Source organism: Gobio gobio (assembly GCF_949357685.1).
Source record: "Gobio gobio genome assembly, chromosome: 1".
NCBI lineage: Eukaryota > Metazoa > Chordata > Actinopteri > Cypriniformes > Gobionidae > Gobio > Gobio gobio.
Window position 1 is genome coordinate 14,387,836 of NC_137097.1, and position 72,089 is coordinate 14,459,924.

At 39.8% G+C, this 72,089-nt stretch overlaps 2 protein-coding genes across 2 annotated transcripts; one reads left to right on the top strand and one right to left on the bottom strand.

Moving 5' to 3' along the window:
- Positions 1 to 17,047: 17,047 nt before the first annotated feature.
- Positions 17,048 to 29,085, top strand: LOC307131231 (uncharacterized protein). The gene is made up of 3 exons (XM_079824757.1): positions 17,048 to 17,115; positions 17,648 to 17,932; positions 28,225 to 29,085. The coding sequence occupies exons 2-3, from the start codon at positions 17,698 to 17,700 to the stop codon at positions 28,758 to 28,760; spliced, it is 771 nt and encodes a 256-aa protein (XP_079680883.1). The 5' UTR covers positions 17,048 to 17,115; positions 17,648 to 17,697; the 3' UTR covers positions 28,761 to 29,085.
- Positions 29,086 to 37,055: 7,970 nt separating this feature from the next.
- LOC307131222 (uncharacterized protein) lies at positions 37,056 to 47,768 on the bottom strand. The gene is made up of 3 exons (XM_079824745.1): positions 47,701 to 47,768; positions 43,344 to 43,498; positions 37,056 to 38,971 (listed from the first exon to the last, which is right to left on the bottom strand). The coding sequence occupies exons 2-3, from the start codon at positions 43,429 to 43,431 to the stop codon at positions 38,064 to 38,066; spliced, it is 996 nt and encodes a 331-aa protein (XP_079680871.1). The 5' UTR covers positions 43,432 to 43,498; positions 47,701 to 47,768; the 3' UTR covers positions 37,056 to 38,063.
- Positions 47,769 to 72,089: the final 24,321 nt, after the last annotated feature.

Sequence of the window (72,089 nt, forward strand, 5' to 3'; positions counted from 1 at the left end):
CCTCAAAAAGTCCAACCTGCTCAATTCGAGCCCTTACTGTAGGCCCGAACTTCAGACACATCTCTGACATTTATTTCAGATATGTGTCTGCCCTAGCCCACATATTTTTCTGGTGCCAAGGGTGAAATGCTCCACAGGTGACCAAGCACCCACTGACTGGATGCACACTAACGTTTGGCAGTCTGTTGTGCGGTGTGTTGGCGTACATTTGGACAAACGTTAGTGTGTATCCAAGGTCAGTCTCCCTAAAAACTTTCATTCGCCATGCACTCAGTCATTCGCAGCGCATTCATTCATCCATTCATTCGCCATGCACGCATGCATCCATTCATCCACAGCGCATACACACCACTATATATTCATGGAAGGAAGGAAGTTGAATTTGATTTGTTGAGTTTTTACTAATTTTTATTGTTAGCATTTTTGTGTTGCAACATTTATTATTATTATCATTATTAATATGGTGTATATATTTACTTCATTTGATTGGATTATAAATAACCTGTTACTTTATGAAATGTTGGTTGATATTTTCCCGTCTTGTTTAAGTGAGCTCACCATTTGTCTTAAATACCTGTCTGTTGTCTTAGTTGGGGGTCAGCTTTGTTCTGTTCAGTTCTCATTATGTTTCCTTTATGCAAAGTTAAAGCTTATTTTGCTGACCTCAGTTTAGTTAAGTCTAGCTAGCGAATTTGTTAGATTAAGTTGATTTACTTTGTATTTGGTATTGGTGGTTTTTCTTTATGTTTTTTTGGGTACAATAAAACCCATTTTTCTGTTGGAAACTTAGTGTCCTCGTGCCTTACTACCTGGCTATCTTACAGTGGTCAAGGTTGGAGGAGAAGTTTGCGGTTTCCTTTATGGACAGAGCTGAAAACAGACTCCCTCGATTCCCCACCACCTCCTGCACACCAAACCTTGACCACATTAAATTGATCCGAGGGTCATTTGCATGTACGGTACATGCTGTGTGCACAGACACAGACACAATGTACTTAGTGTCCACTAATGCACTCAAATCGAGCATGTCATTATTTTTCTGGCCAAACTTGGTCAGTGTTAGCATCACTTCAATGTTTAGCCCCTCCGTAATCTTGCTGATGCTCTTTTGCAACAGCATAAACACGAAACCTTGGTCACCATCAAGCACATTGAAGTGTGACAGGTCATGAAAATTGGCCTTCAGCACTGATGGCCGATCCATGTGTCGTGGTGGCATTGCACGCAGTGCAGACTTAAACAGTTTTGCATCTGTCAGATCTGTCTCCTATATCTTTGGCTCATAATGCATTTTGAAATCCACACTGAATTTTGCAACAAATATCACATGGCATTGTGAGGAAAATGCAATCCTAAGTGTCCTAACCTTAAGTGTAAATGCATTTAGGACAAACAACATTTAAATGATAATTTTGCTACTGTTATGGCTTGGACAGTGACACATACCAAATCAATTTGAGTAATACATTTTCATTTTCATTTCGCATTGTAATTTACATATTAAAACTACTATTGGAAATGGTATAATATGCAAAATGGCAATGTATTTCTCTATTTAAATTTACATTTCTATTACCATATGTGCAATATGCAAATATGCAAAATAGCAATGCAATATTATTGCATTACCATTTTGCATATTGCATTGCAAATTGAATATTGCTACTCAGGTGCTTCCATACTAAAGCCCTCACCTCTGCACGTGCCTGCCACTCGCATCAAATTCAAGGCACAGGTGTTTGCCTACAAGACAACACTGTATGGGATGATTTTAGACTCTAAACGATTAATGAATGTACACACAATTATCCATGTACTAGATAAATGTTATGAATGTATCTTACTAGCCACAAACAAATGTCATTCGATTTGAATCTGTGGAATTCGGATTTGAATGATTGTGCAGCGATTTGTACATGTTTGCGAATAAAACTGTTCTGTTCTGCATTCATAAATCATAAATTGCTCATTCAAAAAGTAATCTGTGCATTTGTGAATCAGGTGACACGCGTGCATTTATTGACGTGTTGTTCAAGTGGATCGCGTTCGGTTCATTTGGATTTTGAGACTTCCTTTTCGCAGTTTACAGCATTTCAAGACCCGCACACACACAAACAACCAACGAACAAGCCCAGTGCTATTAATTAATGTGTAAACGATTTTAAAAAATGTGCACATGTGCGTTACAACACTGAAACAAATGCTTTTCAACTCGTGTCTGTAGAATTAAGATTTTCATTAACGTGAAGCATTTTGTACCAATAAAGTCATTTTTGTGAATATAAATGTTCTATTTTGTAGTAAAGTGTCATAATTTCCGCGTGCAAAAAGTAATCTGTGCATTTGTGGATCAGGTGACACGCATGCATTTATTGATTTCTTGTTTGAGTGGATCGCGTTCGGTTCATTTGGATTCTGAGACTTCCTTTCCGCAGTTTTTAGCTTGGATGATCCACACGCAACTGAAAGGCAAGGCAGGCAGCTACCACTAGATGGCAGTCGCTGAATTACCGAGCTGGCAGTCTTCAACTTTATAAAGTTAAAAATAAAAAGTTTTAATTTGTATCAGGCTCGTTTTTCACTATTGTATGAATTATATTTTGTCATTTTCGATTACTTTATTTACACAGTAAATATTATTGGGTAATCACGTGGTGTCACTCCGATAGGAGTCGAGTCTAATGAGTCAGTCAACGTTAACGTCATGGCGGGACAACCAGTGCCAACGACCACTACTGCTGTAAGTACAAGATAGTGTCGTATTTTATTAATGTTAAAGGTAGTTTTTTTGTCATTTATGGTAGCAGTACTATCATAGTAAGGAATGCAGCCTAATTTAAATTGATGAAGAATTTTATATAGCAAATTTTAGACACATTCGATGAAAGAAAAAAGGCCTAACGTTATATGTAGGAAGAGCAGCAGGAGAAAACAGATTTGACAATAATTATAACAATTGTAGACCTTAAAATGTTTTACACTTGGCTCAGGTTAGGGTAAGGGTTTACTGTGGTGCCTTGTGGCATATTTCTGTTTTTGATTGTTAATTACATGTATTTTTTTTTTATAGAACACTGTAGAGAGTATGGCTCAGGCTCTAGTAACAGCCATCTCTAGGGAGTTGTCGGCAGGTCACAACACCCCTGTTTCTACACCTGTCAGGCCTCCACGTGCCTCTATCAGCACTATTACTCCCTCTAGCAACAGCACAGTCCAGCCTTTTAACACCACCACTGATACATCTGCCAGAGTGAACCAGGCTTTAAAGAGGTAGAATTATAACACATTATTTAAAGTTAATGTTTTGTACAATTTTGACAATATAACCTTAGAATTATAGTGTAGTACCACTCAATCTCTGTACTCAATGCCACTTGTGAATGCACTTTATACTTTTGAATGCTGTTATTTATTTGCATTTTCTTAGACAGTTTCCAAATATGTTTAATGCTAAAACTGATGCAAAGAGAGGCAAAGGTCGGATTAACAGGACAGTGCCTATCAAGTGTACAGACCTTACAGTTTGTGTTCTACCTTCACCGACAACTCTAACACCAAAGCCTACTGTGGAGCTGGAACTGGCTCAGGCAGGGTTAGGGAGAAAGGTGGTGACAATAGCAGAGGACTGCACACACACGGATGTAAGTGCTTATACAGTTGCAAGAAAAAATATGTGAACCACTTGAAGAATCGTTGAAAATATGAATAATTTTTACAAAATGAGAGATCATACAAAATGCATGTTATTTTTTATTTAGTACTGTCCCGAATAAGAAATTGCACATAAAAAAATGTTTACATATAGTCCACAAGACAAAAAAATAGCTGAATTTATTAAAATGAATGGAAGATTCCAATTAATTTGTCCCGTTTTCGTGCCCTTCTCAGCATTTATCGGTGATTCAAAGACAATGACTTCTCAGATCTGAGGGAAGCGAAATCTTCAAAGTTTAATGGAGGCAAGTCTCAGATATAAGACAAAGAAAGAGGTGGAGAACAGACTTATCCAATGGAAAAGAATTACATCATATATATCTCATGTTATAGGAACGTGAGCCACGTGATAATGTATACAACACATCTGGTAATCATTATTTCCACCATCGAGACACTGAGGTCCAGCCGTTCCACTTAATGCAAGGAATAGAGCAGGTTGGACCCCTTCTCTCCTCGAGGCCCAATAGAGCCTTCGTATATGAAAAACATATGTCTAGGGTATGTTTCACTTAAAGAGAGAGCAAGAGAGAGAGAAGACAAAGGAAAAAGGCCACACTTCTATTCATTCGAAGTGGAGTAAAATAATGAGGATAATGTGGTTGATTAACTAAAAGATTAATGCTGAGATGTATATTAAAACCTATCAATCCCTCCTCTGGCAATAAAATTGCCACACCCAAATCTCAGCATTATCTGTCTTATACACAAAATACAAACATTTCCTTTACCTTCTTTTGAAATTAAGGACACTTAACAGTTCTATTCATCAAAGCATATTGAGAGGATACAAAGTTATTCATAGCACGATTAATCAAGGCTCTGATAAATGGAATAATACAACAGATAATAAATGCAAGGATTAATAGGATTATACCTATAGGAATTAAGGCAGATACAAGCATTTGTTGCCATCCTGTAAGCCATGCTAAGAAACCATCTTGCTTGTCATCAACCTCTCGTCTTTCCAATTCTTGAGCAATTCTAGTCATATTCTTTAAACCTTCTGCGATTAAATGACCATCTGCATCATTTTCAGGAATGTAAGTACAACATGAAGTTCCTACTATAACACACACTCCTCCTCTCGCCGCAGTTAATTGATCTAAGACCAGCCTGTTTTGCAGGGCAGTTAAACGAAGCCCTCGCAGTTCCTGTTGGACCCCGGCCAAAGTGTCTCTTGTGGTATTAATGAATGAGATTAACTCATATCTTGTAACTTCTACTTCAATCTGAAGACTAGTAGTACCAACCCAGGGGAACAGTGCTTCAAAGAATTTTTCAGTACCCGTCCAAAGTCTATGTTGCTTTGGAACTGGGTTATCTCTATCCATACTACTAGATGAACTGCGGCCAGAGAGGGAGCGTTTCTTTTTATGTTTTTGTTTTATCATATCATCAGATTTAGGTGCTCTAATAACCATGGAATACTCTTCCAGAGTTACCAGAGCACATCTTCCACTCCAATCTTTTGGAAGACTAGTATAGATTTTATGTCCACACAACCAAAACCAATCTTGGAGAGCTCTAGTCCCTCTTGCTGAAGGAGCATATATGTGACAATTTTGACCTGGTGCAAGTTCACAATAACTTTGACATCTGTTTTGTACGAAAGGACTAGCCCATCCATGAGCAATTAAAGTAGATATTGGCTGTGGTTTTTTTGTCGAACAATCATCTATACTAGTCTGTCCATTCAAAAGACATTCCATGCAACATGGCATATTTTGTATCTCACAATGCTGGAATGTTCGATTACATTTACTTTCAGGAATTTCTCCCATCCTCACTGTTCCAAATTGTCCTTCCATACACAACAGTGAGTCTGGAATAGTGGCAATGGTTGCCACTTTTGCTTGTACCTGAGGTGCGAGCATCAATCTAGCTGTTGCACAACCCCATGCTATAGTTTTATTTGGAGCCATCATTCCAGTAACGCTAACAACAAGTGGACACTCCAATTCTTCCTCTGTCATTGGTGAGTTAACTTCTACACGTGGTCCAGAGGCACTATGTGGCATTTTTGTGCAAACATAACAGTCGTCAGTTTTTCCTGCATGTCTAGCTGTGTATTTCGCGAGACGCCACCACATGTTTTCGGCAAAAGCGTGGTGGGCGTTGTCATCATGATATACCCACGTCTCATTGCCTGTGTTGACTGTAGCTTGTACACGAACAAATACATTTATTAGCACCACTAGATAAAATATAACTTTCATCATCATGGCTCAAGAGCTTTCACTGAGATGATTCTAGCTCTTTTGCGATTTCTTTCGTCGTCTCCTCTTAGAAGCTCTTGCTTCCCCTTCCGACGGCTCTTTCCTTGGCTCAGTGGCTCCCACCTCCTCGACATCGACCAGGACGCTTCCTTGGGCTGGAGCTGCTTTCAGTCGACTTGCGTGGATCCACTGCGGCTGGAAGTCAGTCAGAACACCTGTCCTCGTCACAGCTATCACCACGGCAGGCCCTAGATACCTTGGCTCTCCCAGTTTGGTGGGCTTCAGGCTCCTTATCAACACCTGTTGTCCTGGGACGAAAGGATGAGTGGGGTTTTCTGAAGGAAGAAGGAGAGAGAGAGAGAGAGAGAGAGAGAGAGAGACATCACCATTGATGATATTCAAAGTTTTGACTAGGGAATCCACGTAATCCGTGACGATCACCTCCGTGTCACTCTGTGGAGAGATTGCCAGCGCGACCTTTGACCCATGGGGTCGGGAAAGGTCTACCCATAAGAATTTCAAAGGGGGACATCTTTGTTGTTGCTGATGGTGACATTCTAATTTCGGTCAATACGGTAGGCAGCAGGTCAACCCAATTTCTGCCTGTATCAATACACGCCTTATTAATTCGATCTTTGATAATCTTGTTGAGATTTTCTACCTGTCCGCTTGATGTCGGTGAATAGGGAATATGTAGCTTCCAGGTAATATTAAGTTCTTTGGCTAATAATTGCGTAACTTTGGAAACAAACGGTGTCCCATTGTCACTGTCTATGACCGACGGTATACCAAAACGCGGTATAATTTCTTTAGCCAAAGCTTTCACTACCGTCTGTGCATTTTCTCTTCCACACGGAAAGGCTTCTGGCCACTTGGAGAACCTGTCAACAATCACAAGCAAATATTTATTATTCCCACAAGGAGGCATATGTGTAAAATCAATTTGCAAATGTTGAAATGGTAACTCAGGGTGTGGTAAAGCGTCATATTTAGTTGGCTTGTGTCTGTTGGTTTGAGCACACACCAAACAAGCATCTAATATCAACAGAGTATTTCTTCGAGCATTTGCTATGCAGTAAGATCGATTCAACATTTGTATCACTTTCTTTTTTGATACATGTGATACTCCATGATAGTGTCGACATAGCATCACAATTGCAGATGCAGGGAGTGCAAGTCTACCCTGCTTGTCTCTCAATATTCCAGCTTGATCTGGTTTTACTTCATTGTCTGTCCAATGAGTTAAATCAGCTTGTGTAGGATTAGCTTGCAATATTTTGATGTCCAAATCATTAGTCAATGATGAATTCATCATAGGCACCTCTGTGCCTCCTTCGCTTACATGTGGACTTAATGTTACTTCTTTAGCAGCCCATTTCGCAATTTCATCTGCAAATCTGTTTCCTTTGGCTTCATCTGTTTGTCCTGCAGCATGTCCTGCTACTTTGATAACAGCGAGTTTTGATGGCTGTTGTGCTGCACGAATGAGCTCAGCTACAATGCTATGATGAGCTATTGGCTTTCCAGCTGAAGTCTTAAAATCTCTTTCTTCCCACAATTTAGCAAAATCATGGACTATGCCATATGCATATTTAGAATCAGTGTATATATTAACACACTGATCTTTTGCCAGTTGACAAGCTCTTGTCAACGCAATTAATTCTGCTACTTGTGCTGATTTGTATGGCAAAGAGTATGCTTCAATTACACGATCAGGTAATTCAACAATAGCATAGCCAGTTAAGTATGTATTGTCATTTGGTTTGAAGCAGGACCCGTCAATATACCAATGTAGCCCCTCCTCCAGGACAGATGTAGAAACATCTGGCCTGCAGGCTGTTGATGTGTCAATTCTGGCCAGGCACTCGTGGTCGTCACTCTCAAATTCACCTTGCGTCAGCAACCTGTGCAAATGTACAGTAGGACCATGAATAACAGAAGTGGGTTTCAAAATCAAATTAGCAGTAGCTAATAATATAGCCTCATAGCCCGAGCGTCGCTGGGCAGTCATATGTTGTGTAGAAATGTTACTCATAATAGCTCCTACCTGATGTGAAGTATGCACAATTAATTTGTGTGACAGTACAATTCGTTCAGCATCCTGTACCATGATCGCCGTGGCAGCCACCGCACGCAGACAAGCCGGGAGTCCCCTGGCAACTGGGTCGAGAGTTTTGGCAAGGTAAGCAATCGGACACAGGACACTTTTTGATTTTTCCTGGGCGAGGATTGCAGCAGCTGTCTCGCCGCTTAGGTGGACATAGAGATGGAACGCTTGTTTGTAGTTTGGGAGTCCAAGTGCAGGAGGTCTCGCCAAGGAGGATTTCAAGTGTCTGAATGCTTGGTCCATCTCAGATGTCCATGTAATGTTCTCTGAGTCTCCCAGAGTAGCAGTTCGTAGGATCTTGTCGTGGAGGGAGCAGTTAGGCACCCACGCGCGGCAGTAATTAACGAGCCCTAGGAAGCTTTGCATTTGCTTCCGTGTCTTTGGGTGCTTGAAGGTTGCGATAGCTTTCACTCTGTCCGCAGACAGTGGCACCTGGCCCTGCGACAGTTCATGGCCGTGTAGCGTATTAGGGTTACATATATATTTAAATTAAAAAATTAGCTCAATAGGGAATTGTGGGTATTAATATTTAGGGATTTATGATTAATCATAACGGGTTATAATCTAATCACCAATCTCCAAAATCACCCAAAATGGGAATACCTCACCTCGGTATTTATGCAATATAATATATATGGTTAACAACAATTTATTGTAATTAACTACAGATATATCTATATTAAATAATCACAGAATAACCCCAAGGGAGTTGATTCAAAATTCCTCTCCGTTCCGTTTAAAGAACGAGCAGAGATTCCTTATCCACTCACCAGGTCTATTCTTCCTACCCAATTTTCGGGAAGTTCGTCCCTCTGGCCACAAAGGACAAACTTTCCGAGTTATGGTATTAATTAAAGCATTCAACGAATAAGAGCTCGTAGCTTAGATCTGACATTAAAGGGACTCGTGTTCCGTGAGCAAACAATGACAATCAAAACGTGAATACCATGGTTTTAATAAAGATTAATACTACGATTACATATGACTACATAAAGAATACATGTATTTACAGAATAGTGGAAAGTAAAGAGGAGGATGAGGGGAAGGGAAAGGAAAGGAAGGAGGGTAAGATCGTGTCCGATCCGACACCTTCCCAGACAAAACCATGGGAGCCAGCAAGAAATATCACCTTAAACAGGGGTACAATCTTTAAAACGCATCTAAATTTCGGTAGAATTGATACTTGCATGGTTTCTTGGTGTTGTGTAAAGCAAGATGCGTGCGTTGGCGTTTCTCAGAGAGTTTGCGCGCTGAAGCGTTCTCTCCGTTTGGTTCTTCCAGAGCTTCGTTGGTCCGCGGGACTTTTAAAGGTGTCGACTTGGAAGGAAGTTCATCTCGTCCAGCTAAGTGCGTCCGCTGACTGCGCCGCGGAGCGCGTCGATCTTCAAAGGAAACATCAGCTTGGCTGGACCGCGCCGGCTCGCAGGTCGATAACCCGCGAGCCGCGCTGATGAGATGGGAGGAAAAGGGAATTTGTCTCGTCCGGGGTTCTTGCAAGGTGACTGAGCACCGATATGCCTGTGTTACTGTCTTTTGAGATCCATTAAACTACGCCCACTTTCCCGGCGGCAACCAATCGTTGGTGTGAATTTCAGGCGAGAGAGAGTTTCTTTGTTCTGACTTTATTACTCAATGGAATGTTCTTGCCGGGAGCCAGAATTAGTAAAGTTTCGCTCAAAAAGGGCTAAACCTACTAAAAGGTACATCTCATAATCATCTACTTTGCACCACTGACTGGGACAAAGAAAGAGAAACCTTTAGACATCAAACATGCCTGTGTTTAAATGCATGAAAGACAGTGTATCTCTTTTACAGAGCCATTTTGAGCATTTAGGATTAACATCACACACACATACAAATATATACTTTGTGGTCAACATACATATAACACAAGGGTCATCACATATTTCTGGGATGGTTAAATTAAAGGCTAATATGAAGAGGAATACTTGTGTGTGTGTGTGTGTGTGTGTGTGTGTCTGTCTGTGTGTGTGATAGGAATCTATTTGAAGTTCCTCACAAGGTGATAACGGCACGGCCTGCGTTGTCTCTGCTGGTCGTAAGGGTGATAGTGCGGCCATTTGGCCAGCCTCAACTGGCACCACTACACTCATTTATATGCTAATACTAATTCATAGGCAGAGCTGTGCAAAAGATCTGCATCTCCGGTGTTTCTCGAACGACCCACCACTTTGATCTCATGTCAAGAGCGACTCCAGACGCTACAGCCGAGGTAATTGACCCTCCTCTGAACCCACTGCAGTTTCTCTCTAGATGCCTTGAAACCAGCTTCCGCTAAAATGTTGCAGACAATCTTGGAAGCAGCAGCACACATGTCTTTTGATGCCCCAGTAATGAGGATATCGTCCGCATATTGAAGCAAACAGGTTTCTGGAGGAAGTTGAGCATCTTTTAGCGTTGAGTGCACCACAGCAGAGAAAACAGCCGGAGAATCACTGAACCCTTGAGGAAGCCGTGTCCACGTCAGCTGCGAACCCTCCAAGGTAAAGGCGAACAGTGGCTGCGTTCGGCGATCAACAGGAATGCTGAAGAAGGCACTGCAAAGATCCACAACAGTAAAAAATGAGTGCTCAGAAGGAATAGAATTAATTATAGTTTGCACATCAGGTACAATTGGAGCCAATTGTGTTACTAACTCATTAATTTTTCTCAAATCTTGAGTTAAACGCCAAGAACCATTTGCTTTCTTAATTGGATTAATTGGAGTCTTATAAGGTGAATGAGTTCGGACCAAAATGCCTTGAGCCAATAATTTATCAATAACAGGAAGAATACCATCCACCTTGTCTTTGGAAAGGGGATACTGTTTTTGATACACAGGCCTGTGTGTTTTTAGCTTAGCAAAATAGGGCTGGACATCAATGAATCCTGCTTCCTCCTTATGTTCCGCCCACAGCTTAGGGTTGACTCCCTCAATTTCCTGTTTGAGCTCAGTTGCAGACTGGTCTTCGAGGAGAGCACTTCCTGTATCAACAGTGAGAGAGTAAGCTGCAGGAAACAGAAGTTGCAGAGAATCATTGTGAAAGTGGAGCTGAATACCTAATTTATGCATCAAATCTCTTCCCATAAGACAAAACGGGGAATCGGGTATTATTGCAAAAGCATGCATTTTAAACAATGATGGAACATCATTAGAAGTAACCAGAAGACTTGGCGTCATTTCACACTTCACAGCCGTACCAGTTATTCCCACAGAATTTACATGTTTTCCTGTAATCGGGCCTTCATAAACAAGTGAGGAAAGCGATGAGATTGTCGCGCCTGTATCAAGGAGAAAGGCATAAGATTTATGGTCAACATTTAACTCGAAAAAAGGGCAAAACAGTTGATACATTTGGATAATGCAAGGAAATCTGTGAAAAATTATCACAAGCTGATGTAACTGCACTATGATTTAGTCATTTATTTTTCCAAGAGGTAGGGTAGGCTGGATTCAGTTTGTCAGTTTTAGCAGAAAAGGGCGCCATCGGTCTTTGTGTGAAGCCCCCAAGGCCCCTCCTCTGCCTTCCTGATTTCTGTAAGTCATAGACTTTTTTCCTACATTGTCGCTCAAAATGTCCAGGTTTGCCACAATAAAAACAACATTTGTCTTCACTAGCTTGGTAAGTTTACAGGTCACTTGCAGCGTTCATTTGAAGTATTGCAGGCTTCCCCCTGGAGTTTTCAAATGCTCCAGCTGAAGAGAGCTCACGCAAGCGTCGTCCCAATTCATTAACAGAAATTGTGGTAATATTTGGAGTTGTTATCCTTATTAACTGCGCAGTGTCTTTGTTCATGTTTTTCAGGAACGTATTCAAGAACAACGGGCAATTTTGATCAACAGGTATAGCAGATTATTCAACCCATGCATGCCTAAAACGATTAAAAAATGCAACAGGGCTTTCGCCCACGTTTTGCATCGTGTTTGCAACAAAAGACAAATCTTGTTTCGCAGAAGACACTTTGAGCAAAAATGTCGTCAATTGCTTGAAAAAAACTTTCAGTTTATCTGCACTTGCCCACACCCATTCAGTATCATCAACATTGTCATCATCAGAATCAGCAAATAGAAGTGCTTTTGATTGTTTAGACAGATCAATTGGCTTCGAATCTGATGGTTTAAGAAGTCGCCGAACCGGTGGTGTATCATAGATTGGGTTTAAGTACTCAATTTCTTCGATCTTTTCATCCTCCGTAATTTCAGCTGGCAATGTTTTAGTCAAAATCAGGCGATAATCTCGCCCTGTCAATTGACTATATGACTTTTTTCCTGTGGAGAAGGAGGCCGCATGGCCCTCCCCAACCTGCTCTGGCATGTCAGATTTCAACTGGACCGGAGAGGCAGATTCATTCACAGAAACAGAGCTATTTTATCTGGACCCTTATCCCAAAAAATTTTCATGCATTTCCAAGTTTTAAAAGAATCCTTCATATAATTTTCATCCCATAATGGGTAACCCCAGCCAAAAAAAAAAAAAAAAATCATATCTTTTGCTAAACGAAAATGTTCATCCTTAAACGAACCATCGCGGGGAAACGGATCTAATTGTGTTTTTCCTTCAGACCAACCCGCAAGGTTTGAGAGATAGGGTTCCGTATAAAACGCTTTATTATTACGGTTCATAAAGTCTTTATGGGTTTCCCCTCTTGCTGGCCGACTAATTGTTTCACCCATTTGGAACAGCCAACAAAGATCTCTCCTTTGTTTTAAATGCAACCCTTTACAATATTTAGGAAATGTCCAAATAGAATGAAAATAATAGAGACTGCAGTCTTATATTAACTTTTTTGGTTTTGCCAAATTAAGAGGGAAACGAGAAAAAAAAGAAAGGGAGAGAAGGAAAAAAATAAATAAAATTAAACTCAGTATTATCCTTCAATCACCGACAAACAGCTGAGGATTTATCACTTAAAATAGTGTTTGAGAGAGAAAATCTTCAACTCAAACTCATCTATTTTCTTCCCACGCACAAAAAAAACGTGAGGATAATCAGCAAAAATAGTACAATGAAAGTAGCTTTTCTTTCATTCTTCCCGCCTTATCAAAGTACGAGGATATTCATTCAGCATACAATTGCGGGCGGCAGTGGCTCAGTGGTTCATGTAGGTTGTCTACAAACCGGAAGGTTGGTGGTTTGATCCCCGGTTCCACCTGACCAAGTGTCGAGGTGTCCATGAGCAAGACACCTAACCCCAGCTGCTCCCGACGAGCTGGATGGCGCCTTGCATGGCTGACACCACCGTTGGTGTATGAATGAGTGTGTGAATGGGTGAATGTGAGGCAAAATGTAAAGTGCTTTGGATGGCTGTAGGTCTGTTAAAAGCGCTATATAATATAAATGCAGTCCATTTACCATTTACAATGGAAGATACTGCTTCCATTCTTCCCGCATCTAAAATACGAGGATGTCCTCAAAAAAATACGGCACGAAAATATAAGGATCAATTTCCTTATCAGTGCCCTTCTCAGTATTTATCAGTGATTCAAAGACAATGACTTCTCAGATCTGAGGGAAGCAAATCTTCAAACTTTTAATGGAGGCAAGTCTCAGATATAAGACAAAGAAAGAGGTGGAGAACAGACTTATCCAATGGAAAAGAATTACATCATATATATCTCATGTTATAGGAACGTGAGCCACGTGATAATGTATACAACACATCTGGTAATCATTATTTCCACCAGCGAGACACTGAGGTCCAGCCGTCCCACTTAATGCAAGGAATAGAGAAACTGTGGGACCTTTCTCCATTTGAGCAGATAGAGCCTTCGTATATGAAAAACATATGTCTAGGGTATGTTTCACTTAAAGAGAGAGGGAGAGAGAGAAAGAGAGAGAGAGAGAGAGAGAGAGAGAGAGAGAGAGAGAGAGAGAGAGAGAGAAGACAAAGGAAAAAAGGCCACACTTATATTTATATATAAAAGTGGATTCAAATAATGAGGATAATGTGGTTGGATTAACTAAAAGATTAATGCTGAGATGTATATAAAAACCTATCATATATAATTAGAGATGGCAACATTAATGCGCCACATTAAAATATATCTGCACATGTAGGATGATACCGCTCTTGGCATTCGGAGCACTGGACCATGAGCTCCTTGTTATGAGCTGTTCTGCAAACACAGTAAACTGGTTCTGCAGTTTTGGTCATGTTTACCTCAGCTTCACTCTCTTAAGTCTTTATGCGAAGTGTGATACTGCTTTAAATAGCTTTGGTGGATGACCCTTGCATAGAGCATATGCAAACGCTATTGAAAACACACCACAATTGTTTAGATTTGATTGCTGCTGCACAGCTGGTTGCAAAAGATCAAAATGGTCTGACTGGCCTTACCAGCGAGGACAGTGTCTGTAGGGTTCACGGGTCCAGAGGGGCGATTTTACTGTCATACACAGAGAGCTGAGTTCCCACAATTCCTCCATTAGCAATAGCACTAAAGGACAGAACTGACTGAAACCCATCAATGTCCATGTTGTCCTTTGCTGTGAGGAAGCTGGCCAGGTCAATGGTATCGCAGGTCAGCCAGTAATCCTGGGGAAGGACTTGTTGCAGCATGTTGCAGCACTTTTGGTGGCCTGGAGAGTCTTCTAGGAGCAGTTCTGTCTGATGGACTTGAGTTGTTCCAGATTGGCCCCTCGATTTTGGATCTTTTTCTCCTATTATCCTTCTTTTTCTCTGCACTGGAGTTTTCTATAAATACAGAAGATACAATTTATTACAATTTATGCCACTTAAAATTTTAACTTTATGCTATGTAAACATAAAATGTTATTAATGTTGTTTGTAATCTTAGTCTATTAAGTGTCTTTTTAAAGGGGGACCTTCTAGAAAACCACAAGATAAACATGAGGGCCCACATTTTTTTTAATAAGAATTATGAATACTTCAAACTGGAGATTTGATAACACCTGAAAACTGGCCATATCCCTCAGGACCAGCCAGATTATGTCCAAATATAATGTTGTGTTAGGGCAAACAGAACCCAGTAGTCATTTCCAACTTATCATTAACATAAATATTCCACAGTCTCTAACAGGGTTGCCAACTCTCACGCATTTGGCGTGATACTCACGCTTTCAGGCTCAGTCTCACGCTCTCACGCTGCCCAACTTAATCTCACGCCAAATTGCCAAACCTGCTTTTGATATTAAACAAAGTCTAAGCTTTTAAATTCTTTTAAGTTTTAATGCGAAATTCAAACAATAAATAGCGTTTTGGCGCTAATACATAACAGTTAAAGCCAGAGTGTTGAAAAACGGAGTTGCAACGCTCTCTCATCTCCCAGCGATGCGCGCTGTCACGTGCTTCACGGAGCTCTCAATACTTCTAGCGCTGTGTCAATACATTTGAATGGCTTGATACACAACAGCTCCACTTTACAGGTGTTTGCAGCAAGTTTTGGTAAACAGTACAGCATCGTGTGCATTGATTATTACGTCAACCATACAGGATCGTTTTATAATGGAGAGTGATCATGGAGATGCAACATTGTTCACATAATGTTAATGTTTTTTATTGTATTTAACCCTCAGGTATTCATTAGCCTACTAATTGGTCACACTCATACACATTGATGGTCAAATGTGACCATACACCTTAACTATTTTTCAATTGAATAAATGTTCTATATTTCAGTTCAATAATAGGCTATTTATTGAATATTTTGAGATATTTTGGAGACATATATCTATATACTATTTGTGAAATAATTATGGTCCATTAATTACCACTTAAAATGTTTTTCTTCTAATATTTTTATTATTTATATTAGAATTAGTGTAGTAATTAAGGTTAAATTAGAGAATTCTTATTCAAAGAGGCAAATTAGAGTCATTTTGTGGCTCGAAAAATAATCATTTCAGTAATGCCATTACCCACTGGTGCTTTTATTGCTCTTTAATCAATATACATGTATCTAATCTAGTTGCTCAAAAAAAAAAATAGCAGTTTTGCATTTGAATAAATATTTAGATATGATCAAACACTAGATTTCTTTAAATGTGAAATTTAAAAATGTTAATAACGTACATATCCTTAATTCCTTATATGTACAGCAGGCTATGAATTGATACTGAAATCGAAATCGATATACCGTCGTATACCCCCCCCCCCCCCCCCCCCCAAAAAAAAAAGAAAATCTCACTCCAACCTGATCTTAAAAGTTGGCAACCCTGCTCTAATCTCTACTCTTCTGTTTTGAAAAGTGAATGTATGACACACTATATTTTGGAGCTGATGCTATTTATAAATATAAAATATGGTACAAAAGACATGGTTTATTTAAATGAAATGAATTTAACTACAGTAGGTAACCTTATATTGTTGTTCGCTGATATTAAAGTTGATAAATCTACAGAGACTTATTGAAGATCATGGTTTCTTTACACTGATCATAAAGACTATACATTTACTCATTTGAGCAATGCAGACGTCAGACCTTCGTTCAGCTTCAGAACACAAATTATGATATTTTTGATGAAATCCGAGAGCTCACTGACCTCTCCATAGACAGTAATTTAACACTTTCATTTACCAGAAAGGTTGTAATTTTTTTTAAATATAGTCCATGTGACTGCAGTGGTTCAATCTTCATGTTATGAAGCGACGAGAATACTTCTCATGCGCAAACAAATAAACAAAAATAATGACTTTATTCAACAATGTCTTCTTCCCTGTCACTCAAAAATGATTGAGATATTATATTACATATTTATTATTTAATAATATATTTATCATTAAGAATATATCTAGATGTAAATCTATTTATCTAGATATAGATCATTTATATAAATAAGATAAATAATTTATTCCCCTAAACAATACAGTTTTTACTTTTAGACAAAGTCTCTCAGTCTTTACTAGTTTCATAATATTTTCAGCACATCATTGAACAACATGTATTTCAGCAATACATTCAACTCTGAATTTCATCTCTTGTATTATTTGTATGTGTGCACTTCTGTGAATGTGGCCTGGAGTGTGTAATCGGGACTTTTATTTTGGTGTGGTGGTGTGACGTCATAAGTCTGCGCCACGCTCCTGCATCTGTTGTGATTCTGGTGAAGAAAGGTTTGTGTTTTAAGCGTTTAAAGTGTTTTTAAACAATAGAAACAATCTTCAAAGTTTTACAGGCGACGCAGATTGAATGATGTATTATTAAATGTAACATTGCATTGCTTTATCTAACACTTATTAACGTCGTGTGAGTAAAGTAACAGAATAAACTCATGAGTAACAGAAGCAGCTTCTCATTTCTCTCTCTATCGTGAATCAGTTCATCATATAAACATGAGCTCAGTCTCTGGCGAGTAGAGATGAGAGATTGAGTCAATTGCTTTGGAAAATGATTCAGTGATTCAAAGCACTCTATTTCTATCTCTATTTCTACAATCATTAAATAAAATAAAAATTATATGTATGTGTGTGTGTGTGTGTATATATATATATATATATATATATATATATATATATATATATATATATATATATATATATATATATATGTGAGTGTTACTGAGACTGTGCTGATGCTGATTGAGACATTCAAAGATTTAATGTGGATTTTTTTTTCTTTCTGTTAATTATTCTCATCTTAAACAAGACAAACTCACAGAAAAACTCCTGGAGAAGTGACTGACATCCTTTACAAAGATGGTGTTTATTAAAGAGGAGAGTGAAGACCTGAAGATTGAAGAAACATTGAGAGAAAAACATGAAGAAACTGAGGAACAAACAAAGAAAGAGGAGAGTGAAGATGTGAAGATTGAAGAAACATTGAGAGAAAAACATGAAGAAACTGAGGAACAAACAGAGAAAGAGGAGAGAGAAGACGTGAAGATTGAAGAAACATTGAGAGTGAAACATGAAGAAACTGAGGAACAAACAGGTTGGTTTCATTCTTAAAGCTGAACTCAGTCATTGGATATTTGTGAAGAATGTCTTGTGAATGTCCTCAGTCCTGCTGGTTGGAGTAAACTTGTCATTCTTCAAGTCTACACGCTCGCAGATCCTCTCATAATAACAAGCAAAGCTTATACTCGATGTAAATAAGAGATTTATTTTGTGCCGTTAGAGTCATTGATTTATAGAGGGATTTTCTGTTGATCGCACTATAACGGCTGCACTGCTTGCTTTCTGTAGTCTAAACCAGTGTTTCCCAACCTTTTTTCAGTCATGGCACCCTTTGAAAATGTTCTCCATTTTGTGGCCCCCCCTCGCATACGTTACCCTAGGGGTGTAACGGTACAGTTTGCTCACGGTTCGGTTTGTATCACGGTTTTAGGCTCACGGTTTCGGTACGGTTCAGTATTTGCTATGTTCAGTGAAAAAAGCCCTACTGTCAAATAAAAATAAAGAAAATAATAAGAACGAATAATTTAAATACAAGCAGCAGCACAAATAAATACTATTGAGCAAAGATACTAATAAAATAAACTATGCTTTTCAGATTTTTCAGGTACGTCTAACAATAGTTTTCAGGTACAGAAATTGATCAAATGTAAAATAACATTGCATATTTGACTCTATACATTAAAGATTAATCATTTTTAAACTTACAAAAGCTATTCAGTCAAGAGCAGTGAGTGATGTCCTTGTCTTTTGTTGTTTGACATTAAACAGACAGCAGTAAAGGCTACTGCCCCTTTAAGACCTAATGCTCGGATATGCGTCGTCTTTCTCGACTACATTAAGTTTACCTAAGGCATATACAGACTATGTCTGCTAGAATACTCAAGATGGACATGTTGACATGCTCTTGAACGGACAAACTCACACAAAAAGTAAGACTTGAAAGAGAACTCAGTATTTGCGCGCTGTGAGACGTGTGCGCGCTTTCGGATGAGTGCACAGAGACACATTTTCTCACAGTGCGCGCTACTTCTCATTCGAGTCTTCTGGCACTAAACCCGGGTGATGACGGCGAAAATTACTGGTCACATTCGAACCTACGACAGCGCTCGCATGCATTGAACAAAGTTTACAAAGAGAGAATTATTTGAAAAATTTGAACAAAAAAAAAAATATTTGAAGGACTTTTACACGGCACCCCTGCTCTCTTCAGACGGCACCCCGGTTGGGAAACTACATTCACAATTTGAAGAAAAGTTTTGTCATGTTTCTTTAGAGGACCAACGTCCACTTATTCTGCAAAGATTCAGGAATGACGAACGCTTTTAATTGACTGAATCTGCTATCCTGTTCTGCGAGTCGCTCCTGAAATGGCCTAGACCAGGTAAACCCAGCCTGATCTGATGAGGATTTGATTTTGGAGATTCTGCATTCGGCCTCCATTAAGCACGTCTCATTTGACGACACTCTGCCAGACAAATTAGAAAGGGCTTCCTGTATTGATTACTGAAGTAGGAATATTGTCCAAACGACTGTCAATCGCACTTAATCTGCCGTCAATACTGCCTAGACTGACTCCCAGCGAGAGGATTTCAGTCAACATAACTTCAGCCTGGTCTGATGAAGTCTCCTCCATCTCGATGTGCTTTTTCTTTACATTTCTGGTTGGCCGAGAGGATGTGAAAAGTGGAAATTCTTGCGTTTCTATAGTCTCGGAAATTGTTTGTTGCTGTTGGGACAGTACTCCCTACAGCCAGTCTTTGACCCTGTCCCAAATGGCACCCTAAACCCTCACTGTCTTCCTCTGAGTACACACTTTCACAACGTAATGCCGCTTTGACTGCCGGGAAGAAGTCTGCATTGTAACCCGCACCAGTGCGTGCTCGGCTGAAGTGCGCATCGAGGGCGCATATCGACCTCAAAGGGGGCACTCACGAGCACCCTTCTGAGAACTAAAATGACAAATGGGACACCCTGTGGTCTCGTGGACTTAACGGACACACACACACGCAGCGGCCATTGTAAGTCCATATAATGGACTGTCTTTCCAGGGAATTGTGGCTTCAGCTAGGTATGCGCGGACCTACAAAATAGCACAAAAAATAATAATAATAATACAAATATATAGGCTACTGTAAGCCTATATTTTTTTTATATTTTTATATATTATTTGCTGGAAACAAAATAACGAACCTGTGATGAGGTTTCAGTGCTGATTTGCTTGTCCAACAAGACATTTTCCTCCAAAATTTCTTCATACATATCCAGCAGCAGTGATGCTTTTCTTGGCTTCTTCTCTGGCGGATCCTCTGTGCTGGCATCTCTGCGTTGATCATCACTGTCCATCCTTTCATCCACGAATTTAAGCAGCAGGTCGCGGACAATCATCTTCTTATCCTCGTCAAAATACCGGTCTTTGTATCGGGCATCAAGCATGGTTTCAATTAGATAAAGTGGTTTGCTTTGCACACTTACTGCTTTCAGCAAGGTTTCTTTGGCTGTCTGTACGCCTCTGTCTGCGTCACTGCTTTTGCCAAGCAGCCGTGTCAGTGCCATAACAGCGGGAATAACATCAGCTGCGGAGGCCTCTGCAGAACTGATTTCTCTGGTCAGCTGCTCAAAGGGTGCAAGAAGTGTGATCATATTTTCAAGAATTCCCCATTGATTTGCTGTCAATAATGCAGGAAGTTCAAATTCAGCATATGTGCCTAGTGCCCTCTTCTACTCGACCAAGCTTTCCATCATATAAAACATCGAATTCCACCTACTTGCGACATCTTGTTGCAGACGTTTTATTGGCATCCCAAGCTCCTTCTGTATACCTTGCAGGCGACTGCATGCAAGTTGTGAGTGCTTGAAATGTCCCACCATTCTCTTTCCCAAGGCCACAACATCGGCAATGCTGTGCTGTGATAGGACACCTTCATGCACTGCCAGCTGCAGTGTGTGTGCCATGCATGGTAAACTTGGGACTCCAAACTCATCCATCGCTTTGGTCATGTTCCGCGCGTTGTCTCGTAGCACTAAGTGTACATTCTCTTTGGGGATTTTCCACTTCTCAATCATCGCTTCAAACGCGGACGCAATCGCTGCAGCTGTGTGCAAGCCCGGACACTCTTGCGAGTGTAGAATCGCCTTTTTAAGGACGAAATCCTGGTCAATCCACTGGGCAGTGAGGCTCAACATACTGACAGGGCTCACACTCGATGTCCAGATATCAGTTGTAAAGCTCACAGAAGTGACATCAGTGAGGAGCTTCTCTATGTGGACATACATGACACTATACAGCAGGGATGGAAATTAACTTTTTTGTCCACCGGCCACTGTGGCTGGTGGATTTCAAAATCTACCAGCCACTCAATGTTTTTACCAGCCATTTCTTGTTTTTAACCGACAATGTGTAACTGCATGTGAAAATTAATACTACAAGCTCTACAATACTTCAGCAGTTTATTTAATCTCAAGTCTCAATGAAATACTGGCATTTTCTCTTTCTCTCTTATACACACACAAACCATGAACTGATATTTATTTCATTAAATGAGTAGGGCAGATTAATGGATGTGGCATTTGGATGATTCGTGGTCTTTTATGGCTTCCAGTTTTAGGTTTTTAGTCCCAACAATGAAACTATTCGTTTTGGCATCTTCTGAAGCGTGTTGACGACATACTAGGGTTGCCACCTTCAGTGTGGCAAAATAAGGGACACCCATTCACGACAATATAACATTTTTATATTATTTTACATTTGATTATTTAATTTATTTCCAAAGCCTATTTGGTGCACTTTAAAGGGATAGTTCACCCAAAACTAAAACATTCGGTCATCATTTACTCTCCCTCATGATGTTCCAAACCTGTATGAGTTTCTTTGTTCTGCTGAACACAAAAGAAGATATTTTGCTGAAAGTTTGTACCCAGGCTGCTTTGGGGGCACCAATGACTTCCATAGTAGGAATGAATCTTCCAATGTGTTCAACATAACAAAGAAATGTGTACATGTTTGGAACAACTTGAGGGTGAGTAAATGATGACAGAATTTTCATTTTTGGGTGAACTGTCCCTTTAAGCAGTCATTCTGAACCACTAATCTAAAAATATATAATAATTCTGTCTGCCAAGCTCTGATAATGTATGGAATATTATATAAATATATTATCCATTTAAAAAAACAATAGACCTATACCTTGTAACAAGTACAATTCGGTGCTGCTCCTTTAAGGGGGAAGGCACTTATTTCACTCACTCGCTGAGTGGGCAGTCCTTAGATGGAGCACGAGCTGTGAGCTGCATGTATGCTTTATATATTTCTGTTGCTCTTTATCGTTTATTTTTCCATTCAATAACGCTGTTGTCAGTGAAGTGTTGCAAACTAACGTTACCCCATTAGTGCATGGGAATGGCGCTGATAATAAACCCCATGTGAAACGTCAGATAGCCTGCCTACGTGAGTTTTGCTTGCACTTGGCTGAAGCCATTCGGTTCAGCTATCCGGTCTCTCTCTGTGTCACTACTGCTTCTTTAAGTCAGTCAGTCTGAGCAACTGAAATGCTTCTCATAAAGTGTGCAGTTCACCTGAGGTTCATCACGAGTTACTGGACAGACCCATTGATGCCTTTTTTTCTATTCAGCTCTATATCTGGAGATCCTCTTGCGTTCAAACGGTGGATGCGACGCGAGCTCGATATGTCTTTAAAAAACCGTGCACGTGTCCAGCGCATGTTCTCGAGACTCCGCCGCTATGGCAATAACGCCGCTTAACGCAACCACGCGCAAATTAACTTCTCTACTGCATATTGTGAATTTGATTTGTAACGGCACATTTCTTTTTGAAGGTGTGACTCCTCTAAAAGTGTCCGCCGTCCAGCTGAAACAGTCGGCTATGCTATTTTTATTTACCCGCCACGGTGGCCGGTAGGTGAAGCGAATCTACCCGCCACAACACAAAATCACCCGCATTTGGCTGGTGGCGGGTGCTAATTTCCATCCCTGCTATACAGTTCAGGTAAGGCCACATCTGAGAAATAGCGACGGCTAGGCATAGCATACCGCGGCTCTAAGTAGTTAATCAGTCGACGGAATCCTTCATCTTCCACAACACTAAAAGGTTGGTTATCACGAGCAATCATTTTGATTATTTTCGGTTCACAGCTTTTACCTTTGGGTGATCTTTGCTGAATTTGTTTGCCTTTTCAAATGATTGAATGATTTGCTCTTGACGAGTTTTCTTTGGCACGTTTTTTTCTTTTTTCTTCAAGAATAGCTCATAAAGATCATGGTGGCAACTTTTTAAGTGAGCTATTAGATTTGTCGTGTTAAATGAGTGTGGATTAGCTCCTCCTCGCAGAACTGATGCTTTGCAATCGGTCTGACTTATAGTAAAGTATGTCCACACGGCTGACATGGCTTTAGCACTCTTTACAAAAACATTCGAGTTGACGCCTGCGCATAATCAACACTCTTCATATCGGCAAAGCACATCGGCGTCATTTTCCTTATCGGGCCGATGCCGATAATATATTTATATGCAAATATCTGCCGATTCCGATGTCGTTCCGATAATATCGTGCATCCCTAATCATTACCAATTATTCAGTTATTTGTATTTATTGAATATTGAATTGGGTTCAGTGTCACAATATTACTGTTTTGTTTTAGCTCTTCTCTCAAAAAATCTTGAAATCTTGTTTCTTTTTTTGGCAGATAATTTATCTTGCTTTAAGTAAAAACATTTAGATTTTTTCCCCCAGAAAACTATTTTTTTTACTGTTACTGTACTTTTCTAGTAAACCTAAAATATAGTAGGCCTACCTGAAGCTCATTCATTATGCAGCTCTTTTGTTCAGGAGTGATCACATTATTATTCATGGATCGTTCACGCCTCAATGATTCTCACATCAGTTTGAAGCAAAAGCTCTAGGCAAATACACCCATTAGTCAAAAGTCTTGTGAACACATCTATTGTTTGTTTTGAGGCCTTCATTTTAAAACAATTTTTTTTATTCTTTCAGAAAACATGCATAAACATTATTCTCTCCAAAATACAAACATGTACATTCATGTTGCTCACATATCATGGTTGCCCAGTTTGTGCTGAATACAGTGTAATTACACTTTTGCCATTAATATGTTTAGAGACATCAGAAAAAAAACACTAATGTAAGAGCATGTCAAAACTTCTAAAGAGCCCCAGAACAGCTCATACGTCTAGGGATTAAAGGGTCATGAAACACCCTGTTTTAGCAGCCGTCAGTTCCCACCACAGTTTTGAAAAATGCTATAAAAGTGGGCGTGGTTAAGCTGCGGAGTGGAGGGGGTGAGGAGAGACTGACTGACTGACTGACAACAACACAACAACGGCTTCTGATTCAGAGTTTTATCAGTAAAAGCATCAACGCTTCCCAAAAAATTGCACGCTGCAAAATATCATTATGTAACACAATATACACATGGTTTAGTAAGCTCACCTTAAATTACACAAATACATAAAATACATATCCTATGACAGCTGTCATTTATTGCACAAATAAATGCACAGCCATTGCCATTCGCATGTTCTCTCTATAGGAAATATATACGAACACGCTGATGCATCACTGATAATTTTTCAGGCTTATTTTGCAGTGTTTTATGAGCCATTTGATTGGTTAATGGGCCGTAAAGAGAGGTTACACTCACAGTGTGGATGAATCGCGTTTGTGTGAAGACTCTGGATCTACTGAAGAGAACTTATGCGACGCAGAAACTAATACAAAGCAAAAAATAATGACGTGTTTTTGATCCATTAATGCATCTCTCACTTACGAATGCGATCTCACTCTTTGAAGTGCCTGTCAATCAATGCGTGCTGCTGTGTTAAGCGAGGCATTTATTAAGCAAGACGTCTTCTCATAGGATAAGGACACGCAGACTCATGAATAATTACGAGACATCGATGAGTCATCGCTGTACTATAGTACGACAAAGCGTCATATTCTGTGATGTTGATACAAAGATGAATTTAAACCCAGAAGTTGAATATAGTGCAATTTTTTTTTTAAATTAACTAGTTTTCTCCTACAATCAAAATTAATGGATGGTAACATTGACTTCTATGATGCTCAACACTCATAACTCTGTTAAAATCTCAGAAAATTTGGTTTAGGGTTTTATGAACCTTTAAGGACAAAGGCAGCAAATGTTGTCCTGTGCATTTCTCTCTGAAAATCTTGGGTTGTTCCAGACATTGTTCAGAAGAACAGCGTACTTTGATTAAAAAGTTGATTAGAGCAGGGGTTTACAAACCTGTCCTGGAGGACCCCTCATCTAACACACCTGATTCAACTCATGAGCTCAATATTAAAGACCGCGAGACCTGAACTGGTTGTGTCAAATATGGGAGACATACAAAATGTGCATGGCTGGGGGTCCTCCAGGACAGGTTTGAAAACCACTGGATTAGAGACAGGAAAGCAAATAAAGAAGTGCAGAAAATGATAGGCTGCTCAGCTAAAATGATATCAAATGCTTTAAAATGGCAACCAAAACCAGAAAGACGTGGAAGAAAACGGAAAAACAACCATTCGAATGGATCGAAGAATAGCCAAAATGGCAAAGCTCAGCTCCAGGGAGATCAAAGAAAGTCTAAAGTTACCTGTGAGTACTGTAACAATTAGACGACGCCTACGTGAAGCCAAGCTATCGGCAATAAGCCCCCGCAAAGTCCCATTGTTGAAAAAACTACATGTGCTGAAGAGATTACAATTTGCAAAGAAAACATTGACTGGCCTAAAGAGAAATGGCGCAATTTTGTGGACCGATGAAAGCAAGATTGTTCTTTTTTAGGTCTAGGGGCCACAGACAGTTTGTCAGACGACTCCCAAACACTGAATTCAAGCCACAGTAGACAGTGAAGACAGTGAAGCATGGTGGCGCAAGCATCATGATATGGGGATGTTTCTCATACTATTGTGTTGGCAGGGGCGCCGCTAGCAGTTTTGGGCCCTATGAAAGAATTTGATGTTGGACCCTCTACCACACCAACCTAGCTATCCAAAATCTTTGTCTGCAATTTAATAATACTGACCAATTAAGCTCCGCTCGCTCTACCCAGAATGCCCCGATTGGCTGATGAAACATTGATTAAAATTAAGAAACAATTTATACAAAACAAAACTTAATGAAGTGGTCACAATCATGTCTGATCAACTCCATTCATCTTATGATGTGTCCTATCTCATGCTGTTCACTTTTCATAATCGTCATAGATCGACAGATTGACAACATAGACAACATAAAAACAACATTATAATATTTAAACATAAATATAAAAATAAATACCTTAATGGCTGCAACAATTATAGCACAGAGAATTTTCATGTCGGAGTGGGATTTGAGTGAACGTAGTTTTACCGGTGAGTGTGAGCGGTTCATGAGTGGAGCGTTTTGCTGGATTTTGCCGGAAATGCACCATCATTTTTTTATATTTGCAACTCTTTGGTAGATTATACATTTACAATACATTACTACTAGTACTGTTACTACTAATAAAACTGATCTCTGGGGGCCCCAAAAGTGTGTGGGCCCTTAGAATCGTCGTAACCCCCCCCTTAGCTGCGCCCCCGGGTGTTGGGCCTATTTATCGCATTCCAGGGATCATGGATCAGTTACTTAAAGAGGTCATTTTGCCTTATGCCGAAGAGGAAATGCCCTTGAAATGGGTGTTTCAACAAGACAGCGACCCCAAACACACCAGTAAGCGAGCAGCATCTTGGTTCCAGACCAACAAGATTAACGTTACGGAGAGGCCAGCCCATTAGAAAACTTGGTGACATCAAAAATGCTGTTTCTGAGGCCAAACCAAGAAATGCAGAGGAATTGTGGCATGTTGTGCAATCATCTGGGCTGGAAAACCTGATCACAGATGCCAGAAGTTGGTCGACTCCATGCAACACAGATGTGAAGCAGTTCTCAGAAACCGCGGTTATTCGACTAAATATTAGTCCAGTGATTGACAAGAAAGCGAAATCTTCAAGCATTTTTCAGTATATACAGGAAATGTTTGACTTTGTATAGAAAAATGCAGACACTGCTATTTTTTGAACAGCCTAATATTACTTTTTCTTCACTTTCTCTTCACTTTCTCTAAAGTAATTTGATAAATTTTTCTTCATGTTTTGTTTTAGAACAGAATGTGCAGTGTTCCCAATGCATTTGCGTGTATTGAAATAAAAGTTATTATAAGGATTTTGAGCTTTACTCACTTTTTTAATCACACTGCTATTATTTTGAACACAACTGTAAAACATAAATGTCAGAAGTTGTTTTAGGAGACATGCTGAAAGTTACTGCAGAAACAAGGTTGTGATGTTGCAAAGAGCAGAAAATGACAATATAACTGAGGCATGTTTTGAAACCAGTGGAGACGACAGCACAGACACGGCTCATATTAGGGCCCTATGAAATGATTTAGTTTTTCCCCAAGTTTTTTTGTTTTAATTTTTCTGGATTTAGATTTTTTTGATTATAAATTTTTTTAACTCCCATTTTAATGGTTACATCAAATTTTTGTATATATATATATATATATATATATATATATATATATATATATATATATATATATATATATATATATATATATATATATATAATTTTATAAATTATTATTATTAATATTATTGCAATTTCAGGGCCATGAAAAACATTTCCCCCCTCCAATTCCTTTTTTATTCTGGATTCCATTTTAATGGTTTAATTACTTTTTAATAGTCAATGATTTAACAATCAGTGATTTTAAGAATAATACTAATAATTTTACATTTATATAGCGCTTTTCTGGGTACTCAAAGTGCTTTACATATAGAAAGGGGGAATCTCCTCAACCAACCCCAATGTGTAGCACCACCTGGATGATGAGACGCAGCCATATTGAGCCAGAATGCCCACCACACACCAGCTGATTGGTTAAGAGGAGATAGACCGATGAAGCCAATCAGCATATCGCTATATGGGGATGTTTAGGAGGCCATGATGGACAGGGGCCAATGGGTAAATTTGGCCAGGATGCCGGGGTTACACCCCTACTCTTTTACCGATTTTTAATGACCACAGAGAGTCAGGACCTCAGTCTCTCATCCAAAGGATCCATTTCAATCAATTTTTTTCCTTCAGATATTGTGTTTGTGTATTTTTATCAGATATGTTGTTGTGTATTTACATTTTATTGACAATCAAATAAAGGCATAAAACATTAATTTAATTTATTTTTTATTCATTAGAAATTAAAAATCATCAAAACATAAAAGTTAAAACATGCAGGTAAAATTTGATTTGTCTTTTTTTTCTTAGACCTGATGTCACTGAAAGAGGAGAGTCAAGATCTGAATGGAAGGAAAGAGAAAGATCAATATGAGAATCACGATTTCATAACTGAAGAAACAGCTTTTAGTTGCTCACAGACTGAAAAAAATTCTTCACGAGAAAAAGCTCAAAAGACAGAAACTTATTTCACATGCCAACAGTGTGGAAAGAGTTTGACTCATAAAGGAAACTATAACAGGCACATAAGAACTCACACTGGAGAGACGGCTTACACCTGCAGGTGGTGTAGAAAGAGTTTCAATCGAAAAGGACACTTTCAAGACCACATAAGAATCCACACTGGAGAGAAGCCTTACACCTGCCAACAGTGTGGAAAGAGGTTCACTCGAAAAGGACACTTTCAAGACCACATAAGAATCCACACTGGAGAGAAGCCTTACACCTGCCCTCAGTGTGGAAAGAGTTTTAACAGAAAAGGAATCCTTAACAGGCACATGAGAGTTCACACTGGAGAGAAGCCGTGTGAATATATAAATATGTGCTGTGCATTTTCCTTTCAGTAACAAAATAAATACGGTGAGAAAACTGTATTTGTGAAAGCATCAGATATAATTAACTGTTCCAGCACAAAACTTGGAAATATTAAGATTGTGATGGCTACACTAAAATAAAGGTACATGTCATTTGGCAGTATTGCCTTTAACACAACCTCCAATGTGTATAGAAGGAAATAACGCTAGTAGAGGACTGGTTTTCCACCTGTCCAGCTCCTCAAGACCTCTAGGCTTTCACACAAAAGTAGATGGGATGCAGTTTTGAACTTGTGTTTGATTTTTGAATGCTTCAACTGTCCAAAGCATTAGATCAGCAATAAAGAATTTAGAAACTAAAGATCATTTCTACTATCCTTCAGCGTTCTTTAGAGCATTTGCAGTACATTCGCGGCAGACACAAGTGCCATTACGTACTGAAGCTTTGGTAACAAAACCAACGGTTCAAAAACAAAAATATCAAAGTGAGGTGAGCAACGCTATGCATTTTGCCACCCTCTCACTCGCAGTCGTTACCAAGCAACAGGGTAAACAGCTGCTGCTTTGATGACACAAACGCACCCCGGTTCGGACCCAAATAATATAATATGAACACAGTCCAGCGGGGGCAGGGGGAGGGGGGAGCAATCGAACTCGGGTTCAGCCCAGGCAATCGAACCAAGTGTGAAAGCACCCTAAAAGAGTCCTTACACTTATACATAAGCACTGCTCATACCTTTTAAAGCTACAGTCCATAACTTTTTTGTTGTTGTTAAATTTCAATTTCAAAATAAATGTTTCAACAGGTACATAACCAGCCAGTGTTTAAAAGTTTTCGTTTTAGACTCAGGGCTGTCAAACTCATTTTCACTGAGGGCCACTTCGGCATTATGGCTGCCCTCAAAGGGCCGGGTGTAACTGTAAGACTGTATAAGTGATGCTACTCCTCAACATATAGTCTCTTTACTTGATTATTATTTAAGTTACAAATATTGTATTCATTTTCAGAGATGTAACTATGTTATTGTTCTGTGATATTATAACAAAACCTTTTAACGATTTGCCTGTCAGCCCCCATTTTGGCAAGTGGGGCCATTTGACATACCCATAGTAAAAAGGCTGCTGCTATATTTAGAAAGCCAACACTTGAGAGTTTACAGCTGAATACTCAGAATTGCTTAGACTGTTATTAATATGGAGATATATAGGCTCAAACATAAAAACAAATATTAAAAATATATTTTTAAATATATATAAATATTATATGATTGTAGTTTAACAACTTATGACCACAACTAGAGTGAAGCCACAAGTGTGGTCATGCTTAATTTCAAATCTGTGGTATCCTGATATTAATGTGATAGTTACTGGCAGTTCCACCCCACACCACAAGAGGTGCAGTTGACCTTCAGGTTCATGTGGGTGCTGAAAAGGAGAGACAAGGAAGTCTAAGCATGGAATAACAGTTGTGTATGGATGCTCTGTTATGGTAGGAATGCCAATAAAATACGAAGTCCAGTTATGCTGTGTGATCCCGTCCTATCATTACTGAAGTTAGCAGATATTGGCGACGAGGATATTGGAAGGATAAAATAAGCGTGGGTCTGAAGACGGATGACACTGGATTAGTTCAGAGAGCTGACGGTGGGAGAGCGAGGGGCTAATGTTAGCATCGGACCGGAGGATTCATGGAGACAAACGCTAAGATGACAACGATGATAGGCACTCTGTCGGCTTTTGATGTGAAGGACCAGACATGGGAAGAGTATTGTGAGATACTAGAGCAGTTTTTTGAAGCTAACGGAATTGATAACGGAGAGAAGCAAAGAGCTATCCTCATCAGCGTGGTGGGTCTAGCCACATACAAGCTCATAAGGAACCTGGTGAATCCAGATAAGCCCAGCACTTAAACATACGGTCAGTTGAAAACTTTAATGAAAGAGCACTTCAACCCAAAACCGAGCGAAATAGTACAGAGATACAAATTCGACTTGCGCTCCTGCTAGCCAACAGAGACTGTCAGTGCATACGTAGCAGAATTGAGACGATTAGCGCATGATTGTAAATATGGTACTACACTGGAACAGATATTAAGAGACCGATTGGTATGCGGTATTAATGACGACAGGATTCAAAGACGCTTGCTATCCGAAACGGATTTGACTTTTGAGAAAGCGTTCAAAATTGCAGTAGCTGCTGAAGCTGCTAGTAAAAATGTTCAAGACCTCCATAAAGCACCGTTAGCATGTAACAGCATGAAGACGGAGAGTACATGGAAAAAGGAGGGAGAATGGAAAAAGACAGAAAAAGAATGCTACCGATGTCATGGGAAGCAACACAGCGCAGCTGAGTGTAAATTTAAGGAGGCAAAGTGTCACTGTTGCGGGAAAATAGGGCACATAGCCAAGGCTTGCAGAAATAAAAATAAAGTAAGTGCATACCCCAAGGAAAAGAAAGCATACAGAGCAGAGAAAGCATACCGAGCAGAGCGGCGTTCATGTCCACACCGATCATATAATGTAGACTGTGAAAATCAGGATGGTGATAGATCTGAAGAGGAAGAATTCCCATTAAACTGCATGGAAACGGAGACATCAATTCAACTAATAAAACCGTTTGAAGTGACTATGGAAGTGAATAAGAAGACAGTACATTTTGAAATTGATACAGGATGTAGTGTAAGCATAATGAATGAGATGAAATTCAATGAGATGTGGAACGAGAAGCAACGCCCGCAAATAAAGCAAACTAAACTTTTACTAAAGTCATATACAGGGGAGAAAATCAAAGTATTGGGGGTAGCCAAAGTGGAAGTCAACTATGAGCGGCAAGTAAAGACATTGCCCCTAGTGGTGGTTAAAGGTACAGGACCTAGCTTGTTAGGAAGAGGATGGCTAGAGGCTCTAAAGCTGAAGTGGGAGGAAATAAAAAATGTGAGAACAGAGTCTACCGGAAGTACTCATGAGAAATGAGGATGTGTTCAAGCAGGAGTTAGGCATGTTGAAAGGCATGAAAGCAACCATTCGAGTGTCAGCTGAAGCACATCCTAAATTTTATCGGCCCCGCACATTTCCTTATGCCATGAGAGCAAAAGTGGAAGAGGAGTTAGATCGTCTGCTGAAGGAGGACATTATAGCTCCCGTTAAATACGCTGAATGGGCCGCGTCCATAGTCCCTGTCTTAAAGCCAAATGGGTCAGTCAGAATATGCGGAGATTACAAACTAACGGTTAACAGTGCCTCCTCACTTGAGCAATACCCCATTCCCCGTGTCGAAGACCTGTTCAATACTCTGTCAGGAGGGAAACAGTTCTCCAAGCTAAATTTAAGCCACGCCTATCAACAGATTGTGATGGATGATGCCTCAAAGAAATACCTCACAATAAACACGCACCGAGGCCTGTTCACTTACAATAGGCTACCTTTTGGAGTTTCTTCAGCTCCCGCCATCTTCCAGCGAACAATGGAAAACCTGTTACAAGGCCTTCCAAGAGTAGCTGTGTACTTAGACTACATTATTCTGACGGGGAGAGACGAAGCCGGACATCTGAGCACACTGGAGGAGGTACTCAGGCGTCTGAAAGACGCTGGCCTGCGTATTCACAGAAGCAAATGTGCGTTTCTGCAAAGTGAGGTGGAATACATAGGGCATGTAGTTAATGTTGAAGGCTTACATCCTGTACAGAGCAAGGTGAGAGCCATAGAAGAAGCTCCATCGCCAACCACAGAGATGGAGTTAAAGGCCTATTTAGGTCTCTTGAATTACTATAATAAGTTTCTCCCTAGTCTAGCTACACGATTAGCCCCGCTACACAAACTGCTGAGGAAAGATGTTCCGTGGGCCTGGAACAATGAGCAGGAAGAAGCTTTTCAGAATTCAAAACAGTTGCTGAAGTCAGCTAAAGTACTGGGTCACTATTCAGTGGACAAAGACTTAGTGCTCGCTTGTGATGCCTCGCCATACGGATTAGGCGCGGTACTGTCACATGTCATGGATAACGGTAGGGAAAAACCTTTGGGTTTCATGTCACGCACGCTAACACCAGCAGAGAAGCGCTACTCACAGCTCGATAAGGAGGGGTTAGCTATCATCTTCAGGATCAAGAGGTTTCACAAATACATCTACGGACGAACATTCACCTTCAGCACTGACCACAAACCACTTATATCACTCTTTCATGAAAAAAAGCCAGTGCCACAGATGGGGTCACTGAGAGTGCAGAGGTGGGCAACACTCCTCAGAGCTTATGAGTACAAAATCATATACAAACCTGGGCAGGAACATGCAAATGCAGACTCTCTGAGCAGGTTACCACTGCCACAAACAGGGGAAGAGGACGAGGAAGACCAGGTCCTCATGTTGGAGGTCATGGAGGACCCACCAATCACGACAAAGCAGCTGAGACAGTGGATAGCTAAGGACGAAACACTCTCCCAAGTGCTAGTCTGGTGTCTGAAAGGATGGCCAAGGGAGGTGGATACAAAATACAAACCCTACAGTCAGAGAAAATTGGAGCTGAGTGTGAAGGATGGGTGTGTGCTCTGGGGGGCGACAGTGGTCGTTCCGCAGAGGTGTAGGAAAGCCATTTTAAAACAGTTACACCACACACACCCAGGAATATCTAGAATGAAGGGCTAAGCACGTTCATATGTTTGGTGGCCAGGAATGGACTCCGAAATTAAACACTACATGTCAGGAAAGTAGGAATCTGCCAGCAGGAGCACCGCTACATCCATGGGAGTGGCCAGAGACACCCTGGAGCAGACTTTATGTGGATTACGCCAGCCCTTTTCTAGGAAAAATGTTCCTTGTCATTGTAGATGCACACTCCAAATGGATAGACGTGTACCCAGTAAGTACAGCAACGTGTCAAGTTACCATTGAAAAGCTCCGCCAGTGTTTTAGCATACACGGCCTGCCCCAGACCTTAGTATCAGACAATGGAACTTGTTTCACAAGCCAAGAGTTTCAAGCATTCCTAAAACAGAATGGCATACAGCACATAACATCCGCACCATTCCACCCGGCGTCAAACAGTCTGGCGGAATGAGCTGTACAGTCGTTCAACACTGGATCTTCTGCTGTCGGATGTGAAGTCAAAGATACGAAAGAAACAACTCAGAAGCAGAAGCAGAAGGATCAACATGACACTCGCAGTAAGTTGTAGTTTTTCTCCTGGGGAGTGTACACCCGAAACTACAGTCATGGACCCGGTTGGATACCAGCGGTCGTTGAAAAGAACACCGGACCTGTATCCTATACAGTTCAGACAGGAGATGGACGAATCATTAGGCGTCATGTTGATCAAATCAGGAAACGGCATACCGTAGTGGGCCGTGAAATGCTCTTGCCCGAGTGGATGGAGGAGCCTACCAGTTTTCCAGTCTCAGAGACAGTGTTGGAGGCCCTGCCTGCAGACTCAGCTGTCACCACTTCGGTCAGAGAGAAAATGACTGCTTCCGAGACAGCCCAAGTTCACCCCTCAGTTGTTGAACAGAAAAAAGTGGGAGCAGATCCGCTACCGGTGCTGCGCCGTTCAGAGCGCACAAAACAGACTCCTGCTTATCTGAGAGACTTTGTGAAATAGTAGTGAGATCCCTCAAGTCAGAGCAAGAATGAGCTCTGGGACTCATTGGAAGGATGGCAGTCTACCCACCTTCCTAGTTAGTTTTTTGCTTTAAAAACTGTGGGAAAAAAAGAAAGAAAGATGTGAGAATTCCAGGAGTTGTATGTCTGTGTTAACTGTTCAACAAGGTGATCAGACTGTCTAGGAAAGTTTACTGTTGATTTGGTTTTGTTTCTCATGTTAACAGTATTAAGTACAATATCACCTTTACAGTACATTTGTGAGTACTTGGGGGGAACATATGTTGTCTGACTACTGGAGTATTTTTTCTCTTAAGGGGGAGGGATGTGGTCTCCTGATATCAATGTGGTAGTTATGAGCTCAACAAAGTTATGAGTTAACAAAGTAATTTGAGTAATTTCTGTACATTTTATATTGTTACATGGAAATAAAAGACATTAAATAAAATCCCAGAATCAGAAAAAGTTAGGACAGTATGGAAAAGGCAAAAAAAAAGAAAAAAATAAGTGATTTCTAAATTTACTTTGACTTGTATTACATTGCAGAATATTTCATGTTTTGTCTGGTCAACTTCATGTCATTTGTAAATATGCATCCTTTCCGGTCATTCAGACCTGCAACACATTTAAAAAAAAAGTTGGGACAGGAGCAATTTAGGGCTAGTAATGAGGTAAAATGGTTAAATAATGATGTGATTTGAAACAGGTGATGTCAACAGGTGATTGTAATTATGATTTGGTACAAAATCAGCATCCAAGAAAGGTCTAATCCTTTAGGAGCAAAGATGGGCCGAGGATCGCCAGTTTACCAACAAATACGTGAGAAAATTATTGAAATGTTTAAAAACAATGTTCATCAAAGAAAGATAGGAAGAGATTTGGATATTTCACATTCAACACTGCATAACATAATTAAAAGATTCAAGGAATCTGGAGGAATTTCAGTGCGTAATGGACAAGGGCGCAAGCCTAAGCTGAACAACCGTGATCTCCGATCCCTCAGGCGGCACTGCATCAAGAATCGTCATTCATCTATAAGCGATATCACCACATGGGCTCAGGACTACTTTGGCAAACCTTTGTTAAGTACCACAATACGTAGTTACATCCACAAATGCCAGTTAAAACTGTACTGTGCCAAAAGGAAGCCCTATGTTAACAGTGTCCAGAAGCGCCGTCAACTTCTCTGGGCTCGGAGGCATCTGGGATGGACCATCACACAGTGGAAACGTGTACTGTGGTCAGATGAATCAGTATTTCAGGTATTTTTTGGGAGGAATGGACGCCGTGTGCTCCGGACCAAAGAAGAAAAGAATCATCCAGACTGTTACCAGCAACAAGTCCAAAAGCCAGGGTCTGTCATGGTATGGGGTTGTGTCAGTGCCCTTGGCAAAGGTAACTTGCACTTCTGTGAAGGCACCATTAATGCTGAAAAGTACATAGTGATTTTGGAGCACAATCTGCTGCCTTCATGAAGACATCTTTTCCAGGGACGTCCATGCATATTTCAACAAGATAATGCAAAACCACATTCTGCACACATTACAAAGTCCTGGCTGCGGAGGAAGAGGGTACGGGTACTTGACTGGCCTGCCGAATGTGACAACGAAGACCCCGTACTGTTGCCCACCTTAAAACTTGTTTGCAGGAAGAATGGGACAATTTCACCTGAAACACTTCATCACTTGGTGTCTTCAGTCCCTAAACGTCTTTTAAGTGTTGTGAAAAGGAATGGCAACATTACAAAGTGGTAGTTGCATTACTGTCCCAACTTTTTTTGAAATGTGTTGCAGGTCTGAATGACAGGAAAGGATGCATATTTACAAATGACATGAAGTTGACCATACAAAACATGAAATATTTTGTGTTCATATTGTCTGCAATGAAATACAAGTCAAAGTAAATTTAGAAATCACTTCTTTTTTTATTTATTTGCGTTTTCCATACTGTCCCAACTTTTTCTGATTTCGGGTTGTAGTTTAGATCAGGGGTTTTCAAAGTCTAAGAAAGTGGGCCTCCCTTTTGACACAACTTACCCAATGACCCAAACACTTTGCAAACCCCTGGTTTAGATTATAGCTGGTTTCGTTTGGGAGCGCTGTTGCAAGCAGCATCAGCTTGTCAAACATGCCTTTTTACTGTGGTGGTGATAGTAAACATTTAAACTGTCGGCCGCTTGGACGTCCCATTAAAAAAAAAAAACTTTAATTTAACAAACAAAACATGCTCCAAACATTTTTCTAATTTAACTTAATAAAAAAACTAAATGAAATATAACTACTGACATTAAAAACAAAACTATTTTAATAGCTGCAACAGTAATGTGTTAGCTAATAGTGAGAATTAAAAAAAAAACACAGGCTCCAATCGAACTCTGGCCGATAATTTTGATAAGCTATCAGACGCGGGCCAGGTTAGGGCCTGAGCGTCTTACTATGAAATCCACAAGTAAATCTGTCATTACCTGTCTTCTCCTCTCTGTAATTCGGCGTTTACAGAATTCACCAATACTCATTTGCTTCGTGGTGTGCGTCATACTAACATTTGCCTTTGTTGTTGGATGTTTCAATCGTAGATGTTTGTGCAGAGCTGTCGTACTACTGTTGTATTTTAAAGTATTTTTACAGTGTTTGCAAATTATGATATTTTTGTCATCACTGATGAATTACTTGGTGTCTGTTGGTGCTCGCTATTCTGAATTAATTTATGGTTAATGCAATGAGAAGACGAGCACTGGAATGTGGCAGGTTAGAAATGTATTTATTATCACATTTGGACGGGAACATTTCAGCTGGCTGACAATATGAGACGTAAACATCTTCAGTTTGGAAATGCATAGGCCTACAACACACAAACATACTTCCACGTATTATTTTAAAAGAAGGACCTTCATCCCGCCATATCAGTCTCACCCATGCTTTTAGTGTCAGGAAATGGTCAAATCTGAGGTAAGAATGTCATTATTTAGTATTAGAGCACCAGATCGCTGCAGCAACACCTGCGAGAAGTACTACACCGGAAGTAGAGGTGCACTGCTTCACTTACCGGAAATAGGAAGTGTGATAAAGGCCTATTGTGTTAGCTGAATAACTGCACTTGTGTGAGCTGCTGAAATGAGCCAATCAGAGCAGAGCTCAACATTATTGTTCATGACCCTTCCGAATAAGGCAAAAACAGACCTTCATTCCTTCATTCTAAGGACAAATCCTAGGGTTGTAGATGTAAAACTGTATCTCTAGTATTTTTGCCCTTAAATAAGCCACATGCCTTCTATGTAGGTATCAGAGAACAATTTAAAATATTGTAACAATTAATTTTTAAAGTCAAAATTAAATGTGTTCTGAGTTTGTCACAACACAGACAAATATGTTATTAACCACCCAGCAAAATCTGAATAAAAAAAAAAAAACCAACAAGTAAATAAAATAGCTTATCAAAAACTTGAAAAAATAAGCAGATATCAACTGTTATGATCGTGTTGGAGGAGGGACCAAATGCACAGTGGCACCAGTGCGTCATCGAGCCACTGCTTTAACTCTGCCTAAAAAATCCTGAACACAGCAATGGTGAAAAAACGGTCTAATTCCACAATTCAGTACTACATAGTTCACAGTCTTTGTAACGTGTTTTTAGCAATACATATGTAACATTATAATGTGTTTAGAAACAAATCTCAGAATTGCCTTTACAGGGACTTTAAGGTTTTTCTGTCAGAAACTCATTCCAGACCGATGACATAAAACCGTTCTCTCATAAGTGAATCCTCATGTGGTGCTTAAAGGTGACTTTATATCTGAAACTTTCTCCACATAGATCACATGTGAACGGCTTCTCTCCAGTGTGAATTCTCATGTGGCAATCAAGATTTCCTTTATGGTTGAAATGTTTTCCACAGTATTGGCAGGTGAACGGCTTCTCTCCAGTGTGAATTATCATGTGCGTGTCAAGGATTCCTTTTCTGTTGAAACGTTTTCCACACTGAGGGCACACATAAGGCTTCTCTCCAGTGTGAATTCTCATGTGTGTGTTAAGAATTTCTTTTCTGTTAAAACTCTTTCCACACTGTTTGCAGGTGTAAGGCTTCTCTCCAGTATGAATTGTTAAGTGGTTTTGAAAGTGTACTTTTTGAGTGAAACTCTTTCCACACTGAGGGCACGTGTAGAGTTTCTCTCCAGTGTGAATTCTCATGTGCTGATTAAGGCTTACTTTTTGGTTGAAACCTTTTCCACACTGTTGGCAGATGAATGGCTTCTCTCCAGTGTGAATTATCATGTGCCTGTTAAGAATAATTTTTCTGTTGAAACTTTTTCCACACTGTTGGCAGGTGTAAGGCTTCTCTCCAGTGTGAATTCTTAAGTGGTCTTGAAAGTGTCCTTTATGTTTGAAACTCTTTCCACATGTGTAAGGCTTCTCTCCAGTGTGAAGTCTCGTGTGGTCTGTAAGATTTCTTTGTTGATTCAAACTCTTTCTACCCTGAAAGCGGGTGACATAACTTGTTTCTTTATTTTCAGTTTTTTCTCTGCTGGTTTTTGAAGTCTTTTCAGTCTGTGAGCAACTAAAATATGTTTCTTCAGTTTTGAAATCATGATCATTCTCATATTGATATTTTTCTTCCATTTCCTTTAGTACTTCACACTCCTCTTTCAACGGCACCAGGTCTAAGGCAAAAAAGACAAAAGTTAATCCCAGTTTAATAGCACACCACAACAGCCATCAAAACATTTGTAAAGCATTACCCCTAGAGGTCCGGCATGACCAACTCGCTTTTATCTTAGTGCGAAAGAGACTCAAAATACTCCATAGATTTTAGTCATACAGACAAGTGCTATACATCATTCAAATCTGTTAAGTTTCTACTTCTATTTTTGTGCACTCACAATAAAAACTAAAATGTTGTGCTAAAACAAACATGATGCGCAATCTGCCGGCTTTCTCTCAATGAAGTCCATTCTGATACTCTTCAGAAAATGAACTGCAACTTAGTGAATACATGTCACACAACATGAGACATAAATCTAAAAGAAATGTCAGGTTTTCAAATGATGTACATCAAATCGAACTCAAATATTCTGTTTATGTAATCCATTTAAAAATAGAGAGATGTCAGTTGTTCACATGCTGCCTGATCTGCTAATGGGCCACGCCCACGGATCGTGCGCTCTAATTCTGAGGAGATTTATGCAAACAAGTTAAAACCCACAACACTCTATAAAACACATCAAGTTTAGTGAGATGAATTTACATTGTTTTGAGATGCAGTGAGAAATAATCCTGGGATAATTTACCTCAGAAGAAGAGTTGGTTTCATTTCGAGGAACAACGGATCCAGCGGAGGATTGTGACAGTTACATTTATTTTCCGCTATTCTAATCGCAAAATAGACTTGTGTCAGTGAATATTACCACAAAAGACTGTTTAAATATGAATCCTATATATTCTGCGTGTCTCTGTGTGAATGAATAGAACTAACGTGCACTTTCACTTAACACATAACGATCCCTCACCTTCCTCATAATCATTGATGCCCCACGAGGTGAGATCTTGCATGATGCCCCAGACCGAGGGAGATTGACCGTCATCTTCAACTTCTTCCATTTTCTAATAATTGCGGCAACAGTCGTTGCTCTCTCACCAAGCTGCTTGCCTATAGGCTATGTGCACGTAGCTAAGGAGTTCTACTTCCACCCCCTTGAGTGAGCGGTCGACCATTTCCGGTGTGCGGCATTGCTATAGCAGCAAGACACATTATTTTACCCATTTCACCCGTTGTCTACAAGGCCTCCCGAAAAACGTCCACAGGATTGTCGACCACTGTTCACCTGTACCCGGTTGCAAGCGTGAAAAAGGATTTTGATTGTACATATCAAGTTACATCCACAACTTTGAAGGGGAGTAGCGATACCTCCACTGTTAGCAGCCAGATCAGCTGTTAACGTTAGACATTGACTAGCTAGCAGCCAAGTATTTTAACTCACATCAAATAGTGTCAATATTACGACATACTTTATTAGAGTTATTAAATACCTTGTTATGTTGATATGATTATCAACTGGTTGTGTGTATTTTTAATTTGGGTTTTGTATTTCCTCTCAGTGTCCAAGAAAGATCCAGTGACAGGAGTAGTGTGTCTAGTAGTAGTAGACAGATCTAAACCACCTCACAGTTTAAGTGTAAGATGAGTGTAGCGTTAAGATGGTTACCCTGGGTTAACCATGTTCATTTGGTTGACCATGTCCCCCATTCATGTTAAAAACAACCAGTGTAAGCTTAGTGCTACGTTATAGCATTCCATTTGTAGCGACTATTAGGCCTATATGCGACAGTACCTGTGTATAGTCTTGTAGCCTATAATTTGAATTTAATTTTACTAAAGCCAGTTTCCGTGCCCAGGGATCGGGTTGTCTAGGCTCCTGCCTTCGACTGCCGCCCGATTTTCTTTGCACCGGCCCCTTACGGTCCCTCCTGTGAGTGGTGGGCCCACGGGAAGGTGTCCCCACGTCGCTCCTTTGGGCTGAGCCCGGCAGGACCCCGAGCTCTCGTTTTACCGGTCAATCTACGTTCCTACTCTCACCTATGGTCATGACCGAAAGGACAAGATCCTGGATACTGGCGGCCGAAATGAGCTTTCTCCGCAGGGTGGCTGGGCGCTCCCTTAGGGATAGGGTGAGAAGCTCAGTCACTCGGGAGGAACTCGGAGTAGAGCCGCTGCTCCTCCACATCGAGAGGGGACAGCTGAGGTGGCTCGGGCATCTGTTCCGGATGCCTCCTGAACGCCTTCCCGGGAAGGTGTTTCTGGCATGTCCAAACGGGAGGAGGCCCCGGGGAAGACCTAGGACACGCTGGAGGGACTTTGTCTTCCGGCTGGCCTGGGAACGCCTCGATGTACCCCCGGAAGAGCTGGAGGAAGTGTCTAGGGAGAGGGAAGTCTGGGCATCTCTGCTTAGACTGCTGCCCCCGCGACCCGGCCCCGGATAAAGCGGAAGATGATAGATGGATGGATTTTACTAAAGCATAAAATACAGGCGCATAAGCAGGACCTCAGTTTTTAATTGCACGTGCTTAACACAATTCTCTCATGTGGTTGCGCAGCCGACAATAGCGGGTAGATAGATAGAAGTCATGAAAGCAGAAAAAGAACGCACTGCCCGGGCCGTGGGTTTGTGTCGAACGCTGGTGAACAAACTGAGCTGGACCTGCCTCAGCACTCCTTAGTACTGGTAAGTTTTAACTCTCTTCCTACTCTGTTTGGGAAAGATTGACTACAAATAAGCTGGGCCTGCGAGATTTCATTCAATATAATCAATAAATAATCTATTGTAGGCAATTAATATAAGTAGGCTATGTGATTCTGAAATTCCAATTTCATTAAAAGGCTATCGAAAAAGATATCCGTCTGGCAGGCTTACAATCACAGTAGTGTGCGACGCTTTAAATTTAATAGCCTTCATTAAATATTTGAACCACTGAGACAAAAGTGCACATGAGATTGGCATATAGCCTATATATAAATTAATATAAATATGTAAAAATAGGCCTAATATAATATAATATGTAAAAATTACATGCAATCATGGTAGTGTGAGCAGCGACATTTGTTAAATTAGCCTAAATAGTCTTCGTCAAATAACCTTGTACCATTGAGACAAAAGCACACCCCACACGAGATATGTAAATTAATATAAATATGTGAATGTTATAAAATTAAAAAAAATAAATATAAATAATATTCATATTATATATTATATTATATATAAAAGTAGCATAATATACAATCACGGTAGTGTGAGCAGCGAGTGACGACACTTTGCTAAATTAAATAGCCTTGAGCCTTCGTTAAATTGTCTTCATTAACCACTGAGACAAAAGCGCACACGAGATGTAAATTGTTAATGTAAATTAATAGCCTGAATATGTACAAATATGTAATATAAAAATATAAATACTATAAATAATATATTATATTATATGGGCGGGTGTGCGAGAAAGTCGTTAGTTTAAGTGATTGTTTGATGACGACGACTGTAATCTGAAAGTAAAAATATGGGAAATAAATAAACATGAACAAATAAATATATATAACTGATCAATACCGATAAATAAAAATGTTTGTTTGTCTTTGTTTATGCTGTTCCATCTTCAGATCTCTCAGTCGTGATCTGATCTGCTCTCTCAGCAAAAAATATGAAGGCTGGGATGTAAACCAAAGCCTAGCCTATATTTCATTTTGCCAGCACTTTTTTTTCAGATATCATTCCATTTCTGTTTTAATTGTTCCGGTTCTAAACATGAAAAAATAAATGTAAAATAAACATGTTTCTATATTATGTTCAATTGCCTGCGTTGGTGTGTGTGCGGCTGTGCGCGAAAGTCGAGCGGGAGCCGTTTAAAGCGGTTTACCACTGAACCGCGGGAATTTCTTGCTTTTCAACCGCGGTAACAAAAAATCCATACCGTCCCAGCCCTAAGGTTAATATTTTCCTCTCATTTCATTAAATACTAGCGGTTCACTCTCCCACGTGCAGGACTCAGTGTTTAACTTAAAATGTTTACACACTTCCATCGCTAACTTTCCTCCAGATTACACTCATAATCCCCAAATCAATGCCCATTTCAATCTCCAACGACATTGTGGAATATGAGCTAAATCTTCTACAGTACAACATGTTAGCTAAACAGAGAGCGCTTCTGAGGATGAGAAAATAATCCCTTATAGACAACAAATGTAAAGCTGATTTTGCTTTATGCAAAACACAGATTTTGTTAGATGCTGTTATCTAGTATAATTAAGTGACATAAATTAAGGGTTTTAATGTATCATTTAACATGTCGTAATAATGAATGGAAGTCGGATCTTCACAGATTCATTTTAAGCAGCATTAGTGTTTGTCCGGTCATGTGATCTCATGTCAAATAATAGAGCTTTAACCAGGACACTTATATGACATTCTTCAAAAATATCCTTCATTTCTGTAGAGCCGGAAATTTTAATAAGGATCAAATGAAGAGTTCAGCTTTGAGAATGAAACCAACCTGTTTGTTCCTCAGTTTCTTCATGTTTCACTCTCAATGTTTCCTCAATCTTCACATCTTCACTCTCCTCTTTAATAAACGCCATCATTATAATAGTGTACCATGTGGATCTCAGTCACTTCTCCAGGAGGTTTTCTGTGTTTGAAAACTCTGTCCTGTTTAAGATGAGAATAATTAACAAACAAATCCACACAAAATCTCTCAATCAGCTCTAGTTCAGTAGTTCAGTTAATGGACTTAAAATCACCTGATGAGACAAAAACACAAAACTAACACAACAAATTAATAAAAGAAAGCAAATTTTAAAATTATACAGACCCTTAATATATTAGTTTAGCTATTTAATGATTTGTAGAAATCGAGATAGACATAGAGCGCTTCAAATCACTGGTTGTGAATCAATCGGTTCAATTGACTCGGAGAGTCTAAAGCTCCGGTTCTCTCGTCACTCAGAAGCTGTGTCCCAAAGTGAAGGGCGCGCACTTCGAAGGCCGCATTTGAAGTGCGATTGCGTCACAGCGGCACTACGAAGGGTGTCCCAATGTGAAAGCTGCACCTCTGAAGGCCGCATTTGAAGTGCGATTGCATCACAGCAGCGCGACGAAGGCTGCCGCAAGTCGAAAACGACTCAAAATGCGCCCTCCATTTCTCAGGCAAAGGAAGGGTACAGCAGATAGAACCTTACCACAAATTCGCAGCCTACCCTATCCCAGAATTCATAGCACACTGGTGATTACAAGATTTGACTGGTCCGCATTCCCGCTGCACTTGATCAGATGTCTTGCTGCGCGGGTTTAAATTTCCCAGTGAAAGATAGTGGCGGTCGGTAACTCAAGTGTAGCCTGGCGCAACCGCTTGAACTTGAAGTAAACAAAACGTTTAGTGCATTCGTGGTAGAGAAACCTGGCAAGATAATTTCCCAATTTTAACTTGCATAAGTGTTATTTATTTCTCAACCAAGCTCTCAAGAAGAGGAATCAGTCCATTCTCTCCTTTTTTGCTCTTTTTTTCTTTTATCTTTCTTATTTCTGCACTTTCTTTAAATACAAATTAGATGTGCGCGGGGCTGTTTTTTCGTCCCGCTCCCGCAATAAGATCTATTAATCACCGCACCCTCCCGCTCGCGCTTCAAATCCACTCCGTGCTCACGCGCTATAAATTATTTTATTCCCGACCGATCCAGCTAAATTTAGATTTCGTTTCCAGAATCTCTCTTTTAAATGTCCTCTACAGAAAGAGAGAGAGACTGGGGATAACAGAAGTAAAAGGCTAGGTTGGCCAAGCAATCATTTATTTATTTTTTCTTATAGGCATAGGCCTACTGTCAACACCTAAAATATGTCACAGACAAAAATAGGCTAAATCAAATACGACATCTGTCACTCAAAACTATAAGTGAAAATGCAAATAAACGAAAACTGCTGACTTTACTGCAAAATAAAGTATTTTATATGAATGAATGAATAAGTGAATGTCGCTCACTGACGACGGTCCATTACAGGGAGTGCAGAATTATTAGGCACGTTGATTTTCTGATCATATTTTTTTTCCAGGCACATTTGACCAATTCTAAACCACAGTAATCCTAATAACTACTATTGATTTAGTATTTAATAATGTATAAGTGATATATAATTGTTCATGAAGGCTGGAAATGAAAAACACCTTATATTCAGGTGTGCAGAATTATTAGGAATGTTTTCTTTTACAGATAAATTGAGCCAAAAAGAGATTTAACTCAGACTGAAAAGTCAAAAAGTATTAAATGCCCATGAGAAGGATGCAATACTAATGCAATACTAGACATTGCAGTTAAGGCATGACCATTGGACAGTGAAATGCTCGTTGGGTCAGCAGGATCTGACAAAAACATGTGGCGGAGAAAAGACACCTGTTAACTGCAAAAGAATTAAGAATTAAGGTGAAGAATTAAGGGTGAAACCATCAGGAACCCTTTAGTCTCCAGCGCCACCATTTTCCAAAGCTGCAACCTACCTGGAGTCTCCAGAAGTGCAAGGTGTCAGGATCTCAGAGACTTCAGTTAGGTAAAGAATCCTAAAAAATGACCCCCACTAAATAAGAATCATAAGCTGAAGAGTTGTAAAATACATGAAGAAGGTTTTTTTATAGGCTTTATGGACAGATAGGTTGAGAGTGACTCTTGAAGGACCAGCACCACATCCTCTAGTACCACTGTTTGAAGAATTCATCTTCCAGAATCTGGCAGTACGTTTTGGGAGTTCATTTTAGTCCATCCTGAAGTCCGTTTTGCAGAGATGGACTAAAAATGAACTCCCAAAACGTACTGCCAGATTCTGGAAGATGAATTCTGTCAAATGTGCCTGGAAAAAAAATATGATCAGAAAATCAACGTGCCTAATAATTCTGCACTCCCTGTATACCGAAAGTCTCCTCCAAAGGCTGAATGTAAAGTCGTGGCCGGGATGCACAGAACAATTTCTCTATATTATTATTATTTTATTTTATGTAAGTTATTTGTAAATTAAACCAAGTAATTGCTATCTATTGTTAATTTTCGTTAACTTGAAATGTGTAGGCTAAATAAAAGAGAAGTGGTTGTTTTGTACATTCTGTTTATTTTTGTAATGCAAGTTATAATTTGTAGAAATTAATATGTTCATGCATATATTTTCTTGTCATGTAAATTAAAATGTGCAAATGAAAATACTTAAAGTACTTTTTACAACTATAAGCCTACAATAAACATCAGAAACAACAGAAATTTAAATGAACAGCTGAAACAGAAGAACACATTTCTACACTTTCATTGAGCTGAGCGGGTGACGCTGGTGGAGCTGGACCGGGATGGTAATGCACAATAGAAACCCTGGTAAGGCCTGTGCCAGCAGGACATCATCTTCATCTGGGATGAGCGCATATTTCCACTGTCCGCAGGTTTGCGGGGCTGAATCGGTCGACTGCTGGCATGGCATTAAAAGTAGGCTACAATTGCATCTGAGATTATGTGAGTTGAATAAAAATAAGTAGGCCTACTTAAATAAAGACTTGGATGTAAATATATAAATGTTTAAAATATATTGTTACAGTTACATTTAACATAATAAATAAACAATAGTTGCAACTTAACGATTAAATATTTAAACATATACAGATTTACGTGCTTATGGTCCGGTCTCCCATCATCGCAGGCTTTGAAGCATGTCAAAATCCAATAAAACTCAAACTCAACTTTAAAATAAATAAATAAATTCTGCTCCATTTCTCTTTTTAAAATCTCCTCAAGAATGTCCGCTGTCAGTTGTCACACACCTGCTACAGCCATAGACTGTAAAAAAATATGGACGTAGTGTCCGTGACGTCACCCATAGGATTCTGATGAGCCGTTCTGAAGCGCAAAGTAGGGACGAGCCATCTTGGCAGCGCGCCATCGCGCGTCACTCCCGGATAACAGAAAATGGGCAAAAAGGCGGGACGTGGGCGGAGCTTAAGTGACGCGATGACTAACAGACAGCAGATAAATCGCTATCCACCTGTCTCTCGAAATGGCCACACCCTTAATTATGCAGAATTTTAAGGCTTTATATAATGTAAACGAATGAGTTATAAAAAAATTCACCCCCCTCACAGTTGTCATGAAGGGCAAAATGAGCCGTATAGATCAAAAGCACAATTTGTACCAGGCTGTAAACATGTTTTATTCTGCTCTAAAGTTGGCCATTTTAACATGGGGCTCAATGAGATTCTGCTCCCTTCTGGATCCTGTCCCTAGCGGCCAGTCGATGAATTGCAGTTTGAGGCACTTCCGTATTGGCTTCAAGAGAAACTGCGGGAGGTTGCCGCTTGGCTACAGCCCATTCAACGACGCTCGGTTCAGTGTTGCCAAGTCTGGAATTGGGAGGCATTTACTGTTGATGTGGTTTGTTTTGTTTGTAGCCTATAGTCCACAGGTGTAAGTTGTCTTTACTTTAGCAATATTTGTACTGGGCGCCCCCCGCGTTTTGGCATATGCTGGCCCATTTTGGCCGTGATTCCGCTACTTTTGATTAGCAATTGGAGGGGTTTTGTTGTGCAGACCTGGCAACCCTGTCCCTCTGTTCGCCCTTCATGCACTTCGTGCACTTCGAAGGCGTGGCGTGGTCTGGCCTTCGAAGTGCGCACCCTTCACTTTGGGACACAGCTAGAGACTGAACTCATGTTTGAACTGATTCACGATAAAGAGAGAAATGAGCCGCTCCTTCTGTTACTCATGAGTTTATTCTGTTACTTTACTCACTCAACGCTGATAAATGTTAGATAAAGTAATGCAAAGATACATTTAATAATACATCATTAATTCTGTGTCGCTTTAAACACTTTAAAAGCTTAAAACACAAACCTTTCTTCAGCCGAATCACAACAGATGCAGGAGCGCGGCGCAGCCTTATGACGTCATACAATAAGAGCAAAATAAAAGTCCCTTCTTCTGCTTCTTTTAGTTTCTTGGCAGATTGCATCGTTAATTTGTTGTATACCGCCACCTACTGTACAGGAGTATATAGAGTGTTGCAGTAAACCTTTGGTCATTAAATCAAAAAGGGAGTTAATTTAAATAAAAAATATAAAAATTATATTCTTATTAGGGTCATTCTCTAATTTAGGGTACATTTCATGTCAGCAAAAAAGCACAAGAGCACTGTCCTTTCTCAGTGGAACATTAAGTGTCTCAATATAGTCTATTAATTCAGTGTTACATATCTGTTATCTGCAGAGCTTAAACATGAACTGTTTTTAATTTTTTTAAATTAAAAACATGTTTTTACTTGAGAGTTTGTCAACTATGTTACGGACAAACAGGGTGTTATAAACACCATTAAATTCAGTCTTGCACTTAAAATTAAATGCAATTTAGAAGATTATTGAGTCTATTTCTGCCACACATACAATATGTTATTTAAAATTATTTTCATAATCAACCTTTTTTTAAAGATGAACATGCAATGCATTTATAACTGTCCTGATGGACAAGGATGTTTTTGATCATAAATCTCCATTAAAGTTATTTTTGATCATTAAAAAAGATGTTATAGTAAACTCCAACCTATGCAAATAAGTAGAATGCTTAAAAATGTCAGCAACATCAATATTGGCTATTTTAACTTTAAAAATCTAAGTGTAACCTAGTTGACGATGAAAATCACACAGTTGACACTAGTAACCTAGTTGACTGGACATATTGTTAACCATTGACAATATTTTATTCATGAGACAGAATTTAATTAGCAAAGTTGCATTCGGTGAAAACCTTTTATTTTAAATGTAGAATTATTAAACAGTACAGAAAAATTCCACAGAGAATACATTGAAATGCACACTAACAAAACTTTCAATTCACAAATACAGTGACGTAAAATAATCCTTTATGCATTCAAAAATCTGAAATGATCAAACACTACACACATAAATTCATGGGAAATTGAATATAGAGTGAACAGGAAATAGCTTTAAAATGTCCCCACAAAGCCTACAACCAATATTCAATCAATCAATAAAACAAGCTAATTCTTATGGAATGAACTTAGAGAACTGAACTTCTCAATTATGCATTCAGAATGCAGTGACAAAAATACAAACATCTACATATAATTTCATGGAGAACCTCCAAGTCAACACTAACTAGTCAATATTTGACAGAATAGGGATTGCTCATAGTAATAGTAATTATATAATCCCAAACAAATCATTTTGAAGTGTTTTTATGCATTCAGAATGCACTGATAAAATGCAACATACTCTTAGTAATTCATTTCTCAGCTCAATTCAAGTAATTTAACAGTTTATAAAAAAACTCTAAAAGCTCTTCAACAGAACAGTATGCTGATGCAACAGAGCCTTTAAAAAATTCAAACTTATTTTTTTGTATTCAGTATGCAACGGTGAAACACTGCACACATAACTTTTCAGAGAGAATGCCTCTAAATGAACACGAAGTTAGATCTTTGACAAATTTGACCAGATATCTTGATCAATTTCAACATGACGGGAATTTACTGGCTTTGGAGGAAGAATAATTCGCAAAACATCTTCAAACAAGTACCAGAGCACATCATCTCTCAGGGACCAGAAAAAGCGGTTCTCTGCACGTCCAACTTTACTCATGCACTTCACCTGCACATGAGTCTCTGTGATTTCCTGAATGGTGCCAGGGTAAATTGTCTCCTCATAGGTCACAACACACCACTGTCCAATCAATTGAGGACTCCACGGAATTTCATTGTCCTTGTTTGAGTGTACTAGAGGTAGTGCAGGGGTCGATGGCTGAACCTCAAAGCTGAAGGCATGTGTGTCTTCACACTGGCACTCAAACATTTGCCTGGTGGTACAAGGGCAACTTACATCTCGATAGAGAAGCTTTCCCAAGGACCCTGTGACCACCTGGTGTATTCTCATGGTTGAAGGCACTGCTGTCAGAGAACTTGGCATCTTCTTGAGGAATTCATTCACAAGATTTTGAGAGATGTAGAACACTCGTACAGTACCACTATCAACCAAAGCACTGTATAAGTCCTCTGCTGATCCGATATCATGCCCCTGGCTTACAAGCCTGTCAGCCGTCCGTTTCAGGAGGCCTCCCACTCCATCGGGAGCACCTATCCCGTGGCTCGCTTCAAAAAAATTCCATGTTCCCCTTTTGAAGCCACGGTTGACCAGCTCTGTGGTCAAGAGGTAGAAATTTCCCTTCTGCCTATATTGTGTTGTAGGGCCATCACTAAAGAAATGCACCACCTCAATAGAAGGATGTGAGGCCTTAACTTCATCGAGAATGGGGGACAGATGTGCCCATATGGCAGGAGGGCCCTTTTCTTTTGATGAAGAAATTGTGCCAAAGCACATGTGCTCTGCTGTCCCCCCAACACAAAGAACTCCTGTGTGGAGGGTAGCTTGTTTCTGGTTGAAGTGCATTGCTTGTATTTCGGATGAAAGCTTACATGAATAGTTTTCCGAAAAATCTATGTGAATTAAGCATTCGTTGTTGGACATATTTAGCCTCAATTCACGGTAATGTGAAAATTGACTTTTGATGTTGAATACATGCCGTTTCAAATGGGTCAATTGATCTTGAAACATCTCCAGCATGTCTCCTAACTCTTTCTTTTTTCTTCTTCGCTGTTATTCTCATAGGGACCATTTCTTTGACACCATCATTGTTCTTCTTTTCTCTAATCACTGTTTCAGTCAACCACTGAGTGATCTCGACACGTTTCTGCAGGTCACCTTCTGCTAGTATAGCAAACTCCTGCCCTTTGCAATCAGGACACACATTGTACATGCAGTCTTTTGCAAGCTTATGGATGTCATCATATCTTCCTTGTCCACACTCTTAATTAATTTAAGCGTGTGAAGCTTTTCGGCAAGAAATGAAAAATTCTCATGGACCTTGCAAAGACAGGTTTCTCTGTCTGCGATTGTTGGATGAACTACCCAGAATGGACGCAGACGGCAAAACAAGGCGTAGGAAAGGCTGGAATGAGGATGGTCAATGAGAAATTTCCTGTGGAGGTTTCTCAAGGTGTCATTTAAAAACCTCTTCTGTTTTTTCTTCTTCCCTCCCGTGATTGTTTGAGCTTTGCCTGCCGTCAAACGGCTGTTTTCATCCCTTGTCAAAAATTTGTGAACATTTTCTTGCAATCTATAGCACAGGCTTCTGTACTTAATTTTCCCTTCAGCATCAGCTAGAGTCTTCTTTTTTCTGGACAGGTGTAGTGTTTTAGTTATTTCATGCTGTAAGCCATACTTTTTCAGGATTCTTCCTGTTACAAGCCCTGACATTATCCGCCTATGTGCCCTTTTCTTGTTAGTGAAAAAGGCAGCTTTCATGTTGGCCATGAGTGGATTGTGCACAAGTAGTGACCTGCGCACCTCAGAGGAAACAGAGGCATGTTGAAGTTATCGCCTAGTCTTGGATCCTGGGGATTCTGACACATGCTCTTTTGAAGTGCTATTGTTTCATTTTAGTTTCTTGCGAAGTTTGTCTGATTTGCTTTTTTGCTTTTCAAGCAAGTCTCTCAGTTTCTGTATTTCTCTATGTAATTTTGAGTTTCCTCTTTTGACCTTTATTCTTCCAGTCTTCTTCTGTCTGAAATAAACAACCAATATATTGTATATTAATGTACAGACAAAACATGTGGGTAACTGGGAACATTAAATGCATAAACCTGTTTCTGTCTTGCCTCATGAACTCTACCTGCTGCTCTGAGATGGATGGTTTTCTGGACTGTTCGGTGGTGTAACTACGTTCTCAAGCCTGCTCTTTCTCTCTCTGTTATTCTGTTTTGCTTTCTTCCAGTAGGCCCTCTTTCTTCTTTTCTCTCTCTCTCACTCATATCTGCCACTGTCTTCACCTTTCCTTGTGACCTGAGCCTGTGCCATGCCTCTCTCTGCTTCTCCAAATATGCTGCCCTTCTTTCAGGATCTGCATCACAACGAGCCCTGTATCTCCGCTGTCTCTCAGCTGCGGAGACCTATTTAAATGTATCATTTTTAAAAGTAAAATAATATATATATATATATACAAATGTATATATATATATATATACATGTTCAGGATATAAATAACATTGGAACAATTAATGATCATGATATGCCATGTAACTTGATGTAACTTAGTTGAAAGATAGTTGAGCACTGGTGTAACTTAGTTGACTGTAACTTAGTTGACCCAGGGGCGCCGCTAAGGGGGGGGGGGAAGATAGAACGATTCTAAGGGCCCACACACTTTTGGAGCCCCCAGAGATTGGTTTTATTAGTAGTAACAGTCATAGTAGTAATGTAATAGAAATTATAAATGTTTAATCTACCAAAGAATTATCAATATAACAAAATTATGGCTTATTTCTACATTATTTCCGGCAAAATCCACAAAAACGCTCCACTCATGAACCGCTCACGCACACAGGTAAAACGACATTTGCTCAAATCCCACTTCGACATGAAATTTCTCTGTACTGTAGGCTACTATAATTGTTGTAGCCATTAAGAAAAGGTATTTAGTTTTATATTTATCTTTAAATATTATAATGTTATTTTTTATGCCTGTGTTGTCAATCTGTCAATCTATGTTGATTATGAAAAGTGAACAGCATGAGTGAGAAAGGACACGTCATAAGATGCGATGCCAGGAGACATGGAGTGGGTCAGACATGATTGTGACCACTTCATTAAGTTTTGTTTTGAATAAAATGTATCTTAATTTTAATCAATGTTTCATCAGCCAATTGGGGCATTCTGGGTTGAGCGAGCAGAGCTTAATTGGTCAGTATAATTAAATTGCAGACAAAGATTTTGGATAGCTAAGTTGGTGAGGTAGGGGGCCCAACATCATATTCTTTCATAGGGCCCAAAATTGCTAGCGGCGCCCCTGAGTTAACCATAACTTAGTTGACAATTTCCATATTTCTTCCCCATAACAGAAATGGTGGACCTAGCCTAGCTAACCACATGTCATTTTTTTGAGCAGGTTAATGTAAGAATTCAACACAAAATTGCATTATAGTAAATAAAACTTTTTAGCCATGACAATATACATAACATAGTTGATGGTTAATAATACGGCCGTGGACAATATGCTTTTCTATATCACATATTGAAAAAACTGAGAGGAGACTCACCATGGTGTGTTTGAAATGGCAACCAAAGAGGAAATTGACATCACATGGTGCGGGTCACATGGTCTTGGGACAAACCATTTTTGAGTTGCTGGGGGAGGTTTTGTTTGTAACATAGTTGACCAACATTTTGTGGACACGAATAAATTAATATATTTTAAGTATTTAAATAAATAAATTATATTTGAAACTATTATTTTCCTTTAATATTAAGACTTTTGTAAAAGATTGCAAAAATAATTTATTTATTTTAATGATTTTAATTGATGTTTTTGGGCCCTCAACTTTCTCACATTGAAATCGGACATGGACAAAACTGTACTATAAACTGTCCCATTATTTAGGGTCATAATGACACATTTTAAGCAAAATGAAGAATATATTGCTCATATTGTCTGTGTGATGTAATTTCATGAAGCAAGTTTACACATAAAATACAATTTGTTTGAAAAAATTTGAATGTACAAGTATAATTAACATCAGTGGACATGCAATGTACCCTAAATTATAGAATTACCCATTAAAGCTGTGTTTAAGGAAAATAATTAAGCTTCTAAGTGGGTAAGTGTGTAAGTGGGGCTTCTTTTGTCTCTGTCAGAAAGAGTCTTGGAGTCAAATGCAAGTTCAATGTTTATTTGGAAGTACAATGAGAAGTCTAGGCAAGGCACATATCACACTCCACAGAATTGAGTCCACACACGGTGTTCCACGACGTAATCCACTCTGGTGGGTAACCGGAGAGAAATCCTCACTTTGAATGACTGACGAAATACTCCATGCACTGGACAGAAGACGAGGCAGCGTCTGGTAGAAAAGACAGCTCGCCGAACTCAGGATGAGACTGGATCTCGCCTAAAAACGAAGCGTACCAGTCACACCGACAAAGCAGGGTAGAGTTCTCTCAAGGACAAGTTCACGAATACCGCAAGCGTGTGAATTCCGGGCGTTGACAAGCCTCCGGATGCCTGCGACCGAACCTGCGAGAAACTGAAGAGAGACAGAAACCAGAACCTCCAACTGGACAGGACAGAGACTGAGACCAACCAAAAACAATGAGCGCGCGACGAGAGACAGGACAGCGTGCTATAAAAAGAAAACAACTGATGAGACACGACAGGTGAACAATTAGTGAAACGAGTGGGAGGGACCAGTGAACCCGTGAGGAACCACCACCAACAGGTAAGAATTACATACACACAAACACGATCACCCAGGAATCCTGATAGTCTCTACCAGTAAAGCACTTGTTGGAGTCGTTTTAATAGCACCCATGACCATTCTCAGTGCTCTAAACTGAATTCTATCAATCATTCTTAATTTAGTTTGACATGCTGTGCTATATGCTATACATCCATAATCTATAACTGACCTGATTAATGCTATATACACTCACCTAAAGGATTATTAGGAACATCTGTTCAATTTCTCATTAATACAATTATCCAATCAACCAATCACATGGCAGTTTCTTCAATGCATTTAGGGGTGTGGTCCTGGTCAAGACAATCTCCTGAACTCCAAACTGAATGTCAGAATGGGAAAGAAAGGTGATTTAAGCAATTTTGAGCGTGGCATGGTTGTTGGTGCCGGACGGGCCGGTCTGAGTATTTCACAATCTGCTCAGTTACTGGGATTTTCACACACAACCATTTCTAGGGTTTACAAAGAATGGAGTGAAAAGGGAAAAACATCCAGTATGCGGCAGTCCTGTGGGCGAAAATGCCTTGTTGATGCTAGAGGTCAGAGGAGAATGGGCCGACTGATTCAAGCTGATAGAAGAGCAACTTTGACTGAAATAACCACTCGTTACAACCGAGGTATGCAGCAAAGCATTTGTGAAGCCACAACACGCACAACCTTGAGGCGGATGGGCTACAACAGCAGAAGACCCCACCGGGTACCACTCATCTCCACTACAAATAGGAAAAAGAGGCTACAATTTGCACAAGCTCATCAAAATTGGACAGTTGAAGACTGGAAAAATGTTGCCTGGTCTGATGAGTCTTGATTTCTGTTGAGACATTCAGATGGTAGAGTCAGAATTTGGTGTAAACGGAATGAGAACATGGATCCATCATGCCTTGTTACCACTGTGCAGGCTGCTGGTGGTGGTGTAATGGTGTGGGGGATGTTTTCTTGGCACACTTTAGGCCCCTTAGTGCTAATTGGGCATCGTTTAAATGCCACGGCCTACCTGAGCATTGTTTCTGACCATGTCCATCCCTTTATGACCACCATGTACCCATCTTCTGATGGCTACTTCCAGCAGGATAATGCACCATGTCACAAAGCTCCAATCATTTCAAATTGGTTTCTTGAACATGACCATGAGTTCACTGTACTAAAATGGCCCCCACAGTCACCAGATCTTAACCCAATAGAGCATCTCTGGGATGTGGTGGAACGGGAGCTTCGAGCCCTGGATGTGCATCCCACAAATCTCCATCAACTGCAAGATGCTCTCCTATCAATATGGGCCAACATTTCTAAAGAACGCTTTCAGCACCTTGTTGAATCAATGCCCAGTAGAATTAAGGCAGTTCTGAAGGCGAAAGGGGGTCAAACACAGTATTAGTATGTGTTCCTAATAATCCTTTAGGTGAGTGTATATAAAATTATTTACATATAATTAGTTAATTTTATATATTCATATGATATGCTATTATCTTGTATATTCATGTCATTGTTATCCTATGGACTACACTATTATTACCATCAAGGACATGAATTTATTGAGGAAAGGAAAATTTGCCAGGAACGTGCAGCTTATTCAAAGAAAGAGCTTTATTAGCACAAACACACAACCATGTACAAAACGTAGGAGATCTGCCCACACAACAACTGGGAAGCTCACGAGAAGCCAAAAATCCTACAGCACCATGAAGTGTCTGTTTTCCGCTTCAGTAACTAGCGGCATTCTGTCTGAATTCAGTCCATTTTGCAGACGTTTGTGGTGCGTTGCCCTGTACTTTGGAATCGCCTCTAATCTCGACTGCAGCGTGGCACAGAGCTCGGTGAGCTCTTGGCTGCGAAAGGATGGAGGTCGCACAATCCATCCAGACACCCCGCCAACGCTGCCGTCTTCCTCATCAGACATCAGGTCTATGGTAGCGCACTTCCAAAGGCCCACCTCATCCTCAGCTAGCACACTCTGTCTTGCTTCTAGCAGCTGTAAAAACAGCCAGTAAAGACAATCAGTATTGCGTGATGCACTGCGTATGGACTAAACACATCTATTAAGTCACATTGACCAAAAACGGATCTAATCTAATAAATCTTACCCTCTTTCTTCTCGCTCGACTCCGAGCTGAACTCTTCACAGCTTCCGCCTGCGATGCAAGATCTGGCTGTTTGTACCTGAAGCTCCTGCGTACGGTCTCGTAATATGTCTTACAGGCAGCTGGAAAATGAGTGATATGAACAAAAAACAATGTGTAAAAGTTAAACTTAAACAATAAAAACAATAAAGGAGAAAATAGTAAAAGTTACTTACACACAATGTCATCATTATCAGCATCATGTAAATCTGGACTTGCAGACATATGAGGTCACGGCCTCGTTATGAGGTGAGGTTAGTCTGTGAAAACAAAATGTACGGTTAAGATCGGTATCTATTAACGGATCTATTTCCTTATACAGGAGAATGAAAGCATATTCTTTGAATCTTACCCTTGCTCCGGTTCTTAGCGCCTATAATTTGTCTCTGAGTTGTGAAGACGGCGTACTGCTTCCTGTAAATTACAAGACCAAAAAAAACCTGTTATAAAGCAACTTACAATTGTTCTCTTACAAGGCTACTTTTAGCTTGTGCTACTTAAAAAAAGCTGAGCTTAGATAGCAGTCTTACCGCAATCTTAGGATTGTGCACCCGTCTTCTCTTCTTAGAGTTAGTATGTTCCACACAGTTTTTCGACTCCAAAGCAGCCAACCTATCTTCTATGGACAGCAACCTGGAGCTTACTAAAGTGAACTGCTCATTTACATCGGCAGCAAACTGAGTAAGCTGACGAGACAGCCCACTGATAGCATTCAGCAGCTTCTTCTCGCCGGTCTGCGGACTGGCTGAAAGGGGTTGATCGCGTCCATGCAGAGGAGTTGAAGGGGAGACGCCGTCCAGCCATTGTAGATCAAGAAACAGCAAAAACACAGGAAATGGAGGAAAAGGTCTGAGTACAGGAGTAAAAACATGTCTGTTTATATGCTCGTCTTGCAAGTACTGCTGTATGAGTCGTCATGCCCAGGACCTCGCACGTGATTGGATGAGGGCTAGAAGGCTCGTCGGGCTCCTCCAATCACATGTGAGGTAATTGTTATAGGGAAGAACTCGCGAGACGAGCTTGCATGTCTATGATATAGACAAGCACGGTGTGCCTATAAAGCTCTGTGATATAAACACGGTGTGCCGTCAGTTGAAAGATGGACGTATCTGAAGAAAAGACCTCGGCGCCTCTGTGAACATTGCAACACTGAACTCTGTCATACACAGTATTTTGACCACAGAAAGCGAAATTTCAAAAATGGAGTTTGGGAGAAAAAAATCCAAAAGGGCTAGGTCAGATAACATATCCAGTCATGACCCAACCGGCGGGAGTTATGTACCGTCTATGTGTAAAGACCTTGAAGATAACTTGGCTGGAGTTGGAGAGATTGATGAAAGTGAAATGCACGAGAACCCAGAAAAAGAAGTGATGGAAGAATCTGAAGAAATGCACCCAGCGACTGACAGTTAATGCATCCACTGTGCATTTAAACAAGACCAAAGAAAAGGTCACTGTAGTCATGCCACTATGCCCAGTGGTTGAGCTCTAGGAGACCGTGATGCTGTTTGCATGGAATGCACATTTTACCTTTGTGGCAAAGCCGGATTAAAACTAATTGTTTAAATAAATTGTTTTGTTTATCTTTTTTTACATAACATTATCCATTGCTAATGACACACAATAAATAATCTAGCATACTTTCATTTAATATATAAATTCAAGCTAAAATTTAAGATTTTATAATTAGGCTACACTGAGCCTGATCTATTTATACCTGAGATTTTCTTAGAATGAAGTTAATACCTTTTAGAAAAATGTAACTTGGGGTAAAACTCCTGCTACCCTGATTTGCATTTGTATAGCTCACAGCATTTTCATTTACATGTTAAAGCCTCCCCTGGAATTAGGGGATGGGGGGTCATGGGGGGGTCAACTGCCAAGCAAGACCCATGTCAATGTCGGACAATTCACCGCAGTTTTCGGTGTTGCCTGCAAATTGCCGTGTGCAGTCGTAAACCTGAACTTCCACGACAATCTACAGTGCCGCTTACTGACCAAAATCCCACTTTTCATTTATGTTCAGGTATGTTAATTTGATAATACGTTTTTACAACAGATTTTTACTAATTTAATGTGTGACATGTCGTAATAACGAATGTTCAACTTGGTAGTGGGATATTCTCAGGTTGAAGGCAGCCTAGTTTTTGTCTGGTCATGTGATCTCAGCATGTCAGACCCGCTCCATGTCAAATAAAACCACTTTAATTATGACACTCTTCAAAATATCCTTCATTTCTGAAGAGCTGGACATTTTAATAAGTATCAAATGACTGAGTTCAGCTTTGAGAATGAAACCAACCTGTTTGTTCCTCAGTTTTCTCATCTTTGACTGTTTCTTCAAGCTTCACATCTTCATGTTTGACTCTCAATGTTTCCTCAATGTTCACGTCTTCATGTTTCACTCGGATTGTTTCTTCAATCTTCACGTCTTCATGTTTCACTCTCAATGTTTCTTCAATCTTCATGTCTTCACTCTTCACTTTGATAAACGCCATCTTTATAACAGTGTGTCACGTGGCTCTCAGTCGCTTCACCAGTAGTGCTGCAGTCATCAAGTGTGACTAAAGCAGAGGAGCATTGTGTTTTTATAGAGGTTTCAGGGGGCCGTCCTTACAGGTGAAGATAAAGCACACAAAGCATGTAAAGGATGTGAGCAGTTATAGGAAGATCTGATTATCATAGACATCAGGAAGAGTCACACCTTCATCCATTCATTCACACTTAACTCAGATATCGATTAGCATCAACAATCACACCAATTAAAGTCATGAGGCAGAAGCAGCAACAGCCATTAAAGACAAAAGGTGAAAAGCCTCACTTACCATGATTTTACATTTGTATTCCCACACACCTAAAGCAAAAGACATTCATTTTAAAATGTTTACCTTTCTGCTGACTTTCCACGGTGAAATAATTTCACCAAAATAATGTAAAAGTGTGTCTTGTCGCAGTAAAACCATGGCTAGTGTTGTCTTTTGTTTCTGTGATGCTCCTGATGATTCTGCATCATTACTTTAATTGGTGTCATTGTTCTTGCTAATGAATTTGTAAACGACCACATCTGATGGGTGCGTAGCACACATGTTAAAGCCTCCCCTGGAATTAGGGGATGGGGGGTCATGGGGGGACAACTGCCAAGCAAGGCGCTCGTCAATTTCGGACAATTCACCGCAGTTTTTGGTGTTGCCTGCAAATTGCTGTGTGCAGTCGTAAACCTGAACTTCCACGACAATCTACAGTGCCGCTTACTGACCAAAATCCCACTTTTCATGCAGTGATTAATGTTCAGGTATGTTACTACTATGGACTATTTCACTCTACCATTGTTTAAATTTGTTCATTTTGAAGTTAAATTGAATTTGATTATGATATTATCCGAGTAGTATTATAGTAGTATAGGTTTTAAGATCTTGAATATACAGAAGGGTGCACACTTTATATTCAGGGATGCAAACGGGTGAGGGGTAAGAAAAGGTGAGAACATTGCGTAGCTAGAGAAAACATTCTCAGAGGTAAGGACACTTTTTTATATTTTTACTTTTCATGCTCATTTCTAGTCAGTGTTAGGGGGGGGGGGGGTGTACTTTGTACACCACCCCGTAAGTTAAACCCCATTTATTCGGATGTTTAGCCACCAGAATTTCAAGGGCCCGCATCTTTTGTTTGCCTGCATGTTTCAGCCTTGCCCGTTTATCTTTGACGCATTTATTTTCATTTTTTATTACCTTGTTATGTCACTCTTCACAAAACAAACGAACAGCCTGAAAGGACAATATGTTGTGAAATGTGCATATGGAAATTGTATAAGATCTTGCTATTCGTTGGTCAATTTGAACTTCAATTTCAAACGCAACTGTACAGATCCAAAATACAAAACACTTGTTTGTTTTATGTAAGAGCTCTTCAACTCTAGTCCTGAGGTGACAGTGTCTTGCTGAGTTTAACATTTTCATTTCAACATTTGTGAAAATAAAAAGTTTTTTTATTCACAAAAGTCGTTTTTTTTACACGCACACACACACACACACACACACACACTTGGATATGTGGTTACTCTCCGTAATGGTTTTTCTAATGTACAGTCCCCCTACACTAACCCTACCCCTAAACCTACCAATCACAGAAAACTTTTGGCATTTTTTGAATTTCAAAAAACACCATTTAGTATGTTTTAGTATGAGGACACAGATGTCGTCATAAACCATCTTTACGTTGTAATACCCATGTCATTATACACATTTGTGTCCTCCTAAACATATACATGAACATACACACACTAACAGCAGGCCCTGACAGGAGGAGGACAGAGTAAAGGTACACAGGACCTACAATTTCCACACTTTTATTAGCCCTGGGTCATCCTGTGTGTAATATAAATGTGTGTGTGTGTGTGTGTGTGTGTGTGTGGGGGGGGGGGGGTACAGTGTGTGTGTGTGTGTGTGGGGGGGGGGGGGGGGGGTACAGTGTGTGGTCATTGAAAATGTGTTCTGATATATATTCCTCACAGAAAATGAGCCAAGGCCAATGAGTCTCAGTTTGAAAAAAATAATTAATCGTATAATTTTTCTTTTGATAAAAAATGAAAATGGGTCCAACAGACCCGAACACCATACAAGGGTTAAATGACTCATTAGCCAATGGTTTGCAACTATATCATGTGATGACTTTACTTGTTGAGGCACATGATTATTACCTCATCATTTACTAGTTGTATTTGACACATGAATTTGCCCTAATAATGCATTTATTAATGATTTATTGGCTAGAAGTTGAAAAACATGGCTTTGGCTCATTGTGGTAATTAAACAATTCATTAATAAAATAAGTTATTAGGGAATTCAATTATGATGACATTTAATTAATGGTAATAGGCATTAATTATTATTGCATATTAGTGCGCCCATATTGTAAAGTGTTACCATTTATTTTGTGACCCCAAAAAAAGATATTAATTGAATTTGAAATGGTCTCATTTGTCAGAAAAACGCTGGTCACAAACTAAGTTTCAAATTAAAGCCATTTTGAGTTGGTATAAAGACACATCTATGTGTAAAATCTATACTTGAGATTTATTGGCAAGAATAAGAGCTGATGCGAGGAAAAGTGCTAATCACACAGTGCAATTCTGTTAATGTCATTGCAGAGCTTTAAAAGCAATCTTGAATCCTGGAAGTTGAAGAGACGTAACCATGTGACCGGCGTGTGCACATAAGGTAAATCTAGAAGAGTCTTCACAGCTACTCCACACCATTCACTGCAGAGACAAAAATAAACCATCGCAAATGAGAAAATGAGTTCAGTTGGGTTTTTTCAATGAGGTTAGAATGTAAAATCTACCTTCTAGAATAAAATACTGCATTCTTTGTCAGACAGAAATGCACATTTGACAGTAAAATGGTGGAGTAAATTCCTGTTATTAACAATAATAACATTTGTAAGTTAACTCCTAATTTATGTAAGTGTCAGGGTCTGGTTGTATAAAACATTTGAAGGTAATTAGTTATATTTAATAAATCCACACAGTGATCCACTAGAACAGAGCAACATACAACACATCCAATAACGACAACACCGGACAATGAACTGAGAACAGAACCAAACATCTATACAGGTGAGGATGAGGATGATGATGACGAGTGCACAGCTCAACGTAATGAGTGTCCGTCACAACAGATGAGTGACCAAGACGAAACACAACAAGTCCAAACTAACCTGACTGAGCCTGCTGTTGAAGTACACATGTAAACAATCACCAGCCAAAGAAGTGTGTTATTAACGAAGCATAAATGTGCGTGAGAGAATCTTACTTGGGCACGGAAGGCTTAAGTCGATGAATTGTGGAAGGTCCTGGTTGGGAATAATGTTTGTAATCCATTGCTGATACTGTGAGACGCGGGTGTACACATTGGGTACGTCGGGTAAACCACAGCCAATACCCCAGCTGGTGATGCCAAACTGAACCCATTTTGAACAGAGCTGACTCATTATTGGACCTCCAGAGTCCCCCTGCAGACAGGAAGAGAGAGAAATCAAGCATTAGATGTTTAAAGAGACGGTAAATCTTGAGACATTCAGGAAGACACTGTATGCAGTAATGAGTAATAATCATCTGGTTGTTGTACACAGTATGCGTCTACGCCACCACCAGGAACGCCAGCACAAATCATATTCTGGGTGATCTGTATATGATTATCCCATTGCTTCAGCTGGTTATAGCACTGATTATAGTCCTCCACAAAAACTTCAGTCTCCTGCAGAGTCCCAGGAGGAGGTCGATTCACTGGACACACATAAACACAAACAATCATGATGTCTTTATCTGAATGAATCAGTCAAATCTAGTTACTGACAGGACGTACAGAATATACCTCCATCTGCAGTTTGTCCCCAGCCTATGATCCGACTGCTGGTGCCAGGAGGGACGTCACCGCCCTGGGCTAGCAGACACACTGGACTAATATAGTCATTAATGGTGACCGGAGAACACAGGTGCAGCAGGGCCATGTCATTGTCGTCAGTCGTTGTGTTGTATGAGTTGTGAATGTAGATTTTTTGTACATTTCTCACGATTTCATTCTCATTTTCTTCACGCTGTGTCATCTTTCCAAAGTGCACACGTACACTGTCCTCAGTAACACTGTCATCAGGCCTATAAAACACACATAGAGCAATCACAAAACACAGGTGTTTTAAAGTCTGTATGTACTGTGTGTGTTGATGTGGCTCTGACCCAACGAAACAATGAGCTGCCGACAGCACCCATTCACGGCTGATGAGGGAACCGCCACAAAAATGGGAGATGGAGTCGTGCAAACTAACCATCCACGGCCACACACCCGGACGGGCATCAGCACCGCCCATAACACGAGGGGTCAAAGGGTCATGAGCACAAACTTTGAGAAAGAGAGAGAGTGCTCTAGATGACTAAAGCTTTTCTGTTAGAAAACCATCTTATTAAAGTGTCCATATTATGTTTTTTTGAGTATTGTAATATCACTGTTTGTCAATGTAAACGTTCTGTAAAGTCAAAAGTGCAATAAAATAAAGTGATAAATAAAGTTATTGTCTTCCAAAAGAAAGAATCGACTCTGAACCTCCTTTACGAGTCATTTTCTACTGACAGCTCTACTAATGATATTTGGATCCGCCTTTGTTGTACATCGTCCGCCCGGAAACAACTTGTCCCACCTTCAAACTAACGACTGCTTCTCAAATCTACAGAAGTTCATATAAAAAATACAGTTCAACACGGGATTCGCCAAAGTTAATACAGTTCCTGTATGTACAATTTATGGTAATAGCCAACCGGTGGACCAATCACAACAGACTGGGCCATCTGACCAATCAGAGCAGAGTAGCTCACGGAAAGGAGGGATTTAGAGAGACTGATTCATCTGACGAGTCATTTGAGAATCCTTGAAAAAATTTTTTTGACCTTTGATGCATGTAAACCTGTTGTAGGAGACTCCAAAACTAAATGAGGAGCCTTTAAAATAGCATAACAGGCGCTTTAAAGCTGCCTTTAGATGTTGCTGATGTTTTAAAGGTCCCGTTTTTCGTGTTTTTTTGAAGCTTTGATTGTGTTTACAGTGTGCAATATAACATGTGTTCATGTGTAAAAAAACACAGTATTTTTCACACAATTTACTTATCTGTATACTGCTGTTTTCACTGTCCTCAAAACGGCCTGAGAATTTCCTCGTTCTATGAAGTCCCTCCTTCAGAAATACGTAACGAGTTCTGATTGTGCCAGCGGGTCCCGTGTTGTGATTGGACAGCAGCTTAGCTCACGTTGCCCGGAGAGGTCACGCCTCTTACCATAACGGGGAGATGAACGCGCTCAAACTACAGCCCCTGAAGGCCAAACAAAGGTGATTTGACTCCGGGATGAAAAGAACAGCGTCTGAACGACATGGCGACAAACGCAACCGAACCGAACGCAACACTTCCTCTTCTCCACGAGGGAGCAACAAGACCACGCCCCCTTTTTCGCGTATTCTTGTGGGCGGAGGTTAGTCAACAAACTGTTCTACTGACGTAATTAAAGCAGGATGTACAGGGATGTAGTCCAAACCGGCCGTTCGCTGTAGGCTTTGAAAGGGAACTTCTGTCAAATAAAATATCTCGCTTGGCATTGAACTTTGAGCTTTATAATTTTACAGGTATTATTTATGCTCTAACAGCAACATTACACACTAACTAAAGTTTGAAAAATGGGATCACGAAGAACAGGACCTTTAATAAATTCTGCCAGATTTAACCACTCAAGTGGACCTCCATCTCTCTACAAAAGTCCACCCTCTAAAGACATGCCAATCATGTAAGATATACTATTTCAGGACACCTTATCAGTCAAATGTCAGGCAGGAAGGACATTTTCAGAAAAATCACTTTATCCAACTTATAAACAGAACCTGCCATAGAGACAGAGTGACAGAGAAATAATATTTGCCTCTGTCCTTGAGCGTAAGGTCTTACCTTGGACACCTATGAGCAGTGCCACAGTCACACACATCTTCCACATCTTCACACAGACTCTCTCTTTACTGGTGGGATGGATGTCTATGGCAGTTTGCTCCTCTGTGCCTCTCACAGCTCCTTTAATAATGTCTCATATCTCTAGTATCACTCTTCTGCCCAGTCGTTTGCCACGCCCCCTTTTCCATTTTCCACAATCTTCATTCATTCCTGTACAAAACTTAGCTTTAGTCTGTTGTCTCCTTTCATTGTTCAGTGAACAGATGCTCTATTACTGATGACACTCTTCATCATGATCCTGCATGGCCAAGCATTACACATTCAACTTCTGTACAGTTTGTTTCTTAATTTCAGTTTTAATAAAATCTGAGGCTTAAGTGTTCTTTTCTTTTTTTTGCCAAAGAAAAATACATTAAATTACTGTGAATGGATTGAAATGGAAAAAGACATTCCCTAAAATCCAGTAGCCCCAGCAGTGCCTAAACACTTGAAACCTTCAGGAGTATTTTCCTTTTTAAATAACCAACTGGCAATTTAAAGAAATGCCCTACTAAGGAGACCAGACGTCCCCGTTTTTTGGAGTTCTGTCCCCGGAAATGTCCCCGTTTTACAGCTCGTTCAAACCAACCTAGTGTGTAGAGATTTTTTTTCACCAAAAGATGGTGCTACAAGCTACATAACCCGAGAGCAGAGCGCCATTATCATCAAATATCAAAAGAAACACTGTTATCGCTTTCAAGGTAGTAACGTACCAACTATTCATGTTATAATAAAGTAATACTGTTTGTACGAGCTTTATTACAGGCCTCAGCAGGATTGTTTTAAACTATTTTAAACGTCCCCAAAAGTTTAATTTCCACACATCTTAACTATGAAACAACCTTAACAATTGCACTTCCAACAAATACATTTGCCCTATTAAAATGTTTAAGTATTTGTTCAATTGTTTTATTTATCATATCATATTTATGTTGTTTAATTTATGTAATATATTTTTGTAAAGTTATAATTTTGTTATAATATTGTTATATGGCAAATTAAAAAATATAGTCAGAGAGGTCCGATGTTCAAATGTATGTATGTGTGTGTGTGTGTGTGTGTGTGTGTGTGTGTGTGTGTGTGTGTGTGTGTGTGTGTGTGTGTGTGTGTGTGTGTGTGTGTGTGTGTGTGTGTGTGTGTGTGTGTGTGTGTGTGTGTGTGTGTGTGTGTCGAGTGCCCATGTGAGTGCGAGTGTGTAAGTGTGTCCAAGGCCTAGTCCTTGTTTTGTCTACGTGTGTCTGATGTGCACAAAACACAAGAATAGTCAAAAGTGAAGCCTAAGAAATAAGAAAATATTAACAAACAATTCCTTCTTTTCAGAAACACTGATCATCTTGATTCCGCATGGACAAGCACAAAGCCTTAAAGTTTTGTGTAGTCTTCTTTTTTTTTTGGAAGCACATCTTTTTATCAATGCATGTTTTTGTGATCAAGTTTTGAACTTCTATTTGCTATTATTTTGACTATAACAGTTGATAATTCATATTTTATCACCAAATATTGTGAACACATATTTTTAGCAACTTTATTTATTTGCTAATTATGGCCTATAGGCCTCATTGACCTGGGCTCATACAACTTGTTTTTTGAGTAAAAAAAGCATAATGTAGTATTATTTTGACGAAAACAAACACTCTGATTAAACATATTGTGCTGCTTATCACAAACTGTTTTTTGTCAAACTGTCCATCTGATAAACGGGCATGTGCCTGAACTCAATTTTATAAGCTTATTGTAGTCTCAAATGTTCATAGAGAAAACTTTTAAAATCTGACCAATTCGACCGGAACACAATAGGAGGGTTAACAGAGACTATTTTCATGTCCCAACACTTCATTGAGTTTGTTTTCTTATGTTACAGGATACACTATTCACCGATGTGGCTTAGGGCAGTCATTCCCAAACTGTGGTCCGTGAGGGTACTGCAGGTGGTCCGTGGAAAGGCAAAATAAAATCCAATTTTTTTTACCTTCATTTTTCCAGGAAATTCCCATAAAAAAGTAAAAAGAATATGTAGGCCTATATTGATATAACATTTGTATTAAATTGTCAAGTTATTGTGCGATTACTAAAATAGGCTAGTGGCACTCGGCCATGACGTTCAAGTTCAGTGCTGTTATGGATCGGTGGATAGCAACAGGTTCTCTGAAGACAAAAGAGATAGAGGCAGAAGTTACAAAAAATGAAGAGATTAACAGTGAGTCGGATGCATCTATGAGCCAGATTCATCATAAAAAAACAAAAAAAGGAGGGTGAAGAGAAAATACTGCGAAAGCTATTTAGCATTAGGTTTCAGCTATACCGGCCCCGAAGACGAGCCATTGCTCGTTTGCATTTGTTGCTACAAGGGCACTGGCTAACGAGAGCATGAAACCATCAAATATTCGCCGGCATTTGGAAACCAGGCATGGGGAATTTAAGTCCAAACCAGTCGAGTTTTTCAAAAGCAAGCTCAGATCTCAGATTGAGGCTGTCATCAATTGAACCTGACATCCAGAAATTGATGACTGCAAAGCAACATTATCCATCTCATTAGGTGAGCATTTATTTAGTTGTTTAATATAGGCCTATATTAGACAGACGATAAAAAGACGAAGGGAAAGATGTGGAGGGGGAAAAAGGTGGATATAACGTTCACATCGGGCTGGCAAATAGGCAAAAAAAATTTTTTAACCTGGATTAGGCCTACTGTTTTCATTAAATGTGTTATCATTATCACATCACACGCATAGCCTTTATAGGCAGTTTTATGAAACAAAATATTTATAAATGGAATGAATAAGACCAGTAATTTTAATTTCCATTTAGTTTCTTGATCTCGTGTTTCTGAAATGTTCTTTTCAGAAATGCCAGAGGTTTTAAAAATGTTGACTATCCAAGTGTTCTTTTCCATTGCTATTGTAGCGTCTTAGGGTTACATATATATTTAAATAAAAAATTAGCTCAATAGGGAATTGTGGGTATTAATATTTAGGGATTTATGATCAATCATAACTGGTTATAATCTAATCACAAATCTCCAAAATCACCCAAAAGGGGAATACCTAACCTCGGTATTTATACAATATATAATATATATATGGTTAACAACAATTTATTGCAATTAACTACAGATATATCTATATTAAATAATCACAGAATAACCTAGGGAGTTGATTCAAAATTCCTCTCCGTTCCGTTTAAAGAACGAGCGGTAATTCTTTATCCACTCACCAGGTCTATTCTTCCTACCCAATTTCCGGGAAGTTTATCCCTCTGGCCACAAAGGACAAACTTTCCGAGTTATGGTATTAATTAAACCATTCAACGATGCTTATAAGAGCTCGTAGCTTAGATCTGACATTAAAAAAACAATGACAATCAAAACGTGGATATCATGGTTTTAATAAAGATTAATACTACGATTACATATGACTACATAAAGAATACATGTATTTATAGAATAGTGGAAAATAAAGAAGGAGGATGAGGGGAAGGGAAAGGAAAGGAAGAAGGGTTTTATCGTGTCCGATCCCACACCTTCCCAGAAATAACCACTGGAGCCAGCAAGAACCATATCACCTTAAACAGGGGTACAATCTTAAAACGCATCTAAATTTCGGTAGAATTGATACTTGCATGGTTTCTTGGTGTTGTGTAAAGCAAGATGCGTAGGTTGGCGTTTCTCAGAGTGTTCGTGCGCTGAAGCGCTCTATCCGTTTGGTTCTTCCGGAGCTTCGTTGGTCCACGGGACTTTTAAAGGTGTTTGGGAAGGGAGCGTCTTGGAAGGGAAAGTTCATCTCGTCCAGCTAAGTTCCTTGGTCTGGTGGAACGCGCCGCTGACTGCGTCGCGGAGCGCGTCGATCCTCAAAGGAAACAACAGCTTGGCTGGACCGCGCCGGCTCGCAGGTCGAAGCCCGCGAGCCGCGCTGATGAGATGGGAGGAAAAGGAAATTTGTCTCGTCGGGGTCCTTGCAAGTTGACTGAGCAACAAATGTGCTAGTGTTACTGTCTTTTGAAGTCCATTAACCTACACCCATTTTCCCTGAGACGACCAATCGTTGGTGTGAATTTCAGGCGGGAGAGACTTTCTTTGTTCGGACTTTATTACTCAATGGAATGTTCTTGCTGGAAGCCAGAACTAGTAAAGTTTCACTCCAAAGACCTAACCATACTAGCGGTACATCTCATAATCATATACTTTGTACCATTGACTAAGACACAGAAAAAGGAACATTTAGACATCAGACATGCCTTGGTTTACAGACATGAAGGCAGTGCATCTTCTATACAGAGCAATTTGGAGCGTTTAAGATAGCTCTTACATCACGCAAACATAAGAAATATAGGGAGCATGCATACACTTAAGAAATCATCATATATGTAATTTCTGGGATAGTTTAATTAAAGGCTAAATAGAGGGGAATGCTTGTGTGTGTGTGTGTGTGTGTGTGTGTGTGTGTGTGTGTGTGTGTGTGTGTGTGTGTGTGTGTGTGTGTGTCTGTGTGTGTGTGTGTGTGTGTGTGTGTGTGTGTGTGTGTGTGTGTGTGTGTGTGTGTGTGTGTGTGTGTGTGTGTGTGTGTGTGTTTGTGTTAGAGTCAACCCCCGGCCGTTCCAGACTGAAGGGTGAGGGAACTGTCCTGGCTGATTAGAATCTGATTGAAGCTCAGAAAGCGCCATCAACTATCTTCTGGTCACACTCTAGCTGGTCATTAAACAGTCGGAGGCGCAATTTGACTCAGACTTTTTGGAGCCATTGGAGCAGGAATTTAATTCTCACCACTTTGATCCTAGTTGAGAGACACCCCAGACGCTACACTATGGAAATAAGCCTGTTGTTCAAATTAACCTGATTATGCCCTCGGGCGCTTGAGTAAATAAATAAATTAAATATGTGGCAGCCGTTGTGTGCAGTAAACTTTCTTTTAACAAGCCTGTTGTACTGATGTGATGACTAGTTATAGTTTTAGTGCTAGTAAGTGGTTATGAATAAATTAGTGCTGTCAAACGATTAAAATATTTAATCGCGATTAATCGCATTAATGCCATAGTTAACTCACAATTAATCGCACATTTTTATTTATTCTAAATGCCCCATTTCTTTTTGTCCCATTATTTTTTCTTATTTTAATGCTCTTATCAACATAGAAAAGTGGATCGGCTTGCTTTGTTCAAATGTTTGTTTTATTGAAAACAACATTGGCATACTGTAGTGTTCGATTTCACACCAACATTCTCACTTGAAGCAGTCATTCACACTTGGAGCAAATAATCGCTCACACAATGTAGCACTGTCCATCAATAAAAGGGTGAAAAAAATACTTTGTTGCACAAACAGCCCCTTCAACAGCCCTTTCTAAGGGATCAAAACAGGGTGATACAAAATAAAATTACAAAGTGCACATGCAAGGTAAACTAGGACTCCGCCTATAGTGCAGTTAAACCAGGGGTCGCCAACTAGTGAACTCCGGACCGCGAGATGCGTCCATCCGGACCGCGAAGCCTTTTGACGTAATGAAACAGTTAACGTTGCAATGCTCACTGTTACTACGTTCACTTCAGACCCAGACGCGCGGTCAAGCATGCAGTGAAGAAGAGACTGATGGTGCGCTCACACCGGACGCGAATGACGCGACATGCACGCCGCTTAATTCGCGCCGCAGAATGTCTATTTGCGTCTTTGCATTGACTTAAATCACTCGCGCAAAACGCTTCATTCGCGTCCGGTGTGTAGACTACGCACCATCAGAGCAGAAAGCAGCGCTCAAGACAAGCACTTTTAGTTGAAGACCCCTGAGTTAAACCATGGCTTAATACGTTTCTCATTTCGGCATCTCACGCTTGCCATCCACGTCTACTGTTTTAATGGCCGAAACAAGTGTGGGCAGCCGCAGCGTGCCTGATGTTTTGTTTCCGGTCTAGCTACACCCGGAGTGGTGTTGTAGTTTTTCTAACGTTACTAGTTGTTGCAACAGCATGTGAAAAAACTACAAAGTTTGTTAGACCAAAAAGAACGTTAATCTCGCGATAAAAAAATTAACGCCGTTAAAATAGGTTTGCGTTAACGGCGTTAATAACGCGTTTAACTGACAGCACTAGAATAAATGTAACATTAGAAAGCACATTGACCGTAAGCATACCAACCAGGTTTTGGATGTGAATTCCAAACACCACCTCAGGAGTGAGTGTATTGATGAGGTTAATGGTATATATTCTGTCCAAAAGACTTTCCATGGTCACACTGTCCATCATTATGTCCAGAATAAAACATGGGGTGAAAATCATTGTGTCCTGTGAGTCACAGGAATGTCAAGGAAACATGGATTTGGCATGGAGGAGTGGCATTAAAGTATATAAGTAGATGTGTACATCGGAGGTCAGTCACTTAGTGTACTAGCACAGGTAAGTCTTAAACACTTTGGGAGGATTCACTGGCAAAGATTGTGCAAATGTAATGGTTTACTGAAGACACAAGGAAGAATTGCCTTCCACGGCAAAGCCTACCCTAGTGAAAAATAAATATACTAAAATGTATTTGAAATACATTTATTTTATGCTAAATATACATTTATGTACTTAATATTAACACCCTGCAATTGTACGTTTAGTATCCTAAAAAGGTATACTTACTTAAAGTCTGATAAATTGGAAATTTAATTTTGTAATATTGTATTTAATGTCCTTTAGTTATCCATAATTATTTCTGAGGTCCAACTGAAGATATACTTAATATTTGATTGTGCTAAAGTGGAACTATTGCAAGTATACTTTAGGCACGCTTTAAATATCTTGCATTTAAATTATACAGTGATCATACAGTGATTAATAATAGTGACATTAAACACTTTTAGGCTTAATATTAAGAAATATCTGCAGACCCTATCCGGAATGACATCATCATGTATATACTTTAAATGTCTGTGGTGGAGGAGCTTTGACCTCATATGTGATACCATTTGAAAGCTTAGAGTCTCTACTTTCTGGAGACATGCATCACTTTGGCATTTGTTTTACACAAAGTAACTTATTTACACTAAATTACTCTGGGACCATTTCTGCCTGGATTTGGCCTACCCAAATTGAAAAGCTTCCCATACACACATACAGTGGTCTAAATACACACTCTTGGTGTCATTTTACAGGAAACCCTTTGAAGTTACATAAACTCTGCTAAAAGTGATAAACGTGTAAGTATATGTTGTCTGAACTGTAATACCACCCTTATTTTCTAATATCTTTACAGATGGAGAATTGTGGTTGATGGTTGAATTGATAGCTTCAGTAGGCTTGTGGTGTTTCTTCAAGCC

Bases quoted from the DNA above. Each gene is read 5' to 3' on its own strand.
- LOC307131231 (XM_079824757.1), top strand. From the start codon at position 17,698: ATGGTGTTTATTAAAGAGGAGAGTGAAGACCTGAAGATTGAAGAAACA. The intron at 17,933-28,224 runs GTTGGTTTCATT...TTTTTTTCTTAG, and splicing joins AGAAACTGAGGAACAAACAG to ACCTGATGTCACTGAAAGAG.
- LOC307131222 (XM_079824745.1), bottom strand. From the start codon at position 43,431: ATGATGGCGTTTATTAAAGAGGAGAGTGAAGATGTGAAGATTGAGGAA. The intron at 38,972-43,343 runs GTTGGTTTCATT...TTTTTGCCTTAG, and splicing joins AGAAACTGAGGAACAAACAG to ACCTGGTGCCGTTGAAAGAG.